Here is a 72,089-nt window from a genome sequence, read left to right as displayed (position 1 = left end):
ACATATCTTAATTGTAATCGAACTCGGTGGGGTCTCTTCTTTTCTTTTAACTTTCTCTTTTTTCTCTATCGCACAATGCCTAACACACTGTTTCAAGTACCTTAAAAGTGCAATTTTTGTTTTACTTTCTAATAATTGCCCCTTCTCCTTCCTCATAAGTGCCTCTTTTCATTTATTATAAGTGCCCTAATTCACATCTGATAGGTGCCCCTTTTACTTTGACAAGTGTCCCGTTTCCTTTTGTATCAATAAGATTGAGACAGTGAACTGCGTGAATTACCTGTAATATCTAGAATGGTGTAGACATTGAGAGCCACACCCAAATTCACGGCCCATACCGCTAAATAGATCCAGCTGGTTATCTGTAATTAAATACATAAAACAATGAAGAATGTTAAGTTCGAAAATCAGATCTACTTAATAATTCCCGAGTACAACCCATAAGGAAGTAGATATAACAACAACAAATGGTAAACAAAATATATAGGCCAATGTAGCACGGACCTGGAGTGTTTTTACATACTATCTATTAAGCCTCGTCTTAAAGGTAATACAAAGTTTTGGTATGGGGTCATGAACTTGTGGTTCAAAATGAACATATCGGAAACATATGCGATCCTACAATATTCAGTGATCGTTGTCGCTGTTGAAATCGAGTCTAAGGTTATGAAATTGTAAATAATAAACTCTTTATGTTGTAAAGCTCCCTCTCAAGGTCAAGATATTAATTAAGCTATAAAACAATGTTTCTTGACTAAAATCGACCGATTAGCTATTCCCATTTGGAAATTATATATCACAACTATATATTCTGAGATTTTCATGGTCGCAGCTAACATTGTACGGCCGTAGGCGCTATTTGAAAATTTATCAAAATTTACCGGGAGCACCGGTAAATTTTTATATTCAATTTTTCTCGAAAGCAAAAGTGTTTTAGGGGCTACATTTTCTAGTGCTTATAATACATCCACAGAGGCATCAAAATATATCAAAATTGTAAAGAATAATTATTCACCCAATTTTCAAATTTTCACAAAGCTTTGTATTACCTTTAATATAACTTTTTCGATCTCTACCAAGCGATATGTGGATGAGAAACAGTGGGGGTCTGATCGTAAAACACGTGGTGAGCTTTTGGACACCAGCCATTCGCAAAAACCTCACCCGGGTAGGTTACCATAACAACCGCCACGTGTTCATCGCGATCAGCTGGCGCGCGCTGTGTACTTGACATGTAAATTACGGTATATTGTATACATTTTTTCACGGCGATGACATAATTTTCCCGGGTAACATTCCGCGAGCGTCTTAATAGGCCGTTTATCAGAAAGTCATCCGGACGACGTCCGGTCGACGTCCGGATGTCACCCTCCTATCACCCTAGCTCGTCTAGGATGAGATTTGCCTCGATATCGTCCGGACGTTACCCTGATTGACGCGTCTTAATTGGAAGTGGGTAAATAGTCGTCCGGACGTCACCGCGACTTTATTTTCTAATTAAGACGGGGTTTTAGATATTTCAAACGGAGCAAATTAACGGACTGTTTGGCATGTGTTCATTCGAGGATATGTATATATTCCTCCGTAGATCATATCAGTTACTTCTTACAGCCAAGTACTGCAGTGATTTCAGGTGTGGTCTCAGCGCGGCACGGTGTGACTTTTGCGGTATTTCAAATATTATTCTAAAATCGAGACTCAGTGTAAAGGCAGGGTAAATTCCCAACATCGCTACCACTGCCGGTACCTATGCTGTAATTACTTTTTAATTGCGCCATCTTTCGGTGCAGACGGACATCAAACGATTTCAAGTTCATGTACCCACGCATATCGATAGCCTCATTTTGAGCGCATCTTTAAGGAGGCAATGAATAAGCATATTTGTGGCGTCCTGTCCAATATAATAGGGACTTTTCGATTTGCACGACGAGAACGTAGACTGCAACGTGAGACATCCTTTTAAAGCACTGCCCGTGCCTTTTCCATATTCAAACAATAACATAATTCCACAAATAATTTAGCAAAACATTTGAGCGTCAATTATACACATAATATTTGTTTAAATATAACTAAGCAAATTTGCAGGAAGTCAATTAGCTTAGTTATATTTAAACAAATATCCTATAATGCCAATTAAACTCTTTACAATGTCTTGGCAAATTATAGACGGTAAAAATAAATAACATAATCACAATAACTGTTACGACATCACCTCAAGGTCACGTTCAATATTTGTTTTCCTCCTTGCCTCTAATGAGGTGTTTTTCCATATTCAAACATTAATATCAATTCACAAATAATTTAGGAAAACAACGGAACGTCAATAATACACATAATATTTGTTCAAATATAAGTAAGCAAATATGGTTTCCTGCACATTTGCTTACTTGTAATTGAACAAATATCCTACCATGTCGAAGGTTTATGTTGTACATCCTATAGAAATCGTGATCGATTTACGTCATTGGGACATTGTAATTTGGGGGATTTTAACCGTAGCGGTTTATTATTTTGATTGTCTTTGTGGGGAATTCTACAGTGGTAGATATTTAGACAGGGTGACTCATTATTACCAATAGTGGTGGTCTTCCTGAGGCCCTGTTAAACATAATGAGTATATATATATATATATATATATATATATATATATATATATATATATATATGTTAGTAATATTGATAACAAAATCTTGAACATAAATTCATAACAGCAATAAACAATAAGTAAGAACATGTATAAACATATATACGAAGTATTTGGTATCCTCATAATAAAATAATGGTTTGTTTGTTTTTGTTTTGCTTTGCTTTTCGTTCAAGAAAACGTTGTTGCATATAGACGGTAATTAGTTTTTAAATCCGATGAAAAGTAACTATTAGCATATGTCGGTAAGTAAAAGACCTTGGAAAAAGGCAACATATACTTTGAGCGTTCTATTGTTATAAAGATGGGGAAGGGAAACGTAAGAAAAGTACAACAGGATGTGGAATCGGTTTCATATTTGAAATTATTTATCTCATTATGTATCATAATCGTAAATTTTATTCACTGAATGAAAGAGGGCTTTAGAAAAAGCGTATAAAACGCGGAAAATAAACATTCTTGGAGCAAGGAAAAGGGAGATGTTATATTTATACAAGAAACTTATATCAGATTGCGGACAAGTGGAATTCTATGCGGGACAGTCATGTTTGTATAATCACGGATCTACTCACAGCAGAGGGGTACTTATTTTAACCAAGACTTCTGTTGATCTTATGAAACGCATATTTTCCGACGAGGGATATTAAAAGAGGCACGTAGGGTGGCAAGCTAAGGGGTTTTCCTCCGAAACACACACAAACAAAAATTGAGGGGGGGGGGGGGAGGGTTCGACCCCAACCCCCCCCCCCTCCCTGCGTGGGCGCCTGTGCGTATATATATACATACATATATATAAAGTGTATTATATGTATTACACACTGCTGTAGAATACCTCATGGGAAGGTTGTATTTTGCGAATATGATTCGAACTGGCCATTGTAGCTAAAAACTACTTTGAGTTGGACATGGTAGCTTTATGCTCCAGTGTATGCAGGCGCAGATATTTGTATAAATTGATCGAAAAATCCGAAAGTAATACCCGGGTCATTCAGGGGTGGATTGTAGCAGTGTAACATATGATGTAAAAGTATGAAGACGGTTAATCCTTCTATATTCAGTTGGGAAGATTTCATGTTATAATTGTTGTTATTGTCATGGTGTCGATATTCAGGGTAACAAGAAAACATTCTCTATTAAATCTCAAATAACCGCAAAAATCAATTCTGATTTTTTTTTACTGGGTATATCAAAAAGGAAATGACGTACTGAATCCAATTTGAAAAAGTTTGGCAGAAGACACGAAAGCCTGGTCAAGTTTCAAGAAATATCAACAATTATACTCTCTCAAAAAGAGTGAATGTTCACTATTTTTCACTCCCCCGGGAGTAAAGTTGGAGGTTTCTTGCATAGGACTTATTTTAACGTGCTTTCTAAAAGGAAAAGTGGGAATTTTTACTCCATTTTCACTACATTTGAAATCCCCAGAGGTGTCACGTTTATAGTGATTACTCGATTTTTGTAAAGAGAGAAGGAAACATTTAATATGTATTCACTTATTGCGATTAGGTTTCTCCTCACTAGGGAGAAGATTCACTTACTAATGAGTAGACACCACAGGCAATGGAACCACTCCTGACGTTAGAAAAACAACAACAACTTTGCATAATCGCCATGATGAATTATTTCTTGTATCACCACTTTATTCAGTTAAGATGATTTCACTTTTGATGATTTTGACAAAAGATGATGAACAGTTGAGCGTAGTGTTGCAAATGTTAGTAGTGAACGATCGATGGTTATGTGTGGTGATCAGATAACTCGGCCGAGGAAGTGTAACTTTGACAGGGTTTATACCTGTCGTATTTGTCATACGTTTTCAGTTCCTGAATCCTGATTGGTTGCTATCTTTATCGAGTACGCAATCCTTTTGTTCTTCTTCAATGAATGAAAGACTAAAACAAATATCCTCTTCTGTCATTACACTCATCAAATATTCTCACTTTTACCTCAGAGTATTCCTCTTTTAACTTCGCTTAGTTTCTAATCTGTTTCTCTCTGCTGCAACGGATGACTGAGTAGCATGCCTTTAAACTAAAGTGTTGTCGAAATCCTCTTGTACCGACTTTGGGCTGAAGCAACGAATGCTGGCAAGAAGCTCTTATTTAACCTTTAATTTTTCACGTGCTGTTAGAGACAAATACTGTATGCACCTTACACAACTTAAAGGTCTAGAACAGTTTTGGAAACGCCCCCTCTCAAAAACTGAAATGGAAGATCTTATTACCAATCATGTGAACAAATATTTCTTGACTTATTATTATATCGATCCGGCCTGGGTAGATATCATGAATGCACTTCAACATTAAACATTTGGGTATATATTTTGCTTTTTTGCGAATTTAGGTTGAGGTATTGTCATCTAAACCTCTGAAGGCTATATTTAAACAATATTGAATGGATATTTTGCACCCAAAACCAATGAACCGCAATTTTACACTACCGGTCTATATCTGCAATGTGCAATGGACGAGTGAGATGTGAGATGTGTGATGCGATACCATAACATTACATACGTACATACATATGTTATATGATAATTATAGTATACTTTAAATATAGGCCTATATACAAACATAACAAAATAAAAAAGAGGCAGCGAGGGCAAAATAAGAAAACAAAAGTCTTACAAATGATGCTTGACAAGTAAAAAAGTGTCTTCATAATTATTTTGTGCTACGAATTATATTGTGTAAATATTTCTCTTTTAATTTAAAGCACAAGTAGTAAGGAATCGGAAGGCAGGTCTTAACAAAAATTGTTTCAGGGTTTGGGGCAAGCAAAAATAATATTTTGTTGAATCTCAAATGTTTTTCTATGAAATCAATACGGATGTGGGAAAACTGTTCCTTTACTGCATTCATTTAAAGAATCGAAATATAAAAGAAGAACAGTATTTACGTTCTATGGACAGGAAGCGAACGTTACTGATTCAACGCTCCAATAAAGTCTTTGAATAGTAGGCCAACCACAACATGTCAAATTAATAGTTGTGAAACAGTTACGTATTGCTTTGTATCACTGAAATTCAAGAGGATTTAAAAGAAAACAAAGATTAGTCTTTGTTTACACGGTATTTTGCATACACATGAAGTTTCTATTTGATTTTTGTTTAAACCAGCTGTAATTGATGGCTCTGTATAAACTGATATTGCTTTTTAAAGAATTCTGTGCTGAGTTTTTAGAATGAGACGCCGTGTTGGTATATACCTGGCTTTGTTCAGCTGCCACATCAACATCAACATCTTTTCTAATGACTGATTAAAGAATCCAATGCTAATTATTCCAATAAATGTATCATCAAGTCATGCAACCCACCTCCCACACACACACACACAGGCACACACTTAAAACAAAAAGTTTTGTTTCTCCAAATGTGTATTACAAGCAATAACATACAATTGAATAAAATAAACGTTTTCAATATTGTTTGCTTAATCATAAACATAATTTTAAAACTTATTTGCAGTATAACTTAGCAACAAAGTAAACTTATAAGTATAGCTAAACATGATATATGTCAATTGTAAATGGTATTCACTTATAAAAAAACTTAAACAAATCTGGAGGTTATTTTACTGGAACAATGCCTGCTCCTCCCTGCCTAGATGATGATATGAGCGACATGCCATGAAATAATTATATGATTATTACATCATGAAGGAAGGAGGCTCTCTATGTTAGTTTGAAGACAAACTCATCACCCGACATTAAACGATTTTACAATTAACCTTGCTCGCAGCCTTACGACTCTTTTTATCTAAATTAAAAACATAGTTTTTGCACTGTTTTTTTGTTGTTCTTCTTCTTAGTTTATATTACGTTAATTAACAATATGGGTTTACTCATGTTTTTAACGCAAGAGAGAGAGAGAGAGAGAGAGAGAGAGAGAGAGAGAGAGAGAGAGAGAGAAAAGAGCGAATTTGGCTGGAAACCACACAAATCTATTTCCTACCATACCATAATATACGGACTGGCACACTCTTTATTATATGTCACAGTATCGTAGGTAAATACGACATTTCATGCGGCTTGGCTTGTAACAAGGTTAAAAGAAGAAAGAAAAGTACGTTTGAAAGGAACATTCTGAAAGGAAGCGTACCTTGATTGAAATGATTTGTAATGATGTTCACGCTTCTAAGTTGTACAACAAAAAAATCATTTGGTATGGTATGATATATTTTATTTATTCACGGTCAAAAACAAATACAATAATTGTGCCCGCATTCAGCAAAAGCTGTTTTTCAGTGAGGCCGTGATTACATATAATTAGAACAGAATATAAAACAATGGAATACAATTTACAAACAAATATGCAAGTTATAATAAGTGAACATATTTAAGGAAATTTAAGTACATAATAGAATCATAGTGACAAAGTGAGTAAAAAAAAATATATAAAAAAAGATCGCTGATAGTAACCTAGGGAGCGTGGGTGCGTTAAAGGTCACAAACATGTTTGTTGAATAGATTCTTTAGAGTAAAATCACAATGAAAAACTATTTCAATTGTAAGCATCCCCAAATTTGGGAACTTCCTTCCGATCTGATACAAACATTCCTCGCTACAAAAATATACGAGTAAACTTAGACGGACAGATAACTGAAGTGAAAAATGAAAATAATATTTTGGCTTCTATATTCAGTTCTACTATCCATAACAAGACTACGGATATATATATATATATATATATATATATATATATATATATATATATATGTATCATAATGTCATTCAAGAAATAAGTGAAAACCCTAAAACATAAATACAGAACCGCATTGTTTGTATTTAGCTATAGGTAGGTATGCTCTACTTGAACCTAAGATGGCTTTTAACCCTGTGAAGTGATGCAATGGACAAGTGAGATTTTATCATGAGATAAGATGTTACAAGGCTGGTAAAACTATTTTAAGGTGATCATGTGCATTGAAATAAGATCAAGTGAAAGCTTAGAAACCTTGAATCACTTCAAACAATGAAGCACTGAAAAGCACTAATCAGGTCTAAACATTTAGAAGGATTTATAAAGACCAAAGTAACGCTTGCATATTGCCTGACCCATATTCGGTGCATCAGAATAAACCTGGTACATATAGATTTTGACGGCACTTATTGAAATCCCTGATGCTCATTCATCCGAAGCAAAATAATTATAAATAAGGTATCATTAGACAGGAAACAAGTTACCCTCCACCATAAGATAGATGTATAGGTCATATTATTATGAAGTGTCTAACTTTTGTTTTTAAGTGGCCCAAACATTGTGGAGCGTGTGTGCAGCGCTTTGTAACTACAAGGAAAAGGCGCTATATCAAATATCTTTTGGATTGGATTGGACTATTACGACTTATTAATTATGGGCTACTAAAGCTGGCTATACTTTTTTTTGATACGCATTGTATAATAATGCTTAGTTTCTTTTAATTAAAGGCATTACAATCTTCACCCAGAAAAAAGTAACGTCATTTCGAAAGAACAAAATACCTTGAATGAAAAATGATATGCTACGTTGGTCACGCACATCAGTTTTGTACGAAAGAAATCTGGAGAGCGTGGGTAATGGGCATTCCAAAGCATGTTTGTGGAACAGATTTTATAGAGTAAAATGACAATGGAAACTGAGGGAGTTAAAAATTCATGCATGTCTAAATTTGGGCATATATCTCCGTTTTACTTCGATGCAAACATGGTTGGATCAAAGAACAGTATACAAGAATAATCCGAGCAACCTAACATAACTGAAAAGTACGTGATTCTAATAACTAGTCTTTAGTTAATGACACTTTTAGTTACAAAAAGATGATATTCACACTCTCAGAACAAAACTGAAGAAGATTACAGATTATATTTATTTATTTAAAGTAGGGCCTATTCATGGTTGCTTTCGAAAGGCTAATGCCCAATATCACTGATTCTAAAACTCACTTTATACCAATATAGGCTGCACAAACATTTCCGATTGTATTACTGGGCCGTATTACTGGGCCGAATACTGGATCGATTGACACTGGGCCGATTAACACGGATACTATAAGACTTGTCGCCTGAGACTATGGTCCAAAGTGTTTCAGGTCATATTTAGAAAATATGGGAGCATTTCAAGAGCAAATCTGTTCAGGTGGCATTGCTAGTATGATACTCTTTCACATGTGAATACTAGGAACGAGGAAGCAAATTAAATACTATTTCCACCTCCACCACTTTTAATACTCCTCTATCAGTGTCCAGAATGAAATTTTGAGACTAACCCTAATTGATATGTATGACAATATTAAGTTTAAAATGTTCTTTTTAACGCCACAACTTACATGGCATCTAGAGGAATTTGTATTATAAAACGAGTGATATTTTTACATTGTATACACTATCCATTAATCATTGAGCTGAAAAACCTCATATTGAAGTATTCAATATTTGAACAGAACATCGCCATCAAACCCCAAAACCGACAGTTAATACTTTTAGTAGTGATGTCACATATTTGAGTACTGTGTAAGATATATATTTGTATTAGCAAAGGGCACTAATTGATCAATACGGGCTCTAAAACACTCGGACTTCTAAAAAAATTAAAAATTGAAATAATACTGACAGTGGCATGTTTTTTTTTTTTACCTGGTAGAGGGACATCTCCTGAACAGTAGAGTAAATATATCAAAAGTATTTAAAGGTTACAAAATATATCAGCGTGTATAAGGTATCGAACAAAGATCTATTGATTGGGTCGTTCTTTTTCTTCCAGACAATTCTCATGTTGATTTATGTTGATGTTGCAGACGTATCAGGATAACTGATTGCCCTTTGTTTTTTCTTCCGTGTTTGGCCACACTAGCCATTTTGTCCACATCGAAATTGTGACTTGTATATGATTTGTTTCCATATAATACTAATTAAAAAATGATTACTCTATAGCCACCCTTTCTTTCTCTCTCCCTCTCTGCCGCTTTCGTTCGCTCTCTCTCTCTCTCTCTCTCTCTGACCCCTCTCTCCCCTCTCTCTCTCTCTCTCTCTCTCTTTCTACCCATTTCTCTTTCTCTCTCTCGCTCTCTCTCCCTCTACTCCTTCTCTCTCTGTGTCTTCTTTTTCTCTTTCTGCTGTTTTCCCCATTTTTCTGTTTGTCACTCTCTAATTCTTATTTTCTTTATATATCCTCATTTTGTTATCCTGCTACTGTTTCTCATTTGTTTTTGTCTGTTTTTTTTTGTTGCTGTCTGTCATATCTTTTTGTTATTCAGTATTTTTTTCAAAATTTAGTTATGAATGTAAAGTTTAATTCTGAATGTGCAAATAATAAGCATTGCTTTCAAGTAGGTTCGTTTTTTCATTTTCTGTAACCAAATAATTTTGCATTACAAGACTAGAAAAAATGTTAAAATATTTCAATTATAATATTCTGTTATATCAATACGTTTATTATTGTCTGTCATTGTAATAAAACATTTAAAGGCGATTATAAACAGCTCTTTCCGAAAAATACGGGAGTAGAGATATAGGTCGATAATTACAAACATGTTATCAAGAAAATGTTCTAAATTCATAAAATAATCGGTTTGTATGGGCTAAATAATGGGGGTCAGCACATATGTGAAGCCCCATTTGTGCAATAAATGAATAGGGTTAATTTGTGTCTGTGTACTTGAAGCCCTCACCAAGATACAATATTAAATGTACGGCAAGATAAGTGAGTTATATAACATTAACATGGTCTTTTTAGGAAGATATTTTTTTTTATTATAAAGTTTACCAATATTCCTACAAATATATGTAGTTGTTTGTTTTTTCCAGCTAAGATTTTAATCAATAACAATACCTTAATTTGTTGTACATTTCTTACGTTCTAAGGGTCCATTATCAACTACAATATTGTAAAGAACATCTGGGTTATGTCTAAAGTGTATGAAGCTCGTTTTTTGATAAATATCAAGAGATAGTTCATTACTTTTAAACCAGTTAGATAAAGTAGTTGATATGTGAAGCAGTTTAAAGTGTTAAACTTAAAGGGATAGTTGAGTTCTATTCTCAGACCGCGAATGCCTTCTAAGTGCATGGTTATTGCTCTTATTCTTATCTATGACATTTATAGTGCCCTTTTAGAACCTAAAATTGCTTTGAAGGTAATTTTAGACCCGAAAATGTGTGAAATTTAGCCGATACGATCATACTAATTCAGCTCCACTTTAAAAAAAACACGGTGACCGTTAATTAATTATCTAATTAAAAATAACAATACATGAGCAGGCTAATTGTGGGTAATATAAGCAACACGAAAATGACAACAAAAAATCCTACATCGGCTTTGGCTGAAATACGACGTAAAAGACGCTATTTCATTTTTTCAACGGTTTTTTCAAATATTTAAAATATCTAATATTTGTGGTGGTACACAAGTATTGGAAATCGTTATATCTCAGCCGTCTCTTAACCGATTTTGATTAAACAAAGATGATTTTGTCATTTAAATATTATGTTCTTTCAAATTTGACAGTCAGTTTTTCATTATCTCACAACAAATTATTTTGTGTAGCGCCCTCTGCAACAGAACTCAACTATCCCTTTAACTTATAATATTTATTATCCATTAGCACTCAACCAAGATGAAGATTAGTAGACATTTGATTGGACAATCACTAGATCTTCACAGTAGGCTTTGTAACTGAGAGAGATAATAATTATACATGACCTGGGGTGTGTTTCACAAAGATCCTAAGAAGAACCTAACTCCAGGTTGGACTTAGATATTATGGAGAGCCAAATGTAGCCCTGAAATAAAATATATTAAAAAGCAAAAATTCAACTATTTTAGACTTTTCATAAATTCCACATCAAGAACATGAAATTTCCCATGATAATAGCAAATATGAATGATTCGAATCAACATTTTATGCCTTTTAGAATAACTTTTACTAATATTTTCAAGGATGCTAACGGCTGTCCATAATTGTTAAGTCCAACTTAGAGATAAGTTCAACTTTTGGCCAAGAGCCTAATAACCCGTTCAATGACCTCGTTTAATGACCTCAATATTTTAAAGTGACTATCGTGTCATTTCTTTGGTAACAACTTAATTTGTTTGCTGTATTTGATAATTTTGCTATTTTTGCTTGTTTCACGTTGTATATCATCTTATGTCAAGGCCTTCTTGCCCACCTATTATTACTGTTACGTCCTTCACCATCACAACCACTTCAATCAAATGTTAGTTTTGTTCATGGGAACTTATAATCTACAAGCTGATCTTTGTAATAGGTTCCTTACATTTCACCCTGTATAACCTTCTATTCAATACAATTTATTTCGACGTCTTTTCAAAAAATAATTATATAATGTGACACTTTTAGTATATTTCATATTATGTTCTAATTTTGTCAATTATGTGAATTCTTTTTTTGGGGTGAATTGTGAAATAAAATAAACTTGAATTTGAACCCTATGTAGTGGCAGCAAACAAGTTTTGAGAGGGTCTCACTAGTTTTGAAAGGGGTCTCACGAGGGTCTCACTAGTTTTGAAAGGGTTTCACCACAATAGAATTAATACCGATATTAAATTTCCAATAACAGAAACAGGACTTGTACCTGTCACGCGATTTACGGGCAACACTGCGGTTGTTTTGTAATGAAAATAAATATGATTAAAATCTAATTTAGTTTTGAAATTTCGATACACTTGAAGAATGATGTCGTGGTTTGCTTCGATCCTACTTCGCAGCATTTCCGTGCGTATATACCTAGTCCAGATTCTGTCCGTTTTAATATATTTTTTATTCTTCAATCCTCCTCCCTTACACGCATCCCACATAGATCGCACGACCCCCGAAAATACACCCTTCGAAAAATGTCATCGAGGGTGAGAATGAGAGGCAAGGACTGTCTCCGGTTTAGCGTTGAGGATGTGCTGATTCCTCAGCTGATTAGGCGCGCGACACAAAACCAGTCTAGGTAGTGGACTAGTATATACCTTAAGGCCCGGTCACACAGCCCTCCACGGGCGTATCGCGGCCGAATCACGGCCAAAAATTTCTGCCCGTGAAGCAGACGCTGTTGGACGCTTTGAGGTCGCGATAAAGACGCGATACAGCCGTACTTTACCCGTCGTTACACGCGGTAAGAAATTCACACGCGGTTGGCCGCGCGAAAAAGTTTTGGGCTGCCCAAAATTTAGACCGCGGGTAATCGCGGGCGGTACACGTGGTACACGTGGTACACACGCGGTAAAGACGCGGTACAGACGCGGAACGAACGTGCTAGGACGTCCTACGGCCGCGGTCAAGACGTGGTTACACGCGGAATTGGACGCGAAATTTTAGCGGGTAATCGCGGGTGGAGCACGGTCATAGCACGTTTGTTCCGCGTCTGTACCGCGTTGTTATCACGTGCATTAGCGTGTGTACCGCGTGTAAGCGTGGTAGGCCGCGGTACCGCCGCGATTCACCCGCGATAAGGACGCGGAACAGTCGCCGGCGTCTGTTCCGCGGGCATACCACGGGTAAACCGCGGGTAAGCCAATTTTGCACATTTTCCACCACGGGCAACCGCGGGCAAAAAAAAAATCGCGAAATTTTACCCGCGATACAGACGCGAAAGGCTGTGTGACCGGGCCTTAACAAGGCAATCAAATACATGCATGTAACTACAGTAGCTAATTAATCTGGATGCTTGAGAAAGGGAGTGAAGGAGATGGGGTGAGGGAGGAAGATAAGGGGGAGGGAAGAATGGAGGCATGGAGAGAGAGAGATACACTTAAATTATTCATAATCTGAATAAGTTAGATGTTAACTGTAGATTTAGAGAAAGGTGGATAGATAGAGAAATAGGGAGAGAGAGAGAGATAGAGAGAGAGAAAGAGAGAGAGAGAGAGAGAAAAGACAGATATAATTATATAGAGATATATAGATAAAGAGGGATAAGAAGAGAGAGAGAGAGAGAGAGAGAGAGATATAATTATATAGAGATATATAGATAAACAGGAATGAGTTTAGAGAGAGAGATGGGAGAGATGGGAACAGAAGAAAAAAAGAGGTAAAGACAAGAAATGGAGGGGGTTGAAACATATTATTAGAAGAAAATCAAAGTTAAAACAGGTATACTCTGAGGTAAAAGCAATGTTGCATAAGTATTGCTACCGTTACTACAGAAAGCTAAGAGGGCGGTAACTCAGCAATTTCACTGAGTTAAGGCTAACGGGTTCTGGCTTACAGAAGCTCCAATCAAATGACGAGTTTCTACGGACGTGCTATTCTTAGCGCAAATACAGTGCAAGAATGGTCAACCAATCAGATGCAGATATCCCATTAGTCACTCACTAACATTTGGGGAATTTCTACCAGTGCTTCAGTTTCCATGATTATAACTATGCCCCAGATTCGAGACAGGATTGCTTACTCGATAAAATAGCAACCAATCAGGATCCAGCAACTTAAAAAACGTATGAAAAATACGAGAGGTATAAACTAGTCGTTAAACCATGTAACAGTTACACTACCTCGGCCAAGTTATCACCACACATATCCGTCGATAGTTCACTTTCAAGCTTTGCAAAACTACGCTCAACTGTTTTATCATCTTTTGTCAAAATCGTCTTTAGTGAAGAGTCTTGAGTGGCGTGACAACAAATAAATCACAATGGCGATTATTCATAGTTGTTGTTCTTCCTTTAACGTCAGGAGTGGTTCCATGGCCTGTGGTATCTACTCATTAGTAAGTTAATCTCTAATTTTCAATTCACTTCTCAAGAAAAAAACCCATCAGGATTCAGAATGTGTTTGAGATAAAAGTAGATCGACACCGCTCAGAAGAAGTACCGAAAGAGCAGCCAAACGTTCTTCCAACGTTTCAACGTATTCATGAACCTTTTAAAAACGTGGTGTATTTTCGGGAAATGGTATTATTCCCATTATTATAATTGCATGACAATTATAATAATTATTATTATTATAATTGATGACAGTGAAGAGAAACCCAATCGCAATGAGTCAATACATAGTGAATATTTCCTTCTCTTTTTATAAAAATCGAGTGATCACTGACGTGACATTTCAGGGGGGGGGGGTTTAAATGTAGTGAAAATGGAGTGAAAATTCACTCTTCTCCTGCTAGATAGCACTCCAAAATAAATCCGGGGGGGGGGGGGAGTAAAACAAAAAATGTGAAAATGTACTCTTTTCTTTTGAGAGAGTATACCAGTGTTTATTATATTTCTTGTTACACGACCAAGATTTCGTTTAGTCTTCCAAATTTTCAATTTCAAGACGTCATTTCTTCTTCGCTCTACCCATCTCCCCAACTTTTCTCTTGTTTTCTTCCATTCTCTCATCAGTTTTTTGAATACGATCAATCACCAATATATCTTACACATCTATCTGTTCTTTTTCTATTCCGTTGTAAATTTTTGAGTGTTTGAACAATTATGGTAACGTCGGTTGATTAATCAGATTTGTAAATGTATTGTCGATATAATTTTATACCAGTGAATATCAACTTTCCGATGACTAATTCCCTGTGGACCCGCCAACATTTACATTTTGTTTAATATGAATATTCATGAAAATCGTAACAGTCGGAGATAAAATCTAAACGATGGTTTTATACCATGAAATATGTCATCCAAATCTTGCAATGACTATAAATCCACACAAAAGCAAAACACCGTTATACGCTGAATGCAAATGTGGCCTACAAAACATTTGGTTGATTGGGGTTCTACTTTTACCAATTTTAATTTAGTAATAATTCAACTGGAGCTTCTGAAGTGGTAAAATTGAAAAAAAAAATTATTTCTTTTTTTTCTCGACTAATTGAGTGCTATAATGTGTTTTTTATCCGATTGAGTAACATATTTAGTTTTAACCGAATGAGGTATGAGGTATTTATAAAGTTATCACTGATTTTGTAAAATGGACCATTTTTCAAAGTTCTAAAGATAGCTCGTTGAATAGCGTCAGTGCCCAATACACTTTGAAATACCTTTTTCCATTTCCCGACCAACCTTTACATTGCAGTTATTATAACGCATGAAAATCGTCAAGGGGGGCAATTAAGACGCCATTTTACACTCTGTATGATTGTGTTAGTATGGGCGGCTGTTTGTGCCACATCACGCGTCATCACATGTTCATCATGCACCAAATCCCATCGGTGTTGCACACAGTGCTTGCGAACCCTTTCTAGGTCCTTTCCTCTATTTTAATTCCCTTCAAACTTCGTAGGCATAGTCTCTAGCATCCCTTCAAGGTCACTGTATTCTTCGTTCTCCGGAATTCCTTATGCGTGACCGTCCAGGCGCCATTTTGTCCGTTTCGGGCCATTTTGGTGGCCTTTCTTGTGCCCTACTTATCTCCACTATCACAGAGGCTACATACTTTTTACAAATTGCCCTGGATTGGCCGAGAGAAGCTCTTTCGTTTGAACCGTAGAAACACGTGCGTCATTGCACGCACATCGTTGTGTCACGACTGCATGTCTAATTATCATTATTATTATTATTATTATTATTACCATTATTATCATTATTATTACCACTATTATCATTATCATTATAATTATTATTATCATCATTGTTATAGTTAATTATTATTGTTATCATTATTATTGCTCCGTATTCGAAAGGGGGCCTGAATATGATAGACATTCATTCAATGTTTAAGGTGATCAAAATAAAATGGATAGTAAGACTTTTTGAATATTTTTTTAATCACTTTAAGAGCAAATATGGTGGACAAATTTTACTTTCTTGCAACTTTGACAAAAAAATCTTGTCTAAAATCAAGACATGTAGCTACCTTTACTTTATAAAGAGGTTTTATATGCATATTTTGAGTTCAAAGAGCTGAGTAACAATAATCGATTTTCCCAAGAAAAGTATAATATGGAACGATGGACAAAAAAGATAGCTGGTAACACATGTTTTGTAAAAGAGCTACTTTATAATTGTATATGGTATATGGAAGATTTGTTTGATGAAAATGGAAAAATAATCGTTTTTTTTTTCTTCAAGTGGCAACGGATTGGTTTTACAAATTATCCTCTTTGGCGTTCAGTCATTTTTACAATTCCGCAGTGGTTGAAAGCTCAGTGCATTGAGAGTCGGCATCTATCAAAACAGCCGGACACTTTTATAATATTTCGTAATAGACAAATGTATATATCAAAATTGTCAACAAAGATATTTACTATGGTACTATTAAAGAAAACATATATCAAAATTCTACTTCAGAAACCTATTGGAGATCAAATATGAAATAAATGAAGAAGTTTTTGGTTTTATATATGAATTACCTTTCATAATTATTCCTGATACAAGAACTAGATTTTTTCTAATATAAGATAAATACACGAAGCTTTATTACTGGTAAATGCAAAGCTGAAAAAATGAAAGTAATAGACAATGTAACGTGTTCTTTTTGCAAACAAGAGCCAGAAACGATTGAACACCTTGTATCAGGAACAATTATGAAAGGTAATCCCAATAAACAAAACACTTAAAAGTAACCTCTTTTGGTAGTGTATTTTAAGTGATTTTAAAATATGGTGCCTTTTAAACTAGATTTAAACGTTATCGACACGTGCCTTCATTTAAAGAAAAAAGGTATTCCTGTTCACGTTTTCATCTAACCTAAAAACCACCAATTTATCACGCGACAGGGTAACGTGATTCCACTTACCTCTGTAAATCAAGTGTTGATGACCAAATAGCCACTTGACCAAGCAACGATTTTTTTTTGTCCGTTAACCGATGGTGGTGATAAATAAGTAATTATTTGGTCTTGTAAGCACCTTTATCGATTGGTTTCACAGGTTATCCAAGGTTGATGGTAATAATCACGTTACTTACACCGGCTAATCGTCTTATTGTTCTGTCCGTGAATCTGTGGTTATATTAAATTAGTAATTCTGAGGTGTCTTACACACCTCTTTGAATGGTTTCAAAGTTACCATAACTTTCTTGGTTATGACCACGTGTCTCAAACTGATTACTAATCTAAGCCGTGAATCCGTGATATTTAGGTGTGAAAAATAAGTAATTCTGAGGTGTCTTACACACCTCTTTAAATGGTTTCAAAGTTACCATAACTTTCTTGGTTATGATCACGTGTCTCAAGCTGATTACTAATCTAAGCTCTGAATCCGGGATAGTTAGGTGTGAAAAATAAGTAATTATTAGGTGTCTTAAAACACCTATTTAAATGCTAGTCAAAGTTGCCAGCAGTTCCGCGGTGATGATCTCGTGACTCAAACGGATTATTAATCTAAGCTGGGTATTCCGTGATTTCCAGGTGTGAAAAATTAGTTATTCTTGGGTGTCTTGATGGTTTCACAGTGACCATTTAAGTTCCATGGTGATAATCCCGTGACTGTTGGCATATTTCTATTTTCACCAGTTGATAACTGACTGTTGGCATCTTTTGCAATTGGATCATTTAGCCCATTTCAATTTCCAGGGTTACCAGTTGGTTTTAACTGGTTCATCAACTGGACCAGTTGCAACTAGCTTTCTCTACTGGGATGTTTGCACCCACCCCCCCCCCCCCCCCACCCCCTCTAATCCAAAACTGCTTCCGGCGCGCCTGGACGTAATTATGGAAGATCCAAAACACGATGTTCAGAAACGGGATGAGAACGTCATTATTTTGGTTCATTTATTCTGTAACATTTGCGTAATTATTGGGTTGAACAGTAACATATTTCCTCTTCGACGTAAATTTCACGTGAATGAAGAACGTGATTCATCTCAAGTCAGCCTCGTAATATTCACGTGAATTTCACGCAGATATTTTGACTAAAACTATCACTAACGCTTCATGTGTTTCTGTGACGCGATAATTTCGTTTATGAAGATGTAATTTCATAACCAAACAAACACGGGAGTATTTAGGTTTAAAAACCATGGTCTCCAAGGTAGGGATACTCACGTTATTATAATGGTGGTATTGCAGTGACAATTGCGTGATTTAGTGTACGTGTGTTTTAAGTGACCTAGTGCAATAAACGTATTAACACATTTACGTAAATGTCAGGTGTTTGAAGAACGTAACTCTCCTCAAGTCGATACCTTGATATTGACGTGATTTTCACGTGATTTTGTTTATTGAGTATATAAAATCTTCTAAATTTTCATTTAATTCTAAAATTAAGGAAAAAATAAAACCCTAGAACCTTTACAAATTTACCAAAGGATGAATAACTTTCTTTGAAGTGCCCCTAACAATAACATTTTGTTTTATCATTGTTTACACGGAGTTTGGATAGTTTTCTGAAATTCTCTAACAGTTATTTCACTTTTGTTATGGAGTCCTGATCTGGAACAATAAGGTTCATATCATCTGCATACATAACCTTCTTTGCTTCCAGCTCTCCAAAACGTATTCCTTTGACACCCTTATTACATCGAATATTATGTGCCAGTGTTTCTATACATAAGATAAACAGACATGGAGATTGAGGATCCCCCTGTCCAACACCCGTTTACACATTAAAATAGCCGGTCGACTTTTCTCCATTAAAGATATAACTTTGTGTATTTGTATACAGTTTTTTTCACCTACGAAACCGTTGACCGAACCCAAAGGCATAATGTTTTGTATAAAAAGCTGCGCGACACCGAGTGAAGGGCTTTCTCAAAGTCAATAGCTATCAGAAACCCTGGCATATTATTATGAGACGTATGGAAAAAAAAACATCGTCTATTATTCTAATCGCTTCTCCCATAGTTCTTCTCTTCATAAACCCTATCTATTATGGAATAATGTCTTCCAAGACCTCTTTATTATTGTGGTCATTACTTTAGAAACAATTTTATAGTCGATATCTCATAAGGATATTGGCATATAATAATTGTGTACTAAATGTGGATCTTTCCCTTCTATGGGTAAGGCACCTATTAGTAAATATTTTATGTCTGACCAAAATGTATTGTAAAATAACGCATTAGCTACAATGCGCAACGCTGAGACCACACCTGAATATTTATCTCGCATTGCATCACATAACTGTAAGCTGGAACCAGACAAAAACTGTGATTAAAAAATCAGTTCAAGATGTATGTAGAGAAAATTGGAAAAGAGTGATCGAACCTTTACTTGTACAGGGAGAATTCATGAAAGTTGTTCATATGGAAAATACTGATGTAACCTGGAAGTCGATTATTTATAACTTACCTCAGAGTGTAATGAAGTTTAGTGTTAATGCAGCAATAGATAGTCTTCCTACTAACAAAAACCTGTACCGGTGGGGGAAAAGAATATCTGATAAATGTAACCTTTGTAATTGTACTGGCACTCTGCATCATGTTCTTAATAATTGTGAAAGAATGCTCGACCGATATACCTGGCGCCACAACAACATACTACGCATCATGCTCAAACACATTAAAAACACTTCAAACAATTCCACCAAAGTATATGCAGACATAGAAGGAGAAAGCATCAATGGGGGCACCATACCACCAAACATAATACGTACTCAACACAAACCAGACATCTGCCACATTGACAACAAAAATAAGGACATTATCATCATCGAACTCACAGTCCCCTTCGAAACTAACATTGACAAAGCACATCAACGGAAACAAGACAAATACGCAAGCCTCACACATGACATAACATCAACAGGGTGGAAGAGCAAACTAATCTGTATTGAAATCGGTTCACGTGGACTCATAACCCCACAAAATAAATACCGCCTAAAGGAAATCCCCCAAATCACTTACTCAACTAGGTACTCGGAATCCAGGGACGAAATATTGAAGGCCGTTCTTTTTAGTTCTTATGTAATATTCCAAGGTAGACGTGAGCCAGCATGGCAATTTGATCAATACCTTTAATTTAGCAATCTATATACATTAATTTTTGTTTTTGTTTTTGTTTATCAATGAACTTGTAACCATTCTGTACCAAAATGACAATATTTACAGTAATACGCAATTTATCTCGATTCAATTATACACTATTCATTTATGTATCATGTATGGGGATCTCCTAGCTTCCTCACCATAATGTTACAATCTTCTTCTTTTACCCTGTTCTGTACTATACCACTTCTGTTTTCCTCTCCTTTTCTCCTTTTCTCTGTTTCACAATTCAGAGTCACTTAATGCATTATTCCCACCTACTATTCTCTTATTGCTTTAAAGTTAGATACCAAAAGTGTTTTACATATTTCACATACATAAGGCAAAATTATCCTCAGTGAACTCTTATCCTCAATGAACTCTTATCAACAATATATTGCAACATCAATAAATATAAAACAAGAAGTTCCAATAAAATGTATGTACCTTTTTATATTTTTAACTTTTCAAGAACTACAGTAAGTTTTAAAGGCCCTCAGCTTTGGAATGAGTTGCCAAACGTATTAAAAGAAATATCCACTGTTTTTACATTCAGGAAAAAATATAAATGTTATCTTTTTAATTGTGAGTAGTTTTATTTGATCTAATTGCCTTTTATGTGATTTATGTAAATAATTATGTTGTGTTTTTATGTGATTATGCTATGTTATATTATCTGTTTGTTTGATTGTTTTTATTTTTTATATTTTGTATAATGTATTTCTTTTGAAGGGTGGAAATATAGGGGATCAACCTTGACAGGCCAATGGCCTTTGTTGATCCCTCACATCCTCCACCCTTCATCCTTCTTCCATCAGTACAATGTAAATGAATGTTTTTTTGTTGTATATATTTATATTGTTTTAATTTATAATGATTTGTTTGTATATCTTTTGATGTGTTTTTAAAGTGATGTGAAATAAATTGAATACTTGAATACTTGAATTATTTTGCGGACCTATTAAGCCTTCAGTCGGCCTATGATCTCATAAGATTACTCGAAATTAATAGACTTAATTGATTTATCAAAAGTCTAAATATTGCTATAAAATCTAAAATTTATTCAGGGACAGGTCTAAGTAAGATGTACACATGTTTGAGAGACTGTAGACCCCTGGACTGTTCTTAAATAGCCTAGGATATAATCTGTAAGTTCTAGATTCATTGACGACGTGGACTTGGGGTTACATATTCGATAAATATTGATCTAGTTACAGTAACTTAGATCTAGTAACAGTAACTAAGATCTGGATTACTACTAACAGTAACAATATCAGTTAAAAATCTTGGTAAGATATGGACTTAGAAGTTAGAAATATAGAGATTGAGCTAGATCTAGACTAGAGGTCCAGATGTAGAATCTAATCTAACTAAGTAAGAGCTATTAAATCCCAATAATTTTGGTTCATTTCTAAATGAACCTTCATTTTATTGAACGAAATTACACCCCTGTATTGGCCACAGGCACCAACATTCATTACTCATTTGTACCGACTTGAAAATATGCTTTTATTGACACTTTGTCGTCGTAATTTTCTCAACATTGCAGCCTCAAAGTATGTAGGCCTAGAACAAGATAAACAAAGGAAATTTGGCGTAAAATATTGAAATCAAAGAGTTTTTAGCCTTGTGCATGGCTTATCCCCCCCCCCCATCAATTGCAGACCCAGTATGAGTACATACAGTCTGCTGCGCTAGCGGGAATGGCCGCATAAAGACAAGTACGTGGGGCTGTAGAAACGTAATTTGAGGCATAAGTGACACAAACAAGCTTATAAAATAGTTTTTACGTAATGATCTGAAGAATTACCTAACACATATTACAATTGTTCTTGTTAGGAAGAAATTTCATGAATTATTACACTTCTACTCACCTTTCAGAAACAGAAGAAGAAGCTAGACTTTGATCGTGTGACGATATTCGCCGGTTCGTAAGACCGCGCTACAATAAACATCGGTCAGAATTGCGTCGAATAGCTATATTCGCCGGTTCGTAAGAACGCGCAATGCTATTCGTCGTTCATAAAAAAAACTATTAAAAATGACATAACTCTCAAAATAAAGCGATTTGGGGAATATTTTTTTTTTTCTAGATAGATTCGGACATACACTATCCAAATATACGAAAATGTCCAAATTAATTTTTCGACCCGAATTTGGGCTATTCGCCGGTTCGTCAGACCGACGACGAATTGTGTACTAAATGTGGATCTTTCCCTTCTATGGGTAAGGCACCTATTAGTAAATATTTTATGTCTGACCAAAATGTATTGTAAAATAACGCATTAGCTACAATGCGCAACGCTGAGACCACACCTGAATATTTATCTCGCATTGCATCACATAACTGTAAGCTGGAACCAGACAAAAACTGTGATTAAAAAATCAGTTCAAGATGTATGTAGAGAAAATTGGAAAAGAGTGATCGAACCTTTACTTGTACAGGGAGAATTCATGAAAGTTGTTCATATGGAAAATACTGATGTAACCTGGAAGTCGATTATTTATAACTTACCTCAGAGTGTAATGAAGTTTAGTGTTAATGCAGCAATAGATAGTCTTCCTACTAACAAAAACCTGTACCGGTGGGGGAAAAGAATATCTGATAAATGTAACCTTTGTAATTGTACTGGCACTCTGCATCATGTTCTTAATAATTGTGAAAGAATGCTCGACCGATATACCTGGCGCCACAACAACATACTACGCATCATGCTCAAACACATTAAAAACACTTCAAACAATTCCACCAAAGTATATGCAGACATAGAAGGAGAAAGCATCAATGGGGGCACCATACCACCAAACATAATACGTACTCAACACAAACCAGACATCTGCCACATTGACAACAAAAATAAGGACATTATCATCATCGAACTCACAGTCCCCTTCGAAACTAACATTGACAAAGCACATCAACGGAAACAAGACAAATACGTAAGCCTCACACATGACATAACATCAACAGGGTGGAAGAGCAAACTAATCTGTATTGAAATCGGTTCACGTGGACTCATAACCCCACAAAATAAATACCGCCTAAAGGAAATCCCCCAAATCACTTACTCAACTAGGTACTCGGAATCCAGGGACGAAATATTGAAGGCCGTTCTTTTTAGTTCTTATGTAATATTCCAAGGTAGACGTGAGCCAGCATGGCAATTTGATCAATACCTTTAATTTAGCAATCTATATACATTAATTTTTGTTTTTGTTTTTGTTTATCAATGAACTTGTAACCATTCTGTACCAAAATGACAATATTTACAGTAATACGCAATTTATCTCGATTCAATTATACACTATTCATTTATGTATCATGTATGGGGATCTCCTAGCTTCCTCACCATAATGTTACAATCTTCTTCTTTTACCCTGTTCTGTACTATACCACTTCTGTTTTCCTCTCCTTTTCTCCTTTTCTCTTTTTCACATCTTCCTTTTCCCTCTCTCTTTATCCCGGTGCTCCTTGTTATCACATATATTATTACACTGTAACTTGTATTGTTATTGTTAATGTACTTTGCTATTGTATGTATTGTTCATTATAACCTGCCGCCTAAACCACTGGGTTGACGGGCCTGGTTTTTGTGTACATGATCTGTACTAAAGACTTGATTTACCACCATAACTTTAAGAAGTAACTGAAATGATCTACGGAGTATTATATATACACACGCTCGTAAGCAGACAGGCCAGTGAGTCCGTTAATTTGCTCCGTTGGAAATATTCATGTAAAAACACTACAGGGTCTTTGGATATAGGCCTCTATTTTGTGTTTACCATTTTCATTGCTGTATCCACTTCCTCATAGGTTGTTTTGCTCGGGAATTAAGTAGATCTGATTTTCGAACTAATTCTTCATTTTTTAATCACAGATAACCAGCTGCATTTATTTAACGAAATGGTCCTCCTCCTTGGCTTACTATGTCGGTCTCTTCACCAGTGAAATTGAATTTTTTTCAGGTAATATACTCAATAAGCTGTCTCACTCTTATTAATACGAACGGGAACGGGGCACTTATAAGAAGTGAAAAGGGGCACTTATGAGGATCGAAGTAAAATGTGCACTTTTAGGGTACTTGAAACAGTGGGTTAGACAATGTGCGATAGAGAGGGGGAGAGAAAGTGAAAAGAAACTAATATATCCCACCGAGTTCGATTACATATGAGATCTGTCTTGATTGGGCATATCACCCAGTAAAATGATAACATACGGTGTAGTTTTCAGTCGAATTTAGTAATTTAGTTGGTTTAAATTGTTCAAACGGCAGAGGGTAGATTAACCATCATGGAAGTCTTTATACAAAAGTGGTCATGGAACCGATAGCCTACGATATTGATATTTGGGTCTCGCGGACCCTTTGATAACTCTTCTAAGGGTGTACTAGAGTAACTAGATATCGGTCTCGTGAGCTGTCAGTCTCCAGGGATGTCGGTCTACAGGGATGTCTCCTGTTATAAATACTGAATACAATAGATACATAATATACTTTTCTTCAAATTAACCCTTTCGAGACAAGCATTCCATTTTCAAGGTTTCATAGTATGTTTTGTTTAATAGCTATATCAAATACACAAGGTGCATGGACAGAAATAAAATGTCTGCACACATCACGGTGCCCCTTTTTGTTGTAAAGGAAGGAAAATAAGCTTTGAAAATCCTCAAATTGGCATACACCTTGAAAGGTTCAAGATCGCTGTAAACAAATTGACATAGCTGATATACACACATATTGTTTTCGTGATAATAATGATATTTACTACAACAGTGTAACAATATCAGACAAATATATTTCTGGCCAAATAGAAGAGGACAAAATGATCAATATAGCCCTTACATTATTGCTCTCTCGAAAGGGTTAAATATGAAACCCTCTCTTGCTATTGATTATTGTATTTTTTCAGAGTTATTTTATTTTGTGATAATTCTTTAAAGATTCGCCAAATGATGAGATCTACGTGTATGCAGCATGCAGTATTGATATTATCGTCGCTGCTTTACTTCTCATCGCTTCCATTGTTCTCTTAGTGGGCGTGGCCAAGGTAGGTCCGAGAGACGAGTTACAGGGAAAATGAGAAAGCTAGAGAGAGAGGGGAAGAAAGAAAGAGAGAGGGGAGAGAGAGAAAGGGAGAGGGGGAGAGAGAGAAAAAAAAGAGAAAGAGAAAGAAAGAAGAGATACAAAATAAGAGAGAAGAAAGAAAGAGAAAGAGATATAGAGAGAAAAGGAGGACGGAGAGGAGGGAGAGTGTTAGAGCATGGACCTAACATCTATGGTCAGAGTGACTGACATTGGGGAGGAGACACAGAGAGAGAGAGAGAGACAGAGATATATAAATGGTGAATAATTAAAAAGGAACTTTCGTGACACTAGTGTCCTTTGGCAAGCACCAATCTACATTTGGCACTCTCCACCCAGGTGAAGCTAATCGGCTAAAACGGGGTTTGCATGCACAGGGCCCTCGGGTATAACAGTACTAATACTGGATAAATACGACCATAAATTATACTGCGGCCATAAAAATAAAGATTATCAATAATGTGATAATAGATACATAAGAATAACACCAATCAAATGTGTATGTTTTTTGGGAAAAACATTATTATGATTATTTTGTTAATTATGTGAAGAGAGTGTTTGTCCTTCGATATTCAGTTTTTAATTCATTGTGCCATCCGGGAACTAAAGTCAAATATGGGATCGAAATGACAATGCGTATTGCGTCAAAATTTATAGCATTATACAAGATTTTTCAAACTGGTTACCGCTGCACCCTGGGGTGCCCAAAGACATCGTTAGGGATGCCGCGAGATAAATTTAGTTAAATCAAATAATTACTTTGCATCAACGTTGATTTGTAGAAAAACAAATTTCAGAACTGCTAGAGTATCTAATTTTATAAACAAATGGCAACATTTTGACAGCGAGGTGCCCGAATATATATCATAATTTCTATTTCGAAAAAAAAACTGATGCCCGAATATTTTCATATTCACGTTTCGAAGTCATAATCTAATATGTCACTTTTTTTTATAAATCGTATGTACACGGCAGCGAGGTATTCGCATACAGTACCTTATATCTTATTTATTGTGTTGGTTACAAAATATCTATTTCTTATCATTTTAAAAATGTCTACTCCTTTATCTCGCTCGCTACGCTCGCTCACGTGTTCATGAAACTTGACGTGCGCCAGAATGATGCAAACAGAATATTCTGTTATGAATTTGGGAATAGGGTGACGCGAAACTCTTTATTTCTTAAAAGTGTGGTTGATGGATGTCTGTTTCTATCTAATCGATTTGCAGGACAACATGACGATGTTGATTCCTTACATGGTGGCGATCATGGCTCTTATGATTTTACAAGCCATTGCATGGATCCTCCTCTTCGCCCTCCCCGTAAGTAATCTTATCCGATGGCGTATCCAATGGGAGGGGGCGTACCCAAAATCGGTAACAGGTTGGGGTTAGAGGGGACACTCCAACTGTTTTGGGATCTGATTCTTTGCTAAAAAGCACTGATTACTGTTTCAGTGTATTTGTAGTTTATTGAATGCTCACAGACACATCTCTATTTTCGATTAATTTACCCCCCCCCCCCCGATAATTGTTTTTGTCCGATTTGTTTTCAATGAATCATACAGCATTCTGATTTTGCTTGAGTTCTACTCTGCAATGTTTTAACATGCTTTCCTTTAATACACACCTATGTAGAGCCCGTACCTTAAAATAGGTGGGGGAGGGGGGGGGGGGGGGGGCTGCCCCTATGCCACACCCACCTTCACAAAGTGTTCCCCACTTTTAAGAATCTGATGACTCCATTGGTTGCAGCCCGGTCAAGGATTTTTAAGCTCCAGAAATTCGGGCTGGGGGCTAGTTTGTTTGAACTTCTATTGGCCAATGTAAATGCTTCTCATATGACAACAAAATAGTTGATCCCTAAATATTGATACTTTTGAGGATACAGGGGCTAACATAAAATCTTAGAAGCGGATTCAGTTTATTATCATGTTTATGAACTCGTTCCTTGTTTTCTTCTTTAAAAAAGCATATAATTAGGAGAATAGTAGAAATGAAAACAAATTTGTAGTCCATTAAAAAAATACTACAAAATCAAATCAAAATAGCGTTGAGACATTTCTCCCGTAAATTGTGGTCAATTAATGATTTCATTTCGTTCAAAGTAAGGGGGTAGCTTCTTTTATCTCCTATCTCAAAGTGACCTAAATTGCGACTCCTGAATTTTGTTGCGAAGACTTCAAATATGAAAAGTATAACTTAAAAGTTCAACTACAAAGCAGGTTACTTTAAATATTTAACACATAATATAGAATATAGTCGTTTACAAGTTAATCCCTTAATAGAAAGTTTCCGTTAAAAATGATAATTTCTTTATTAATTATGTAGGGCTATATCAAAGAGATCAAAATATGTTAGAACTTTATTGGGATTCTTTCTCTAGGACATTAAAAGACACAACAAATGAATGGTCTCCTTTTACTAAAATCGTCTACCTATTTTATTTTCTAAAAGATGTCGCTGAAAATTAAATTCATAAACTTTGGGTCACGAAAATGATATGAATTTATTTTGTATATGCTTTTATTTTTTAGAAGAGACTCAAATTTTCTGTTCAATCGATGATCGTGTACCTTGTCGTCTGGCACCTATTTACTGCCCTCAACGTAAGTATTTTAACAGATCGTTTGCTTTCTTTGCCATTCTGCACGGTTGCTTCTTTGTCACACGTGCAATTATGAAGAAAACAATGGGTTTGCAAAGTTACCAACTTCCAGTCTTGATTAACTCCAAGGCAAACCTCATATAGATTAACCGGTATGAATTAATCTTGCCCTGGAAACAATCAATCTTTCATTCTTTGGTATATCTACCCCATGATAATTACTATGTGGAACAGGTAGATAATGTGTGTGGTACATTATGGGTTTATGTTGAAGATAATGCTGTAGTAGCTGCTGGTTATGTCAATTATCCGTTAAAGAAACTATCGATCGGTTATAATAGAATATTGATTACAATAAATAGGGACAATATTATGAGGTTCTTGAATCAAAAGGAATACACATTAGTGTACAACCAGCGCAGAGGAAGTTAAAACAGTATAACTCAATATGGCTTCTAGACGAATTTTTATGATGAAACGAGCAATATTTCTCATTTTATACACTATCCATAAATCGTTTAGCTGAAAACCTCCTATAGCATTATCCGACATTTGAACAGAACATCGCCATCAAACATCAGAAACGACAGTTAATACTTTTAGAAGTGATATCACATATCTGAGTACTAAAGATATGAATTTTCATATTAAGCAAAGAGCACGATTTGATCAATACGGGCTCCAAAGTACTATATTAATACTTCTACAAAAAACATTAAATAAAAAATAAAAAAACATTGAGAGTATATTTTAAAAAAATAAACAAAATAGAGGGACATCTGTGTCCACTAAACAGTACTGAAGTAAACTAAATGTATTAAAGATTTATATAATGTATCGGCGTGTATAAGGTTTCAAACCAAGTTTTATTAATTTGGTAATTTTTTTTAAAGACAATTATCATGTTGCTTTAAAAAAAAAACGATTCTGACATTTTATCTCTCCTTTTCAGATCATGTGTTTAATCTGCGTCATCTCGCAATACCAAGAGCTCCGTGACGGTCGAGGAAAGGCCAGTGATGACCTCAAATTGTTGCATAGTTGAATATGTTTTTATTGTGAATAAAGAATTTGAATAATTAAAAGTAAATATCAGCAAAGGCTACTTCACAGAATTAGAAAGTTGACAAAGACAAAGTACTAAACGGATCATGCACTCCAGACAGGCGCGCCGGAAGCAGTTTGGGATTGGGGGGAGGGCAAACATTCCAGGGGGCTCACCTTCCAGGGGCAGTGGCGTATTAAATGAGAATTTTTTTTATTATTTTTTTTTTGGGGGGGGGGTAGAAGAAAAATCTGCATCACCGAAACTCTTACATGTTAAATGCAGGCCCCGCGGAACGTTTTTCAAAGTGGAGTATAATGATCAGGTAGAGTGTAGAAAGCATAAATTGGTATAGGGTCCAGGGGCTTTCCCCCCGGAAGCTCAGGGCTTTAGGCATTAAATTACGGTCAGATAAGCATATTAAGATACCTTATTTGTGACACTTGCAGGTCACTAATTGGTGGGGGGGGGGGGGGGGGGGGGGTCCAGAGGGCAGAGCCCCGAAAAGCTCAGGGGTTTAAGGTATTTAATTACGGTCAGATAAGCATCCAGGGGCCTTCTTTAAGGCCCTTGTTGGGGCCAGGGGGCTCTCCGGAAACTCAGAGGTTCTAGGTATTTAAAAAAAGATCAGATGAGCATCCACGGGCCCGCTTTGGGGCCTTAGGTGGGGTTCATGGGGCAGAGCCCCCGGAAGCTCAGGGGTTTTAGGTATTTTATTACGGTCAAATAGGCATCCAGAGGCCCTCTTTAGGGCCCTTGGAGGGGTCCAGGGGGCGGAAACTCATAGGTTTTAGGCTTTTAATTACGGCCAGATTAGCATATTTTTAAACCTTCTTTGTGACATTGGCAGGTCACTCATTTTTTTCTCTCTCTTTCTTTTTTTCTCTTTAACATACATTTTCAAAATCGTGAGAGGGGGGGGGGGGGGGGGGGCTCGAGCCCACGAGCCCCGACGTTCTGCAGGCCCTAACATGAGGGCTTCTAAATAAGCATATTTTTTCGCCCGACTGTCAATTTGGAAATTTGTAATTTTCCAACAAACGCATAGTACGATTTACAAAAAAATACCGGAAATTCATGTCATTTCAGCAACATTTGTAAATCACTGGTATCAAATAAGAAACACCCCCCCCCCCATCGCTAGTACGCTAGTGTTCAGAGGCTCATGTCTTCTCACCTATATTATAAAAAAATACACACGCTTTCCCATGCTCTTACGATATCTCTACGATATGCGCGTATCGCTATTAATAAAACCTCCATTGATCAATATAGGGCACCCGCACTTTTTTGGTTAGGGGGGGGGGGGGGGGGGCGAGCACACCCTCCCACCCCCACCCCCTCCCCCCCACCTCCGGCGCATATGACTCCACAAAGATTGACTTATTTGGTAGATCAACTTTTTTTCAGAGTAGACATGTACATTTTGCGACTGGCTTTTGACACAATTGTGTCAATATGAATGTTCCATTTAAGGTCACTTTGAATTGTTCCTCCTAATAATACATACATGTATATGAATGTATAGTTTTGTTTCTAATACATCATAATCTTTCACAATTATATCCCCATCGGCTTATTTACGTCTAGAAGACTTCATGAATTTAGTGTTCATTCAATAGGTTCTCCTCTTATATGAATTTAAAGGCAGTGTATTTAACTGTTTAATCGCGCCATCTTTCGGTGAAGGCGTACAGAGAGGGATTTTCTCGTTTCTGTAGCCAAGGATAATCACGCGCCCGTCATGTAATATGCTATTTCGTAATCTAAACAAATTTGATGCAGAAATCTTAAGTGCATCGGTACAAAATATTTCATTCACATGTTACAAATATATTTTTATATCAATAGAATACGAATTACATGCATTCCGTATTGTTAGGTAGGACAATGCAAAATGTTTGTCTGACCTAGCAACAACTACTGTACGCAATTTGCATTCTGACAATTGAAATACAATGATGTATGTTATGTTTTGACCCAGTGAAACCAAGTTGGCCAAACTCTGTGTATTGATGGCTCTGATCTGAAGTAGTGTCAGTAGAATACATTTTCTTTAGACTGTACTTCCTCTTTGAATGAAACTGCCCTTCTGTTTTGGCTCACTTTTAGGAAAAGTATAATTTGTGTAATTGAAACAATTGCTTTAAACAAAATAGATATTGGTTTTCAAATCATTTATTCATTTGTACTGTCGATCTGATCTATGTATATCTGTTCTGTGTGGACTTTTAAACCGGGCATGGTGACTCAGTGGTTAGAGTGCCCGCCTCATGAACGGGAGGTCGTGGGTTCGAACCCCGGCCGAGTCATACCAAAGACTTATAAGAATGGGACCTTCTGGCCTTCTAGCTAGGCGCTCAGCATATTAATTTCTCAATTTAATTACACTTTTCTAGATATGTTGATGCACTACGTAATTTTTTGTGGTTTTTTGTTGTTGAAATAAATCTTTATTCAGATAAAATCATGGATAACATCATAGTACATAAATATTCATAACAAAGCACTTAATCACATGTCTAAATGAGGTCAAATCAAATTATATCTCTATTTACTTGATAGCAGATTTTAAATTAGTAATTGTCTTCTTCCACTTAATAATATTCAAATTCGTTGTCTTAGTTTTGGTTTCCTCTACTTCTATTTTGTATTTCAACATAAACAAAAAATATTTGCTTATTATTCTCGTCACTACATTTTTATTTAATTGATTTCCAACACTCGCTTTATAGATTGCAAATAAAGCATAAGGAAGTATTAAATCAATATCTGTAACATTTTCTTTTGCGTCATGAAAACCATATACAACACAAATGGGTGAGAATTTAAAATCTTTACAGAAGGAGTTACATAATAATATTTCAATAACGTTCCAAAATGCACTACGTAATTAGTTGATAGTTGTCATAGTAGTTCTATACGATTTTTTGTTGTTGCAAATATGTGTTTACAAAATTTCCTATGTAATTTATCCATAATATATTAGAAGCTTATTGTGCATGTTGATATTGTTGACGTTTATTCAGCACAAACACCCTCATCCACCAACTGTCTATTTAAACAAAGGAGTCCTGCCAATGCCGTGTTATGATACCATGACGTTTAATGCGCAAAGCGCAAAGCAATGCACAATGAGTGAACTTCTGAAGCGAAGTGACGTGTAGTAACCTGAAGTGTGGTTCAATCTGTATACAAACAAACAAAACATAAACAATAATAAATACCTTGCTTATAAATCAACAATCACAAGCATTATCTAATACTGCTCTATTGTAAGCCAAAAAGCTGAATCTTATTACCACTTGACTGCTTTAATTAGCTTGACTTCATCAATATTCATGAACATATCATACAAAACGTCCATTTACACCCACTGTCACTGACTGTCAATGCCAGGAGTCAAATTCTACAATGCCAGTTTTGTGGCTAAATCATGCCAGTTTTGTGTCTAAATCACCTTTCACATAACTGAGTAATTTATCTACGGTTATCTTGCCTGTTAACCTCAAAACATTTATATCCCTATACCATTTAGTGCTCTGTAGATTGGTATAACGCTTATACCATTTAGTGCCCTGTAGGTTGGTATAACGCTTATACCATTAGTGCTCTGTAGATTGGTATAACGCTTATACTTTTTAGTGCTCTGTAGATTGGTATAACGCTTATACATTTAGTGCACTGTAGGTTGGTATAACGCTTATACCATTTAGTTCTCTGTTGTTTGGTATAACGTTTATAACATTTAGTGCTCAGTTAATAGATATAAAAAAAATTAATTAAATAATATTATTTTATTATTATGTAGCATTTATCATATCCCATCAATGTTATTATATTAATAAGAGTCATATGTCTTGTAATTTTCTTTTTGTGTTTGTATTTCTGAAATTATCATGTTATTTGTACTAAGCATTTTTTTAAATACTGAATGTCTTGCCTTACAAATAAAAATAAAATTACCAAAACAAATGATTGAATGCCTGTTTTATTATTTGTGGCTTCTGTAATGCATTAAGAATTTAAGTGTAATTTATTAATTGATGATTTTACAATTCATTAACTTATTTAAGATTAAGCAGAACCATCACTAAAAGGGTAACAATAAATTGATTCTGGCTACTGGTATCTTTCACATGGCCTTGAAGAAAAGTAAAAGAGAAACCCAGAACCTGAAAATTAAACAATTTTGGTGTAAATCTGGATTTCTGCTGTCCAGATTGAAATAATTTGTTGTTCTAACCTTACATGTCATTATTTATGTTTCATACTTGCCTTTATCAACTCAAATACATGTACAATCCTATGCACTTGTTTATACATGCTCATGCGATCAGCCATTTTGAAATGCCCAACCATGTAGCTAATTCATAACCCTTTTCATCAAATACAGTTACTAATACACCTTAAATTATCACAAATTAATAATCATACTACTCTTTAACATCTTAACTACATGATTTGACATAAATTAACACTTACAACATTGGGTCTCGACAGGATTGACTTGATTAATAGTCGGCGGAATCATTGGTATATCTTCCCACTCACAGAAGAATTTGCTGTCCGTAGTGGTAAACGCCCCCAAAAATAACAAATTTGCATGCAGTGGTTATCTCTTTACAAATCCTTTACAAACATAAATTTATCAAATAACAGATATTTCTCTTAAATTCAGAAATACCAAATTTGTGCTTGATGTGATAACAGCTAAGCGTTCTTCCAGTTCAGTTAGAGTTCTATGTTGCCGATTATATCAAGCACAGTTTATGAATCGGTCTCACTAGATTGTTTGATTTTGTTTTCACCTTTGCAGTCCTAACCAAATTGTCTCTGCCAGCACATGTCTCAACAATCCTTCCCATCAACCACTGATTTCTAGGCAAGTCATCCTTAATCAACACAACATCACCCTCAGTTAGATTTCTCGTTGGTACTAACCACTTCTGTCGTTGTTAGAGGGCAGGTAGATACTCACGAGTCCACCTGCGCCAAAAGACGTCTGCGAGAAATTTGATTTGACGCCATCTCCGTCGACTGTACATGTCACTCTTACCAAACACATCAGAAGGGAATACATTACTCTGACGTAGAAGGAGGAGATGGTTTGGCGTCAAAGGTTCTGGGTCCCTGACATCGTCAGAAACCACGGTGAGCGGGCGACCGTTGATAACAGCTTCCACCAGACACACCAGGGTTGATAAGCCCTCATCAGAGAGAGCCTGTTGCTTCAGTAGCGCACTTAGGATCTTTCTGATAGTCCGGATCTGTCTCTCCCAGGAGCCCCCCCCCCCCCCATATGAGAGGCACTTGGAGGGTTGAAATTCAAATCGATTCCTTTCTGCAACAAGTGATTCTGGATTTTCTGCTGGTTCCAGTTCTGGATTCCTTCCTTCAGTTTGCGATTACCTCCAACAAAGCTGGTGCCATTGTCACTCCTAATTACTTCTGGCTGAGCTCTACGTGCCATGAACCTCTGCAAAGCGTTCAGAAATGAATCTGTATCTAACGAGTGTAATATTTAAATATGAACTGCACGTACCACCAAACAAGTAAAGATGCATCCGTATCTCTTCACGTGAGAGCGTCCTTGTTTTACCATAAAGGGACCGAAACAGTCTACACCAACATAGGAGAATGGTGGCTTCTCTGAGTGCACGATCTTCTGGAAGGTCAGCCATTTTCTGCGAGCTTGGAGCTGCTGACCGCTTTCTGCAAACCACACAGTCCTTCAGCACCTGTCGCACTGCCACTCTACCTCGTATCACCCAGTACTGCAACCTGAGTGATGACAGGACATATTCTAGTCCAGAATGCTCTGACGCTTCATGGAGATGCCGCACAGTCAGCTTCACAATATGATGCATCTTTGGTAGAATGATGGGATGCTTCGTCTGCTCTTCAACTGATGCATGCTGAAGACGTCCCCTTACATGAACTAGACCATCATTCAACATCCTTGGGTCTAGTCTTAAGAGAGGACTATATTTCTTTATTCTGCATTTCTGTCCTTTGCTTTCCTTAGCATTTTCTTGAAGGATTTTTAACTCTTCAGGAAAGCATTGTTGCTGAACATGTTTCAATATGGCTCGTTCAGCTTTTCTCAAGTCTTCTGCGTCAAGTGTCCTCTTTACATCAAATGACGTTTTATGAACCTTGCTTCTCATATAGTCCTTTACACGTAACATGATGAGTAATAACATGATGAGTAATAACTGATGTACTCATCTATTACATCCTTTCCTTCATGATCAGATCCATCTTTACCAGACTGACTTGCCATATGAGAAGATAGTTTAGGCTGTTTGATTTCCACATTTTTTTCATCTATAGACTCCATCACTGTTGGGTCTCGTCTCGTGGCCAGTTGTCTTATGATTGCTTGATGAAGCTTGGTTGTTCAGTCCACCTTGTATTCTGACTCAACTCCATTGCTGATTGTCCTCTGGACAGTACATCTGCCGGATTGCTGTTTGAGTCTACATGACTCCATTGATCTAAATTTGACCCCTCATGGATAGCAGCAACTCTATTGGAAACAAACATCTTGTATCGTTTCTCCTAATTCCTCACGTAGTTGAGTACTATCGTACTATCTGTCCAAAAATGAGATTCACTAATGGACAAGTCCAACTGTCTGCGAATCAGATCTAGTCTTGGCACAGTGATCTTCTTCAAGGGCGTCACATGTGATTTAGCTATCACAATACTGCTTTACACCTTCCCATCAGTGTTTGTCAGTCTCATGTAGGACACTGCACCATAGCCTTTCTCAGAAGCATCTGAGAAATGATGTAGCTGACGATCAGATACCTCACCGAAGTCATGTGGCTTTAGACATCTATTCACAGTAAATTATTCCATGTATTTCATGTCATCCAGGCAGTATTGCCACTTCTGACACAAATGAGTAGGTAATGGATCATCCCACTCGAGCTTCATTGCTGTCATCTCTTGTAACAACATCTTGGTTTTTCATCACATAGGGAGCAGCATATCCGTGTGGATCATACATTGTTGCAATGGTACTCAAAACTTCCCGTCTCATCATGGGCTTGTCCTTAGGTATGACGTTATACATGAAACAGTCTTGTTCCACATCCCAGCAAATACCCAAGGCTCTCTCGATTGGTAGTGCATCCATAGATAGATCCAAACCAGCAATCTTCTTGGCTCTATCTTTGAGTGGGATAGTCTCCATCACCTTTGGGCTATTGCTAACCCACTTGCTTAGTCTAAATCCTCCTTTAGCTAGAAGAGACCTAAGTTCATCAGCAAGCTTGACTGCTTCACATTCTATAGCAACAGATACCAGACAGTCATCTACGTAGAAGTTCTCTTTCACAGTCTTCACAGTCTCTGTCGAGTATTCATCTTGGTTGTCTTCAGCAGTCCTCTTCAGGATATAGCTACAACAGCTAGGACTCCAAGTCCCACCAGATAAGTGAGCACACATTCGATAGGACCGTATGCATAAAAAGTAGCAATTGCTTGCAAGCAATTGCTTCAAGCACAAGCAATTGCTTGTCAAGCAAAAGATCAAGCTCAAACAATTGCTTAAATCCGTATGCATAACATTTTGCTTGTGCTCAAACCTTTTGCTTGCCTCCAGCAAGCAATTGCTTACGATCTCAACAATAGCGACGTCACGCCGGTGCAAACATCATTCATGGGAGAACAAAGGCGGGTTTCGCATACTAGTAGTGTATTCAAATGTTGTTTGGTAACCCGGATCCGCTAAGTAGTGGAGCTCTCCACCGTTGTCAGACATCCTCCCCGTTTTTCATCATGTTCAGGTATGAACCTGTGTGCTAACCACTCAACGTTCTCTTTGTCGAAACGGAATAGTTTCCGATAGGTCTCGGGAGCAATTTCTTCTCGATTTATTCTACTCCTGTACAACTTTGGTTTTTCTCTAACGAGCATAAACATGATGCTTAACCGCGAACGTCCCGATTAAGCAAGAGCTCAAGCTGCTATGACGGAGCTTGAAAAAACGTAAGCAATTGCTTATAAGAACAAGCAAAAGGTTCGTTTTATGCATACGTTTTTAAGCAATTGCTTGATCTTTAAGCAATTGCTTGCGGACATCAAGCAATTGCTTGTGCTTGCTAGCAAAAGCATTTGCTTGCAAGCAATTGCTTATGTTTATGCATACGGATTCAAGTAAAAGGCTAGCACAAGCAATTGCTACTTTTTATGCATACGGCCCAGTGTGGGAGTCTTGTCAAGATCGCCATCGGGAAACCACAGAAATCTCAGGACATCTCTGTCTTCTATAGGTACACGGACTTGATGGAACATTGCCTCTATGTCGGACATTAATACCACTGGTTCCTTCCTGAATTTCAGCAACACTCCCTGCAAGTTGTTTGTCAAGTCCGGCCCCTGTAAAACCACATCATTAAGAGAGATCCCCTTGTATTTCGCTGCACAGTCGAACACTATCCTTAGTTTATCTGGTTTCTTTGGATTATGGACAGGGTGATGAGGAAGGTACCAACACGTCTTGTCTGAGGACTCATCAGTCACTGTCTCAGCATACCCCTTGTGTACTAGGTCTGCTATACCTTCCTGATACCACATATGTAGGTTCCTGTCCTTGAGCAACCTCCTTCTCAGCGATGAAAGTCTCTGCTGTGCCATCCATCGACTATCCTTCAAAGGTGGTGGTCTTTCCCTGAATGGAATTGGTAGCTCATAATGAACTTCTTTCATCCTTGCGTTCTCATCCCACAGTTTGAGAACTTTCTTGTCCATTACAGACATTCCTTTCAGGTCAGACAGAAGGGAACCAGTTTAATCTATAGCCCAAAACTGCTTTACCTGTTCATCTAGTGTTGAGTTCTCAGAGACGAAGTTCGTGGAGACATGGCCCTGGAAACCACCTGCATCAAGCGGGCCATTCAAAGTCCATCCCAACATGGTGCGAACTGTATATACTTCCCCTGGGTTTCCCTTTCTCACTTCCAGAGGGATAAGTGCTTGCGAACCATCCTGCCCTATAAGCATATCAACTTGGACATCATCTATGGTTGGAATGTTCAGATCCGATAGATGCTGGTACTTCCTGATATCTTCCCTCTTGGCCAGATGTTCAGGACTGACATTTATCCTTGACTTGGTATAGACTCTTGGTAGATTAACCTTCTCACCTGTAGTCTTGCCTTCAACTTGCAGACTGATCACCACAGAGTCCAAAGTGCTATTGGCAGTCTCTAATGTCGAAATAGACAACGTCTGCTTCTTGCCAGATGAATCTAGCCTGTGCATAAGGTCCTTAGTGTTAGTGCAAAAACTGCCCGTGGAATCACTGTCCAGAAGGGCAAATGTATCAGTACATGTATCACCATCTGCAGCCTTTACTCTGACTTGGACAATAGGAAGTGCAACTCTCATCCCTCCGGCCCCTGTGATACTACTATGAGAGGCAGCTGTGGCAATGGTATCACTGCTCTCCGATGCATTATCTGAACCTCTCTGCTGTGTCATGTTTGGCGCCTTTCCCCCTGTTGAAGACTGGGGAAAGTGAAGAAACTTTGTATGTTTTATTCCACAACCGGCAACTGTACAAGTCCTGTTTAAGCTTACACGCTGACGTCATATGTTCCTTCAGTAAACAGTTGAAACACAACCGTACGTTCTTTCTTGGCGAAGTCAAACATCTGCTGGGGTGACATTCCCTTAAACTTGGGACATCCAAACAGTTTGTGTTCAAGGCCACACAAACTGCACTTCAACACGTCTTTACTCTTGACGCTGTACACACCCTTGCTCCGGTTGTTAGGGACCTGCTTCTTCCTTCCAGAGATACCCTGTTTCCTTCCTTTCTGCTGAAGAGAGCCATATACCGGATCATTCTCTTCGTCAGCTACCTCATCAACATAGGAAACAAGGTCAGCAAGGTTTGGTAGTCGGTCCTCCTTTCTCTGGATCCTTCTTGCTATCCTGATCCATCGAGATTGAAAGTAGATGGGTAGCCTTTCAACAATATCGGCTAATGATCTTTGAGAACTTAGCTCCATCTTGTACCCCATTGCATTCAAGGTTTCGTAGCAAACCCAGAGCTCATCCGCCATCTTCCTCAGAGCTGGACCATTGTGAGGAGGAATGGGATTTCCCTCAGTTACCTTTCTTGACCAGGCATCTGCAACCTTGTGTCTGTTTCCGAATCGCTCTTGCAGAAGCGCCTTAGGTCGGACATATCCCTGATCGGGACTCATCGCAGAACATGCTTGAATAATCTTTCTTACATTTCCTTGGCAGTAATGAAGAAGCCTTGTTAGTTTTGCAGAGTCAGAGATCCTCGTGTCATCTACATTTAGCTGGAACGACCTCCAAAACTCCCAGTATTGCAGTGGGTCTCCATCGAAGGTCATCAGTTCAGCTCTGGGGAGCTGTAAGAGCTCGATCAATTCTAGATGCTCTACTCTAGACCTAGGCCTAATATCAGCTTCTTGGTGCCCCATTCCAGACCTACTACCTTGTGGCCTGATATCAGCTTGTGGGTGCTCTGTTTCAGACATACTACCTTGAGGCCTGATATCACCAGCTTCTTTTCGCTGCACCCTTTCCTCTGCTGCTGCTACCTTTAAACTGGTCTTTAACATCAGTGCATCCTTCTGTTGTTTCAGCTTTTACTCTGCCAATTGTAACTCTTGAAGTTCTTTAAGGGCCTCTACTTCCGCTGCAAGGGCTGCCCCTTTTGCCTTGGCACTGACACTGGAACTGACACTGACGGCAGAGGCATCTCCAGGCTGGATTTCACTAGCGTTGCTTCTACTGCATTGCAGGGCTGGGTCTTCCGGTCTATCCGGCTTGGCCTCACTCGCAGATTCAGTACTTGAGGAGCTCATGGTGACCAGGTGACAGTTAACACAGCTCACAAAAAGCCTGTTATTGAACTATTGTTGACGTTAATTCAGCACAAACACCCTCATCTACCAACTGTATATTTAAACAAAGGAGTTCTGCCAATGCCGTGTTATGATACCATGACGTTAATTGCGCAAAGCGCAAAGCAATGCACAATGACTGAACTTCTGAAGCGAAGTGACGTGTAGTAACCTGTAGTGTGGTTCAATCTGTATACAAACAAACAAAACATAAACAATAATAAATACCTTGCTTATAAATCAACAATCACAAGCATTATCTAATACTGCTCTATTGTAAGCCAAAAAGCTGAATCTTATTACCACTTGACTGCTTTAATTAGCTTGACTTCATCAATATTCATGAACATATCATACAAAACGTCCATTTACACCCACTGTCACTGACTGTCAATGTCAGGAGTCAAATTCTACAATGCCAGTTGTAGTGATTCAGCCCGAGCCAGTATGGCTCTGGCGTATATAAACGCATATGCGCGCGAGTCCCGCATTCTGCGGCACTCGCGGATTGTTTCAGTGGCCGTACCCAATATTGGATATGGTAGATTTGACCAGAGACCAGCAAACGAGCTACACACCGAGTGCTATGTTCTCCTTGAATCTCGAATCTACGCTTCAAGTGGAGCTCCAACGACGGTGAAATGGAGTATTCGAGATACAGTTCTACAGCCTATATTGTAGGATTGTACCTTTTTATAGTAGCTTAAATGTAGTCATAATCCCTAAGTACTAAGTAGTATTATTATTATACTGGTCGACGCTGATCATCACTGCGTGCAAGTCGGGATCAAGGTCTTTCGGAAACTCATAGTGATAAGGCGATATTCCTCCTGTGATGGTCCAGAGAGAGATGCTGTTCTCCACCTTTCTTAGAGCATCTTCTGGTATTAGGTACATCCTTCTGACCAGGGAACACATCTTTCATCCTTAGCAGATAAACGGCAAAGCCCAAGGTCTTGTTCCAGGTATCCTCCGGTGGTCCCCAGTACAAATGTATAACACCATTCTCTGCTAAAGCCTGGAATCCAGTAGGCTCCGAGGGAAGCTTGGTTTGAGCTCTTATTTGTCCACTGCTAACTGCCGATGTGGCGTTAGTGCGTACTTCAAAGGAATAGTTAGCTCCTGCAACCAGATGAGGTACATTTAGAGGGATGGTTCTTTTGTCGGTGGCTGGAACTGTGATGTTGTGCCGTTCTGATGGTTGCGACAAGTTCCAATAGTAGGCAATGTATGCGATTGCTGAGGGCATAAAGTCCCTTGGAGACGTCCATTGCAAAGTGACGTTCTGGAAATCGGTTTTCTGCACTTGCAAGTTCCGCGGTGGCAATGTTTGATCATACTCTGTGATTGCGCGTACTATGGCGAAGGGTGCATCCTCACATGGGAGTGCCATTCTGACCGCAAACTGATAGGTCACATCAGGGGATAGGCCATAGATGGTGTAGGAGAGGGAACTGGTATGAAACTTACTGAAATCAGCTGGGTTTCCTACAGAATAGGCAATGTCGTAAATCACTTTGCCAGTTGGCTTGCTGGCAGGTTCGTGCCACTGTAGTTGAACTGAATTTCTAGATAATACTGTGGCATTCAGGTCTTGAAGGCGGCCGTACGGCGTGCCTATGGTCATACCTTGCCGGGGCGCTGAGAGGGAACCTCGGCCCAGGTTGTTGTAGGCAACTACCTCAAAGACGTACGCGAGTCCTGGGCAGAGATTATGCAAAGTTGTGCTAGTCTTGGTGGAGTTGGCAATGTTTCTTTGTGGTAGTTCACCTGAACTCACAGTAGCATACACCATGTAGCCAAGTATTGTTATTTCAATTGGCTCTGCTGGTCTAGTCCATGACAGGTCGACGCTGTCCTTTTTTATATTCCTTACGGTTATATTGGTTGGAGCTGGCTGTATAGATCCTCTACCCACAAAGACAGGAACTTCTGCGCTGCGATTTCCGGAGACATCACCGACTGAAGCAGAAACCGAGATGTAGAACAGTTTGTCCTCCTCTAGATGGTAGCTCTCAAAAAACCTTGCCTTTGTATAGCGCGTATCAGCCGTACTTGAGTGCTCGTCACGGTAATAGACCTCAAACAGAACACCAGGTGTGTCCACGTAGTTCCATGTAACATTGACCCACAGGTACGATGGCTCCACTTGCAGGTTAGCTTTAACGTTGCTGGGTGTTGCAATCTCTCTCGAATCTGCAGGCGTTCTATAAGAAAGAAGAGGCACCTTGTTGTATGCCGTGCTACCGATGTAGATAGATGCGGTGAATACATAGTCTGTTTCTGCCTTCAGATTGGACCAGAGGTAAGACTGACGGCCCATGACGTGTGAATACGTTTCATTGACAATACTTGTAGTCGGCAAGTCATGGTGGGGTTGATCAGCTTGAGGGTCAGCTTCCCTCTTATAGAGCGATACGATCATAGAATTCTGTTCTGTTGGGAGATTGAAATGTACTATAGCTGATTTGATATCAGGACCAACTCCAACTTCCATCCTTGTACCGTATATCCACTATATCAGTTGGCTTCATCTTCACCTTCGATGCAGTCGTTATTTCCATTACACTGCTTAAGTTGGTTGATACAATATCCGGAATATGGACAGAAGAACTGACACATCCCGCAGATGGTTGGCGTTTGAGTGTCGTGTAGGGATCGGTGAGGAGGCGAGGAGCATAAATGAAGAGGCTTGTAATCGTTCAGTACAGTTTCTGGATAGCATTTATTCAATCTTCTTGCTTAACTACATAACACAATGACTCTCTAGTAGACGACTCTAAAATCCGAGATACACAATATGATCTCTCTCTATGTCTGTAGCTAGTCTATCTCAAAACCCTTGTTCCTCGGGTGATGGCTGAAACCAAAGTCCCTATCATTATCCAACTTTACATTCAGGAAAGTTTGGGGAGAGCAACAATGTTGGGAGGGGAGACTTATTCATGCTTATCATTGGTCAATGGTCAGGGTTGTCATCATGGTATTATGGGGAGTGGCTATGGAGAGTGTAAGTGACTGGGGTTTGGGCCTAGTATGAGTCATTGTTATTGGAATGTGGTTCGATCCTGGAATCTAAATCTTGGGTGGTCATTAATGGTCAATTGTTTATAATAAAAGTAATGGGATAATAGGGTTCTGTTTTATCATGGAGCAGGTGGGAGAAAGGTGAATGAAAGGTGAATGACTGAAAGGAGGGGGGAATAAAACAAGTACTACATAACAACAGGTTGACATCCATCTTCATCACTGAGATCAGAACAGTCGTAGTAACTGTTGCATTGCTCTGATCTGGGTATGCACTTCTGACCATTCCTGCATTTAAAGTCACCGTTAGGGCAATGGGAGACGGTCGTCGGGACAGAATGTTGGTGGTTGGCCATCCAGGCTCTTCAGTTCCGCAATGTACCTCGTCGCTCCTGTCTGAGCAGTCAGCCTCGCCGTCGCAAACAAACCACTACCAGACACAGCGGGGCGTGGCCCCTGGTCCACAAGGCACCCGCAGGAACCCGCAGCCAGGATCATGAGTAGTGTACGGCATCAGCGTGGAAGATGAGCAATGTTCGTCACTACCATCAGAGCCATCCTCGTAGAAATCACATTCCCAATTCTTCGGTATGCACTGCCCATTGTCGCATACAAAGCTGTCCCAATCACACGTGTTAGGGTAGATCGTGGAAGTGACATTACTAATGCAATCGTATTCATCTGAGCCATCTTCACAGTCTCTATACCCGTCACACTTCCAATTATACGGTATACATAGATCCCAGGTACAACAATGGAAGTCTCCATCGTTGCAGTTAAACGGATCGGATATCGTCCATTGGGGCCACATTGAAGATGGGCAGCCGTGCTCATCACTGTTGTCTCCACAGTCATCGTAGTTATCGCACTGCCAATAGGCCGGAATGCAATGGCCATTTTGACAGGTGAACTGCATAAAATTACAGGTGTATGCCGTGCAGTTTTGGTACGGTGCTTTATCCCAATTGTTCCCACAGTCATTCCCACCGTCACACAACCACGTAGTTGGTATGCAACGACCGTTGGGTCCACACTGTGTGAAGTTGGCGTTGCACCCAGCTGCCACGGTCGTCGGTATGTTTGTGATGTCACAGTTTTTCTCGTCTGAGTTGTCTCAACAATCATTATCCAGATCACATAGGAAGCCCATCGGAATACAGCGGCCGTTATCACATGTAAACTGATCATTGCTACACGTCAGGAAAGCACAATTTTCTTCATCGGAGTTATCACCGCAGTCATCATAATGATCACATTCCCATGACAACGGGACGCACTGGGAACCACCAGATTTGCAACGGAACTCATCGGGGCTACAGGTGGAGTACGGACAATTGAGTTCATCTGAGCCGTCAGCAAAGTCGCTCTCATGATCACACTTCTAGAAGCTAGGAATGCAGCGATCAGAGTCCAAGCATCGGAACTGGTCAGGATTACAGGTGGATCCCTGAGTCATGCAATATCCCGTGGTGAGGTTAAGCTTCTCTCCTGCTTCACACTGGCAGTCCTCTCTCCCGTCGGGCGTGATGACGATCCTCATGTCATCTGGACAGACACAAACCCTCGTCACGGCGTCCAGACTGCTTGCGTCTGGCTTCACGATGCAAAGGTGGGTGCAACCGCCGTTGTTCTGGGAGCAGGGGTTTACGCCTTGCTGCGAGGCATTGTGAAAGATTTTGAGATCCATGGCACTGTCCAGACCAGAAACTACAGTTCTGACATTAGCACCAGTATACTTGTTAGCTGACTGAATGCTCAGTTGAGACCAGTCATCCCAATATATCATATCCTTGTAAACAGCGATTGAAAACGGATGCGGGGTGTTCTGATCGAGCAGGACTTCACGATTGGATCCGTCCAACCAAGCGGTCTCAATCCTGTCAAAGTGGGCGTCCGTCCAGAAGATGTGTGAAGATTGGTCATCAATGTTCAGACCGTTTGGCCAGTAGATGCCCGTGGTGACCAGCATGGTGACGTTCATACCGTCCATGTGGGCAGTGGCGATGACCGGATTAGCACCCCAGTCCGTCCAGTACATGTTACCCCTCTTCGGTTCCAGAGCTAGCGCCCTCGGTTGGTCTAGAGTAACATTCATCTTAAGTTCTCGTCTGAAGCGTCCATCAAAGCGCGCAACCTCAATCGTATCACTATTGGAGTCCACCCAGTACAAGTTCTCTGCGAGCCAATCAAAAGCGATACCTTCGACCATATCAAGACCAGCGCTTACAATGACCTGGTTCTGGTTGTCGGAGTCGCCTGGAAAGAAGCGATGGATCTCATCGAAAGTGACTTCAGCGTAATAATAGCATCGTGATGTTGATTGTGGTGGTTATATTGGTGATGGTGATTTCCCCCTTTTAAGTCTCTCCCTCCCTTTCTCTCTCTCTCTCTTTCTTGTACCATCCCTACCTCCCCCTACCTCCCTCCAACCTATCCTTTTCATATTTACCTTTCTTACTTGAAATCCACTTCTCCTAATTCAATTTTTCTTTAAATTACCATAGAAACAATGACAGTTATAATTATTCATTGTTTTCAAGATTACTTTATTGGTTTTATTTTTTAATAAACGTTTATTGTGTTGGAGGTATGTTAATTTCATTTTAAGGTGTACAAGCTCTTATTCATAAAACAACATCATGAATATATTTTAATTTCCGATCCTCATTCGTAAATGACTATTCTCTATTCGTATTTAATTCAGTCATATCCATAATTAACTTGCGTATGTCGAATATATGACGAACGTGAACACAGAGCCTATAAACCTATAGACTAGAGCGACTAGAGGATGTCCTGTCTTTTTTGAGAGTTTGAGAATGAGATTGGGACATCATGTACATGCCCTGATGCAAACTCTTTTCGTTATCGGGAAATCTTGGCTCCTCTTAGGTGAATGTCGAAGGTTTTAAGTCGAGTTTTCTCTACCTCTATATGTCGAACAAACTCAACGACGATTGATAGTCGCTTTCCAAAGTGTCCCAGATGCAGGCACGTAGCCAGAGTTTGATGTTTGGGGGGGGGGGGGGGGGGGCACTTACATGTAATCGATCGAGGTCAACAAAGGGGTCTAAACAAAATCAACCGATCTTGGAAATTTTAGGGGGGGCACGTGCCCCCCCCCCCCCCCCCCGTGGCTACGCGCCTGCCCAGATGACCCTAATTGTAAAAATGAAGGTAAGTTTGTTTGGCATCCTTATCCCAAATTCTTTGGTCAGTTTTGAATCACTTTAAGGTGGGCTCGTTGAAGTTGGTCCATAATCTGTTGAGTATTTAAATTACTGACTTGCCAGCTTAACTTTGTGCTTAGTTTCCTTATTCTTGGTCACAAGGGTTAACGACACTACTGTTATGTTAGATTACTTTCACGTAACTTCCGTTTGATACTGTCCGATTTCGGTTTTCCGTTCATTCTTGCAATTTGATCTGTTGAGTCCAAGACGAAAAGCTTAATATGTCTGCATTGGTTGATATTATTCAAGTTTCACCATGTTCGCCATCGTCAGGCGGGATATAAGCGAGTCCTATGGTTGAAGTGAAAAGACAATTTGAAAAGTACTACTGTCTGGTGATTGTTTATGAACGGACTGCTCTTTGCAGCTTTCTTCTTTTATTCAAGCTTTTTATTCCAAGACTCCAGAGGGAGCTTCTTTTCTTGATACTTGGCTACCATCGTTACTGAGAGACTTTGAATGATGGAGTTTTCTCTGATGTCTCAGTGTGTGGCCTTTGTTTGGCCGATGATGTAGGGCCTTCGGGGAATCTTACGTACCACCTTGGTACTGTAGATGTTATGAAGGTTTGGTGTTGTTTACACTAATGCAGCAGTGTACTCGCAGCTACCACTTAGATTAATACGTGTTATTAAGTGTTGGTTCCACTAATTGGTGTTCTTCATAAATTGATTTACAATCATTTGTAGTCATTTTAACCGTATGCTCATAAAGATTTTCATAAACACAGGGAAACACTAACAAATAAGTATAAAATCGACAACGTTGGGTTTTCAAGCTCCGAGACTTTATTAACAACAAACCAAAGAAAATCTGTCTCAAAACCCTAAATATTGACTACTCTTTAAAGGGACTTGGTAACATTGTTCAGATAAGAGAAAATGGTGCTAAGGAGTAAGGAAGTAGTGACTTCAATGTTAGATGTACAATGATAGTGTGAAAATTTGAGTGAAAACGGACCATTATTAACGATAATAAGTGGGGAAAACTGATCTAATCGATTCCTTCATTGTCCCAACTATATTATTACAATTTAATTACATTTAAGGTGAATGCAAATCGTTAAGAAGCAATGAATTGGCTCTTCATACCATTCCAGACATTTAAGTGTTGACAGATTTTTAAGAGCCTGTCTTACGTAATGTTTTGAAGGAAAAACGGTTCGGAAAAATTCAAAAATGGTTGGGAGAATTTACTGTTAATCACTGTGAGAGGGTGTTGCACAGCAACGCCTTCAAAGAAAACCATAAATAACTTTGAGGTTTGAGAATTTTCTCAGGAATTTTTGCCTGTTAGAGGGTAAGTACAGTAGAAGGAATATAACTACATTTCATACAAAAATTACACAGTTTTTTCATCAACCTTCAACAATGTTACCGAGTCACTTTAATCAAATGTGATATTAAATACATTTAAGTAATATTGACTGCCTTCTGGGCAATACGACATATATCGCCCGAACCGAAGGTGAGGGTGATATATGACAAGTCGTATTGCCCTGAATTAGGCAGTCAATATTACTATTATTAACCACATCAGACATCTAGAGCAAACAAGAAACTCTTACTATCTTATACTCTTAAATTATGTAGGCTATACAGGGTTTCCTAGCATTAGAAGTTGCAAAAACATTGTCAAACCAGCACTGTTCATCCAGTGTTTGACAGATTTTTGATACACTGCAAACAGTTTGCCTTGGGTTTGATTGTTACGTCACAATGGAGTTCGCGCAAAGTGCGCATTTTTTTATACACGATGCGCGATGTAGATTACAGTAGCTGATGCGCGATGTAAATTACAACTGGATCTACATTATTGCGCACTAGTTTAACACGCATTTTGCCATTGACTTTTCTGAGCGGGCTAAAATATTTGTCCATTGGATTACTGTATAACCTAAGTATATCACCCGCCAAATTACACACAAATCACATTGACTCTTCTGAGCGGGCTAAAATATTTGCGCATTGGCTTACTGTATAACCTATATTGCCCGCCAAATTACACACAAAATCGCATTGACTTTTCTGAGCGGACTAACTTATTGTAATTTTGTTCACTTGTCCATCAAACCTTGAGGGCAATAACATTTAAAAATTTCCCTGCTCAGATGTCTGATACGGTTATTATTACCCGTATCAGACATCTGAGCTGGTCATTTACAAAACCGTATTGCCCTAGTTTTCACTAGCAGTGGGAACGGAGGGGTATATTCTTTGTATTTTCCTTGGTCTCCCTGCGCGTATTGACTTTGCGTGTAGAGACGAGTGAAAATATACCTTGGTATTTTCCACGGTCTCGCATTTTCATTGCGCATCTATTAATATTATGCGTACGAGAACCTGCGCACTTTGCGCGCACTGTATTGTGACGTAATAATCAAACCAAATACACACTGTTTGTAGTGTATCAAAAATTTTGTCAAGCACTAGATGCAAAGTGTTGGTTTGACAAAGTTTGTTCAGTTCTTGAGATTGTCATGGTGGATGTCTGTATTTGCTCTAGATGTCTGATTTGGATAACAATAAAAATATTGACTGGCTTTACTTTCGGGGGATATCAGAAATATTGACCGCGCTAAGACCATATTGCCCTCGTCTTTCGACTCGGGGCAATATGATCTGAGCTTGGTCAATATTTCTGATATACCCCTCAAGGCCAGTCAATATTATATAAATGTTCTATAATATGGGCCTTCATTAACATCATTAACAAAAACTATTGCAGTCATTATTCATCAGTGTACATGTTTTTTACATTACAAGCATGAAATGGAAAAAAACTTCTAAACCAGTTTGCAGGCACTAACCCCTGTCCTTAGATTTGCGTAATAGTATCTGCACTTTGAGACTACGCTGATATCACTACATATAGACTATGTACTTAATCTGCTACGAACACAGTCAGAGACTGGCAAATATAGGCTCTGCTCAAGACTTTAAGAGTTGTGTTCAAGAGTCAAATTAAAGTCTGTACCTCCGGACTACTAAACCAATTCAACCAATTACACCTGCTTTCCATTTCAACCTAACTATGGTTAGATCTTTACTCTACTGTTACTCTGTTTTAATTTCAACATGCACATAAGCTTCAAACATATTCTGGAGACATAGAAACTGAATAAGTAATATTTGCAAAAAGTCGTAATTACGTAGTACATAAACATATTTAGTTAAGAACGGGGTATAGGAAATTTTAATGAATATAGGCCTGATAATTGATGTAAAATGTATGTTGCAGGTAAACCTCCTTTTTACAGCAATTTGATACCAGCCTCATTATCTATTATTCCAATACATATCTATACTGTTCACAATTGTGATTCAGCGTCAACATAAACTTCAGAATGATACATAGGCCAACTATTAGTTAAGAGAAACTTATTACAAACATATTTACAAATATATTTCTTCGAAAGAGAAAAAGAAGGCATGTGTAATGCATGCGTATACAGGTCGACAGTCAAGACCAATAAATGATTTTGTGACCAATATCTATTTTGCCTTGAGAGGCATTTCCCCCCAGGATATACAAAATATAAATATTCGTAAAATTGAACCAAAACAAAAGTGCAGTTTGATTCAAAGAGGATGTACAGTTTAAAGGAAGGGTATTCTATAGACACTACTTCAGATCAGCACTGCTTCATATTTACGTGTACTGCGATCTGCTGCCCGCAACGCCCACAACGCTCACAATGCTTGACAAATGGAACATTTTAGTAATGTAATCAAATTTGATGCATAAATCTTTGCTAAGTCCATATTAACAATTTATTTCACTCACCTGTTACAATTAATTACATTTCAACTGTGAGAATGCCCATTCCGTAGAGTAATTGTCGCTATGTAGGACAAACATTATGGCTTGTCCGACCTGACAACACGGAAGGTATGTAATTCGCATTCTTTTGAAATACAATTATTCAAAGTGTCATTTTTCAGAGAGCAGCTGTAATATTCCCATGAAATGGTGGATGATTAAGAAATTTTGCAGACAAATTTATGTAGTGGAAGATATCTCATGTTGTACAAAATAATTAATAGGAAAAAAAAGTCATGAAAAATGAGGGGAAATGTTGATTCATGTTTTGTTTAGTCTTCTTTAAATCCCCCTTTTTTTGCCGCGGTTTACCGCGTCTTATCTTGACAAAAAAGCCTTAACAATGATTTAAATATATCAGCCTCTCGATAGGCCAGGGTTTTTTCATGAAACTGTCATAAATAAAAGATCGCCGAGAACCCATTAAAACGCGCGAATTGAATGTAAAACGCGTTTGAAGGGATGTCTATGAACTTCTACTCATGTCGGTTTTGTAATGCGATGCCCAGAAGGATGATTTTGTTGTTGAAAGTTTTACGTTGCTATGGTTATCCCACCATGCAGGCACAGCGGAGCACCCCAATTTGCATATCATTAGCTGCCCGTTCTATTTGAATAACCAACGGACATCTGCGTGAATCCGAACATGTGTTTGCTAGAATGTCAAATCTTAAAATTTGCGTTGCGCCTCTATTTCTGCCAATTTCGTTATGAAACTTTTAATACTAAATAAGATTATTATGAACTTGATATCAATGAAAAAAATATGAAATTCCATGGAATAAAGCTCGAGATATTAATGTGTTTTGAGCTTCAAACACGACGGATATTTTGTTGTGACTTGACCCTATCCAGCAATGCACGAAATAGAGACTTGGTATGAATATTCATGAGGGTTCAATCCATACATGGGCGAAATTCTCGCTTCCCCGCTGTATTTTTTATAGTTATAACGTTCTTTTTCATGGGGCTTCATTTGTAAAAGTTGTAGTCAGCGAACTCATTGAACATAACGTCATCGATCTCAGCGATGTACTGCGCATGCGTCTCAGGGCCCAGTACAGGCCAGATCAAAACAGCTGAGCCATTAGCGTGCACGTGTGCATTCAGCTGGCAAGACATGTATAGCCAACGCACACGCGAGTTTCAGAGAAAACACACATTTGAACGTATAGGACTGGTCATAAAATTTTGCGACAACGAAGGATTATTTTTGTTCGATGAGATTCGAACATTGGGGTATGGTTTGCTCTGACTCGACCCTATCTAGCAACTATAAAAAGAGATATTTCAAAAGGATTGAGATTATTAAATTTGCTTTCTGTTCATATGAGGCGATTCTTTTGTGCTCTAGAAGAAATGGTGAATTTTACGGTGATTTTGTATCTCATTTTTTCGTTTTTGTTCGTCAAAATTATCCCTTAAATTTCACATTTTCGGTGCATCAATAACTCTATACACATGAGTGTCTTGCAAATTTGTTAGATAATCGATTTAGTAGCTTTGATTGCTGATATTCATCACATTAATGAAGAATTTGTCTTCGAAATTTGTTTACTTTTTTTTCGCATCGATCGGTGCACAATGTTGATTTTATGCAAATGATGTTTACTGGACGAGAGTCGATCGCTCGGTAATGGGGGTGCTCTGTTGTGCCTCCATGGCCCTTCCTCGACCTTCGCTAAGTTCTTGGTATTGCGAGATGACGCAGAGAAGACACGTGATCTGAAAAAGAGAGATCAAATGAAGCAACACAAAAATCGTCTTGAAAAGCGAATCCAATTAATACACTTTTTTTTCTTTCTATGTTTTTGTTTGGGGGGGGGGGGGGGGGGGGGGGGGGGGGGGGGGGGGGTCACGACATTTTTAAATTTGACATTTTGCTCCGTTGGGCACGTGCCCGTGACCCCGACCCCAAAAAATATGTTAAAATCAGCCCTAAATTCGCCCAAAATGTACTGAAAAACAGGGTCGTGCCAGTGTCCCACCTGACAACACGGAAGGTATGTAATTCGCATTCTTTTGAAATACAATTACAGTGTCACTTTTCAGAGAGCAGCTGTAATATTCACATGAATAACGTCGCCCCCCCCCCCCCCGGTCAAAAAAATATATGCCAATGGCTGACCTAAAAAGGTGACCTTACCCCCCCCCCCCCCCTGGATCCGTCCCTGCTTATGATTGAAGAACCTCATAATATTGTCCCCTTTTCGTGTGATCAGTATTCTATTATAACCGATTGATAGTATCTTTAACGGAGAATTGACATACCAAGCACGGACTAGACAATTCTCTTCAATATTAAAGCTTTATATGCCACACGCATTATCTACCTGTGCTACATAGTAATTACAAATTGTGATAGATATACCAAAGAATACGAGATTGATTGTTTGTAGGGCAAGAATAATTCATACCGATTATTCTACATAAGGGTTGACTTGGAGTTAATCAAGACTGGAAATTGGTATCTTTGTAAACCCATTGGCCCGAATTCACAAAGCAAGGTTTGAGCTCAAACCTCCTTTTGTTTCGCCAAACCTCCTTTTACCAATTGTTATAGATATACCAAAGAATACGAGATTGATTGTTTGTAGGGCAAGAATAATTCATACCGATTATTCTACATAAGGGTTGACTTAGAGTTAATCAGGAGGTTTGAGGTCAAACCTTGGTCTGAGCTCAAACCTTGCTTTGTGAATTCGGGCCATTGTGTTAAAAAAAGCGATCCTCCGCCAATTGTTTTGTGCATAATTTCACGTGTGGCAAAGGAGCAACCGTGCAGAGCGGCCCAGAAAGCAAGCGAACTGTTAAAATACTTACGTTGAGGGCAGTATATAGGAGCCAGACGACAAGGCTCAAGATCAGCACGTAAGATGCGGCTCCCTTAAATAGAATTAAAGTACATACAAATTACAGTCATATCATTTTGGTAAGCCAAAGTTTATGGAATACATTTTCAGCAAAACATTTTAGAAAATAAAATAGGTAGACCATTAATTTGTTGTGTCTTAAAAAATCTGAAAGAAAGAATCACAATTAAGTTCTAATATATTGAGAATCTCTTTGATATAGGCATACATAATTCATAAAGAGGTAATCATATTCAACGGAAACTATCGTGTTCATGGAATTAACTTGTTAACGAATATATTATTTTTAAAGATTCGAAGCGTACAACCTTCTTTGTAATAAAACTTCTTTGTAGTAAAACTGTTGAGTTATCCTTTTCGTAGTTAAGTCTTCGCAACAAAATTCAGGAGTCGCGTTTAATGTAACTTTGAACCAAGGAGGTAGAAGAAGCTTCCCTCTTGCTTTGAGCTAAATTAAATTATTCCTTGACAACATTTTTACAAACAAAAATATCTCAACGCTATTTTGATTTGATTTTTCCTTATTGTTTTTATGGACTAAAAATTTGCTTTCATTTTTACTATTTTCCCAGTTAAATACTATTTAAAGAAGAAAACAAAAGACCGAGTTAATATCCATGATAATAAACTTAATTAGCTTCTAATTGAATATAAGGTTGGCCCCAATATCCTAAACAGTATCAATATTTAGGTCTCAATTTATTTATTTTCTTATGAAAAAGTATTTACTTTTGCCAATAGAAATTAAAACGAAACTAGCCCCCTGCCCACATTTTAGGAGCTTCAACATCCTTGATCGGGCTGCAGCCAACGGCGTCATCAGATTCTTTCCCCCCTGCCATCACCTTGATTTAGCTACACTGAGGTTCATATGACAGTCTATTAACTTGAAGTTAAGGTTGTGCTTAGAGATGCCAACCAGGACAATTAAATCGTATTTAGTACCATAATAAGAGTGAAATACGATAATACGATATCACCTCTTACAATACAATTTTTTAAACAACAACAACGACCAAAAAAAAAAAAAAAAAAAAAAAAAACATTTTTTATTTTGTATTTTTCAAACCTATAAAGACACATAAAAACAGCAGAATCGCATAGAAACATATACAAGTAACCCCCCGCAACCCCCCCCCCCCCCAAAAAAAAAAAAAAAAAAAAAAAAAAAAAAATTCTCATTAAATTTTAATGAAAGAGTTAACATTTTACTTGACCGTACTTACCAGTAAAACATTTTTCTGAAATTTTACTGGCCCGGGGCCGACAGGCCAGTGGTAATGTCGAGTTTTCGTGAAAATCTGATTTTTCTCTCCAAAATCTTATTTTATAGGTTACTCAGTCTGTTTTTTGTGTCAAGAGGTTGGCATCTCGCTTATAAACTGTGAAGTTATCTTGAGGTTAGGGACCGTGCAGATGCACTTGTGGTTTATATGAAACTGTAAGTCAACTCAAAGTTACAATCCATGTGAGATTTACTGTATATAACTGAGCTGATGCTGAGTGGCAAAGAGGCTGTCCGCACCGCAAGGGGTGACCGTGGGCGGACCGTGGATCGCGCTATCGTAGCGCGACCCACGGTCCGCCCATTGGCATTCGCCGGATTCACACCGCAGTGAGATAGCGCGGTCTATCGTAGCACCCTCTTTTTTGAGAGGTCCTGTTGCCATGACGCGTGACGTCGTGAGGTCAGAGCGGTCAAAAATTTCGCGCGCTATTACTAATTAGGAGTATTGAGTTGTACCGATTCAGATTCAGATCGCACAAAAATAGAATGAGTATAAAATTCCACGCGTGTAGAACGATGACTTCCGGCGTGCTATCGTAGCTCGGGTTCCTACCGGCAGAGATAGCGCGGTCTAGCGCGCGCTAGACCGCGCTATCTCTCGTGGACCACCCCCAAGAGGTGCTCCAGCGGCACGCCGTTTTTTTTTTTTTAATTTTTGATGACTACTTATTGATGTAAAACTTAACATGTCGTATAATGGTGGTATGATTTGTACTATTGATTTCAAACTGTACAATACATTGATTATTTTTTTTCAGGACCTCATTTTTAACATAAGGGGGGAGGGGGGGGGGGGTTGCTTATATATCAGTTTGATGGCACATGTACTTGTATTTTAATGACTGTTCATTACTTCTCACTCTCCTTCAAAATCATCAATATTGTATCTAGCAAAGACATCATCATCTAGATTGTTACAAACAGCCAACAAAAAGGAGATGAATTCCATTTAAGGTTAAGGATGCTACCCCATCCCCATCCCATCCTTACACCCCCTCCCCACCATCCCCCACCATCCCCATCTAATACATCACACTTCAGAGTAGTGTCATAGGCACATATATATAGAGAGAGAGAGAGAGAGACAGAAAGAGAGAGAGAGAGAGAGGGAGAGAGAGAGAGAGAGAATGTGTGTAGGATACATCAACATCTAAGATCTAATTTTCCAAGGAGCTTCAACATATATCTCAAAGTGCTTTGCAAACACAACCTGTCCACTGTAAAAAAAAAAAAAAAGGCTCTCTGCTCTCCCGTCCTGATTTAGCGCTGACAAGTTGATGTGTTATTGCAATAAATGTGCTTCTGATATTGGTCTGTTCATAAATAATGTGTTAGAAGCCGGTAAACATGGATTTGTCATGTGGCAATGGCAGATGTCTTTGCTTCTCGTAAAAACAAAATGAAGGAGAGAGAATTGAGGAGAACCTCTTCACATCTACCTTGGATACATTCATGTACATGTACATGTATAGCATGTGATGCCAAATGGACACATTCAAATTGTGCGTGGCCCCTACTTCAATGGTTATTCTTTGTCAGAGACTTGCCTAACATAGCAACATATAATGTAGATATGTGTGTGTATGTTGAAATGGAGTACGTTGTAACATGTAAATGCAGTTGATTGTATCTGTGTAGGCTCTGGTTGAGGGAAAAGAAAATTCTATTTTACGATTTGTAATTAGATTTGAAGAGGTCCACACAATGAACTACTTTCATTTATTTTTAGTAGGACTTTTGATACTGATGTCATTTCATTGACAATAATTACTTACAATACATTCTTGCAGTCACAAGGAGCTAAATCATTTTCAGAGCAAAAATACACCAAATTTGTCTTTATTATCACCAAGGAAGTTACCATGTGATTCTAACAAATGTTGAATCCTCAAATCTGAAACTTTTTATATCAGGAAATACTTTAATCCGCCGTTAGAAACATTACCCCCTTACCCAGCCCCCTAGTGATTAACAACCCCTTTCGACTGTAAACTCTCTAGACGATGGTTTACAATATATCTCTTTATAGTAGGGTTCACACGGCAGTCTGTTAAAGATACTATGTCCCTTTTGCAGCCAACATCAAATTCTGTAGAACTTTGCAGGAATTATGAATATGTCATGTATGTCCTATCTGTGAAATTTAAACGTTAGCACTGTCCTAATATTCAAATTATGCAAGGAAACTCGTTTACTTGCTAGACTTCACTGTCAGACACTATTGAGTGACTGACTGGCTTTTTTTCTTCATTGGTAATAACATACATAAAATGAGCTGTAAAGGGTACATGAGCATTTGTCTACATCAATAACCCACTTCTTGTAATGGCCAAAATTAAACTGATTGAATCTTTGCGCAGCATAAAACGACTAATACTTACTTGCTCTATAGATCCTAAGTCCATTCGACAACTAATAGTCGTCATTTCCCCACTTAAAGACAGTTTCAAGCCCCCCCCTTTTTTTTTTTAGGTAAGTTCTAAATTAGCATTATCTTTCAAATGCCGTTGGAATTTAATCTTTTCATTTTTTTGGCCTGCAAAAGGGACATAGTACCTTTAACATTACGTTTAGGTAGTGGTTTTAGATAAAGACCAGTTCTGGTCATGCGATTGCATTGTGAAAGAAACCTTGTGGAATCGATCAGAAAAGGTTGATCATATATACATATTGGTGTTTACTGCAAGGTTCTGGAATCATCAAAATGATAAGAAATTTGGCCCAGCCTTGGTAAAGTTACAAGCACTGTACACAGAAGGATGTATATGGAACTACGTGACACATGCACAACACGTGCGCGATATCCATCAGGTCCAAACAGATATAATGATTTACCAAATATATCAATTAGTAGTCGGTTACTTGGCAAAATTTGTATCATCACTTATTATTAAAAACATATTCTTTCACATGATTGGTAATAAGAGCTTCCATTTCATTTTTTGAATGGGGGGCGTTTCCAAAACTGATCTTTACCTTTATGGTTAACTAGGAGCCGTGCACACACAGGTAAACCTTGCGAATACATGTTTTTTCGCTCCCATGTGATTCTTCGTCATCGTTAATGGATCATTTTTTATAACTTCGACATTAAAATAAACAAACTGTGATGGTCCCATATGAACATATCTAGTTTTCTTTTTCTCTCTAAGTTTCTCTCTCTCTCTCTCTCTCTCTCTCTCCCTCCCTCTCTCTCTCTCTCTACCCAAGAAGAGGAATGCAATCTGGGATTCGGCTAAACCACAGTCCCGTCTTAAATTGCAAGAAGAAATATTGTCATCCGTCTCGGTCCTCGCCTCTTGCGTTTAGAATTATCTCATCTTTTGGGGCTTTTCTGATTGAAGACAACCTCTGTATCACTCACATGATGTGGGTGTGTAGACAGAAAAAAAATATCATGCCCTCAATTTTCTGTTTTTGGTTACAGTGTCTGGAATTTTGACTCATTTACTCCTACGCCTGAACCTATTCTTCTGTGTCCATGCATAAATATACTTGTATTCAACTGCCCCATGTGCGCTGAACTTTGTAGCGTGACAATGCAGTTACATTTATTAATTAAACAGCTCAGAATCACGTAGTTTGATTTGTCAATATTGATATTCTTTTAAAGGGGCTTATAGGAACATGCAGAAGGTCATCCAAGTATTTTCATCTGTACTGAGTCATGACAGATGTACCGGTAATTCTAGTTTGCATTTGGTTCCATTGTTCTATTGTGGTAAAAGATTTATTTGTCAAAATTAGATTCACATTTCATGTCATGAACATCGACCAAACGTTTAGATACTGGTAGTTGCAATCTGAAAGTGAATCTCATCATTGAAGAGATACAAAGTCATAGTTTCTGTGTTCTCATGTTCTATATTGATAAGGGTGATAACTTACACTTTTCTTCCAATATACCATGTGACCGACTAATGCTTGAATGTTGACTTTCTTGTAATAATAATAGTAGGTTCTGACACTCCTGGTGCTCCACAGTTATTACCCCGGTTGTAGCATGGCTGCCATTATCATGATGTAGCATTTCAACGAATTGATTTCCTGCCAACTAGTTACCCATTTACCTCACCTGGGTCAAGTGTGGCAAATGTAGATTAATGTCTTGCCAAAGGACACAAGTGCCGCAGCGGGACTCAAACTGCGAATCGTCGTGTAACCCGCGGTCCGGTGATGTATCCACTAGACCACGACACCTCCACAGAAGGGGCGTCTTTATCATCTCGAGATTGCCAAATAGCCCGCTATTTCTGATTTGGGAAATAATCCTGAAGTTACAACCTGCGTCCTCATCATCTCAAGATTCGACCTCGAAACTTGAAACTTGAAACTCGACCTTGAGAAAGTAGCTCGAGATATTTTGCTCAGCGTTCGCGCATAGTGCAAGTCTTCGGCCTGGTGAAAACGCACAGGACAAATAGCTGGATATTTTGCCAAATAGTGGGATATTTGCAAACTATCCCAAAATATCTTGGGATGACAATCCCGACCAAATATCCCGCTAATTGCGATTTTGGGCTCATGAAGATGCAAATTAGCTGGATAGTTTGCGATCGGGATAGTTCAAATAGCGGGATATTTGGCAATCTCGAGCTAGTGAAAACAGGCCTATATAGTTTTCCATCCACCTGTTTCAACTCTCCTGATAATAAGATGGAAAGTGTGTCATCTCCCAAGAGTGTAATATCTTGGCATGTGTTAATCTTGGAGAGGCATTGTAGATGACCACTGTCCCGGTGATCCATGATATCATACCTTCATTAGCAGGATTAATGCTTATTAGTGTAGTGTTTTATGGCCCTCATGCAGATTATAGCCTACCCAGACAGAACAAAATACAAAACTGTCTCAACGAAACGTCGCATAAAGAATCATCGTGTAGCAAAATGAATATACAGACTAAAAAATAACACTGTATAAGGAACATTGTATAAGGAAACATTGTATAAGGAAACATTGTATAAGAAACATTGTATAAGAAACATTGTATAAGGAACATTGTATAAGGAAACATTGTATAAGGAAAAATTGTATAAGGAAACATTGTATAAGAAACATTGTATAAGAAACATTGTATAAGAAACATTGTATAAGAAACATTGTATAAGGAAACATTGTATAAGAAACATTGCATAAGAAACATTGTATAAGAAACATTGTATTTAGGAAACAACTTTTGAAGAGGTCAATTGGCAGGACAGCTGGCCAATCATTAAATGCACACTCAAGATATGCCCCGCCCAGCTTTATGATTTTTATACGATTAGAAGTCCAGACATGAGAACAGATTATTTTATAGCGAGATGCTGACTCTCTATTGAGATTTCGTTTGAACAATTTGAGAGGGTGGGTATGGATAGGGGCTGCCCGCTCCCACGGTATGGGCTTTTCAGAGTTATATGTTAAAAAAACGTTATAAAGCATTGTAGAGTAGAACTCAAGCAAAAAGAATAATGCTGTATAATTCAAAGAAAACACATCAGACATACAAATTATCCGGAGGGGGGGGGGGGGGGACAAATCGAATATAGAGATGGAAGACTTCCCGCGCCTGTGAACAATTGATAAACTACAACACACACTGTAACAATAATAAGTGCTTTTCAGCAAAGAATCAGATTCCAAAACAGTTGGAGTGTCCCCTCCCCTTGGAAACGCCATCGGATATTAAAGATCACTTACGGTGAAGAGGAAGAGAATAATCCATGCAATGGCTTGTAAACCCATAAAAGCCATGATCGCCACCATGTAAGGAATCAACATCGTCCCGTTGTTCTGCAAAACGAATAGATAGAAATAGCAGCCATCAACCAAAAATATTGTGGAATTAATAAAATCAACGAAATCCTTTTCAGATTTGATAAATGATTGCAAATTGAATGCAATTGACTGGAGGCTGTCTACGAAAAACAAACCGAGATAGTCAATTGCAATTAAAGGTAGGAGATATATGAATGATGTATTAGGCCAGCGTTTTTAACCTTTTGTTAGTCACGGCACCCTTTTAAGGAATAAAGAGTTTCGCGTCACTCCAATACCAAATTCATCACAGAATATTCATTTTCCATCATTCTGGCGCATGTCAAGTTCCATAAACACATGTAAGGGCATATTTCTTCCTAAATTTTGCGAGCGAGCGTTGCGAGTGAGAAAAAAAAAGATTTTTACCATTTTGAAAATGAAAGTTTTTGTTTAGTTGTATCAACATGCAATAATAGATATCAAGTGCTGTAGTAAGTACCTTGATGTCGAATGTTCATAAATTTTACAAAAATCCTATATTCGATTATAATAATAATAATAATAAAGTCCTTTTTATGTAGCACATAATATATTCTTTATGCGCCTTACAACAATCAATTATACAATATATTACATGATTAATCTAAAGAATAAATATGCATGAATTAACAGAAATACAAATCGATACAATGCTGATATAACAATAATGATATGAACTTATGAACACAATTATAATATAGTTGAATAAGTACAATCGTATTGTAGTAATGAAATAATTTGTTATAAACTAGTCATATATTTAATATATTTTGTACTATTTTGTACTATTTGTATATAATTCTGTTTTACATATATTTATATATATATATTCATTGCTTGGAATTTTCAATCAATGTAGTATTTGTTTATGCTTAACTGTTTTGTTAAGTTGTTTTTGTATTTCCGTATAATAAATTTGACTTTTATGACTATAATGAAAGAATATAAATATATCAATTCTTCCCACATTCGTTCTTTTGCATGTTGCATGTATTTTTACATGTATTTCCATCTATGCTTCAGGTGCGGAATAGTTTGTAATACTTATTTTTGTAGAGTTGCGCTCTCTTCTTCTTTCTTTATTGCTACGATCAAAATGTGTAATCTTATAAGTAAGAATGAACTTTCGTATGAACAACCCACTTAACGATCTTGATCCTGATCTGCATGTCAATAACCCAGATTTTGCTTGTAACAGCTACACCCCTTTTGAATTTAATGAACATTTCCAGTCTTGTGCCGAATTCAGCATGATTCACTTAAATGCCAGAAGCCTTCATACAAATTTTGAGAACATTTCTAATTTTCTATCTATCATAAAGAACAGTTTTTCAGTTATAGCTATATCAGAAACATGGATATGTGGTTTACCAGTAATTCCATTTCATTTAGATGGATACAAGTTTGTCAACGTTGATAGAAAATCTGGTAGAGGCGGAGGTGTTGGTATTTTCATTAAAAATGACATTAATTTTCAAAGAAGAGAATCAATTACACACTCCGTAGAAAGTGATTCCACTTGTGAATATTTATGTGTAGATTTGTTTAGACAAGATAGAGATAGGCTGACGGTTGGTGTTTTTTATCGAAAGCCTAGCACAGATATTAAATCATTCATACATTTTTATTCTGAAACGCTTAAAAAACTTAGCACTGAAAAAAGAGAAATTATTATGACAGGTGATTTTAATATAGACTTACTGAAATCAACTGATGAAAATACAAACGATTTCCTAAACATTAATTTTTCATTTGGTCTTACTCCTGTCATCAAATATCCAACTCGTATTACTATGAATACTGCATCTCTCATTGATAACATTTTTATTAATACATTCGAAAGAAATCTGGAAAGTGGCAGTTTTTCTGTTGAGTTAACAGACCATTTACCTATTTTTCTTGTGTTGGATAAAACTAATTTGCTGACAAAGAGTCAGCATACTACAATTAATTTCAGACGTGCAGTAACAGATGATGGTGTAAAGAAATTACAAAGAGAACTGTACGAAGTGGATTGGTCTTCATTGTATTCGTGCAATAATGTTAATACTGCTTATGACTTGTTTTTAAGTAAGCTTTTAGTTTTATATGACAGAAATCTACCTCTATGTGCTAGTAACAATAAGAAATCATGTATACGTAAACCTTGGATAACACCAGGACTTTTACGATATATCAAGAAAAAAAATAAGTTGTATAAGAAATTTCTTAATGATCGCTCACCCTCAAATCAAGCAAAGTATAAAACATATAGGAATAAAGTTAATAATATATTACATAAAGTGAAAAGGAAATATTTTTGTGATAAATTGAATCGAACCAAGCATGATATCAAGGGTACTTGGTCCGTCATAAACAAACTACTTTGTAAATCCAAACGTAATCCACCTCAGTATATTTTATGCAACGACAAAAGAATAGATGACTCACAATGTATAGCTAATGAATTCAATTCATATTTTATTAATTGCTGCACAAATATTTTAACTTCTTCTCAGGTTGTTGCACGAAATGATACATTTGAAGGATATTTAAATGATCCACTTTCGAAATCGTTATTTTTAAAGCCTATTACTGAATCTGAAATTCTTGAAATTACTAAATCGCTGAGGAAAAGTAACTCCTGTGGTTTTGACGGCATCAACAGTAATATTGTAAAAAAGATTATATACTCGATTGTAAAGCCTTTATGTTATATATTCAATTTATCTATAAGTACAGGTAATGTACCAGACAAACTTAAAATTGCTAAAATTGTACCAGTTTATAAGAAAAATGACTCTCATCTCTGCAAAAACTATAGACCTATTTCAATATTGCCATGCTTCTCAAAGATACTGGAAAAATGTATGTATAAACGTTTGTATTCATTCTTAATAGCTAACAGCATCTTAACAGACAGTCAATATGGATTTAGAAGTAACCACTCGACTTGTCATGCTCTTATAGATTTACAGGATAAAATTGTATCTTCAGTAAAAAATAACGATTTTGGAATAGGAATATTTATAGATCTCTCAAAGGCGTTTGATATAGTTAATCACGATATTCTATTATGTAAACTACAGCATTATGGTGTACATGGCCTCCCACTCATATGGTTTAAAAACTATCTATGTTGTCGTTATCAATTTACCATATTCAATGATGCTTCTTCCACTCATAGTTTAATTAAACACGGGGTTCCACAAGGTTCTATATTAGGTCCCCTATTATTTCTCATATACGTTAACGATATTGAAAAATCATCTACCAAATTTGACTTTATTATGTATGCAGACGATACCACTTTGTTCTTTACTCAGCCGGATTTAAAAGATATGCAAGAGAATATTAATGTTGAACTACATAACATATCTAAATGGTTTAAGGCCAATAAATTAATACTTAATCTGACTAAAACTTGTTTTATATCTTTCCATAATAAGCTGTCCAATGCGACTAAAACCTGCAATGATCTTACATTAAGTATCGATTCTACACCAATAACTAAATCTAAATCTATTTGTTTTCTTGGAGTCAATATAGATGAAAATTTGAAGTGGGATTCACATATTAACTATTTAAGTACCAAAATATCTAAATGCATTGGTATTATGTATAAATTAAGAAGCTGTCTTCCTGGTTCAGCCTTATTCTCACTGTATAACGCCTTAATATTATCACATATCTTATATTGTATAACTGTCTGGGGAAATTGTAGTAAAACCAAATTAGATGTCATTTTCAAATTACAAAAGAGGGCAATACGAATATGTACTGGTAGTCATTATCTTACTCATTCGGCTCCCCTTTTCCATAAATTGAATACTTTGAACATTTTCCATTTATACCAATATCATACTATCCTACTTGGATATTTTTACTTCAAGAGTATCCTCCCCAAAAATATTGTTAAAATGTTCACTATAAATAAAGAAATTCATTCCCATGGCACACGAAACAGCAGCTTATTTCATTTATGGAAAGTCGGGAAAACCTTTGTACAACGGTCAGTTCGATATAGTTTCCCAACAATCTGGAACTCACTTCCCAATTATATTTGTTCATGCATCTCTCTCTCTCTTTCTTTCTTTAAAAGAAAATTGAAACAATATTTTATTTCAAAATATGCTTAGTTTGCAACTCTTTGATATTTGAAAACATCCACTTGAAAAAGGAAGTAATTTAGGTTTTTAGGTTGTTGTTGTTGTTGTTTTTTTTTTTTTTGGGGGGGGGGGGATCGGGTAATTACTTGGATGCACTTTATATCTGTTGGCATCTACATGTAGGTATTTTGTATTTCATATTCTATGCATGTATATATTCATATCCATTGCTTGTTTCTTTTCCCTTTGTTGTACAAATTTGAAACTATTATTATGAAGCCTCCAAATCACTCTCTAGCAAATGGGGACTTTTTTTTTCACAAGGCCAATCTGGCTTTATTTTAAAGTTCTCATAATTCATTTTCTTACAATTTAATAGGCCTACTTATAATATTTATTGCTTTTTATTTCATGACTTGTAAATATGTATGTTTTTTGTCACGTACAACTGTCTGTACATTTTAGAAATGAATTGAATAAATGAACTGAACTGAATATATTTAACAGACCCCGATATGCGATTATGAGGATATTCGGGCATCTGTAACATATTCTAGCAGTTTCTGAAATTTGTTTTTCACGAAATCAACGTTACTTCAAAATAATTCGTTGATTTCTAAATTTCTCTCGCGGTATCCCTGAAGATGTCTTGCAGCACCTCAGGGTGCCACGGAAAAACGTTTTATTATGCTATAAATTTTGCCGAAATACGACTATATATATGACTTGAGTTCCAGGATGGGACAGTGAATTAAAAACTGAATATCGAAGGACAAAAACTCTCTTCACCGAAGTAAAATAATAATCTAAATAATGTTTCCCCCCGCAAAAAAAAAAAAAAAAAAATTGGTGCCATCTTTGCGTATATATTATCACATTATTAATAATCTTTATTTATATGGTCGCATTATATTTCTCGGTCGTATTTATCCAGTTTTGTGCACTGTTATTCCCGAGGGCTCTGTGCAACCTCAGTTTTAGCCGATTACCTTAACCTGGATGGAGAGTGGCAAATGTAGATTGTTGCTTGCCAAAGGACACTAGTGTCACGACAGTCCCTTCTTATGCCTAGGTCACATATGAACCGGGCCCCGTACGATTTTCCCTGCCCGGCGGCTTGCCGTGGATTTAGAGACCGTACGGGAACCGTCCGATTTTCAGTTCTACGGCATGTGTGGTCACATATTCTGCGGCGCCCGGGAGGTGCCCGGAGAAAATTGGTCGAGTGAAATACAAGGTACCCGTAAGGGTGCCGGCAGGGTGCCGGCAGAGTGCCGACCGGTAACCTTACGGGCTCCGTCCGATGAGCAGGTGTACCGATGGCTCCCAGAAGGTGCCCTGCCGGGGCCCGGCCGGGGTCCTCAAGGCGCCCGGCCGGGTGCCGTGCGGTGCACTGAACTACAGAGTGAGTCAGAAAAAAATGTCCCACTTTTTAAAAGTTGTATTGTTTGAAGTATGAATATTTAATCATGGGTTTCATGATATATCTTTATAGAGTTATCCCCCCAATACATTACATTTAGTCATTTGAATCTCTGCATGCATCACTGAATCAAATATCAAATTGAATTGAAATTGAATATCAGACAATCTTTACAAGACTGCCAGATCTCACTTGCGCCAAGTCACTGGTTGAGGAATAAAACAGTGCATTGAACAAAGGCAGTCAGACACGCGCACACGCACACACACCCGTACACACGCACACACACACACACACAAGCACACAAACGCACATGCACAGGCACACGCACACAAATGAGCATTCCAATCCCGACAAGGCCCACCCAAACCGTTACTTTTTGTCGGGAATTCTTGTTATCGTACGAAATATTGAGTGGCCGCTGTCCTCTTGGTGCGTATTGGCGGATGTTGTGCTTCATGATGATGATGATGATAATGATGATAATGATGATGATGATGATGAAGATTAAGATGATGACAATTATGATGATGGTGACATGATGGTGGTAGTGAATGTGTACAAAAGGGGAAGATTTTTAGGGTTATGCCACTTAAACATTCAGCGATCTTGATAAAAATCAATGCTCAATCAGAAAAGGGGTAAATATGAAACAATTACTGTCACCGCGTGTGTTGTGTGTGTGTGTGTGTGTGTGTGTGTGTGTGGTGTGTGGGTGTGTGTGTGCGTGCGTGTGCGTGTGCTTGTGTGTTTTTGTCTGTCTGGCTAATTGGATAATTGAAAAAACTGGCTGTCTTTGTTCAAAACATTATTTTATTCCTCACCTAGCAACTTGGCGCAAAAGAGATCTGGCAGTCTTGTAAAGATTGTCTGATGTTCAGTCATGCATGTAGAGATTCAAATGAAAATGGTACCTAAATGTACTGGGAGGATAACTCTATCAAGACATATCATGAAACTCATGATTAAATATTCATACTTCAAAAAATACAACTTTCAAAAAGTGGGACATTTTTTCTGACTCACTCTGTAGGTGTCTTCTGGTATATCCGCATCTCCTGTATTTAAAACTGCGTTGTACATTTCGAGATGCCGCCGTTAGGGACCCGCACGGGCAATATTCATTTTAAATGGCCCCCGGACGGCAGACGCCTATTGCTGTGCATATCACCCGGTGCTCTTGAGGGGCCCGTGAGGGCGCCGTAGGGTACACTTACGGTACCCTTGAGCACCGCAAGGCGCCCGTAAAGATTTTTCATGAGAATTGACCCCCAAAATCGTGAGGGGCCCGTCCGGGCACCGTCCGGAGCCCATACGGGACCCGTAAGGTGCCCTACGGGCCATTTACGGGCTTTCTACGGCCTAACGGTCAGATAAAAACGCCGGGAGAATTGGGAGCAGCCAACTCAGCACCACGGCGCCCGTACGGCTTAAAAAACTGTCCCGGCGCCCGTAGGAACTTTACGGCAACCGGCCGGACACCTGCCGAAAATTCCCAAAATGTCTGTTTTTACTCGCCGTAGGGGCCCCGGAGTGTATATGTGACCCGCTACGGCAAAACCCGACGCTTCTCGGCAAATCCCATTGTGCTGTAGGCCCGTTTGAACATGAAATTTCGAATTTAGGGATCAACTGAGATTTTTGCATGATCAGAAAGTCTATTTTTTATAAATTGATTTAGAGAAAAAATGAACTCAAGACACGATCTAGAAGTATTTTTAATTATATTTTGTATCTAATCATGTGCTCCATTGTCCAGTGAAATTAGTTGAAACAATGCGGTCAAAAGAAGGGAAAGTTCGCGATTCATCGCTTGTTGTTTTCCCTCTCAGTTGACCACGTTTGAGTCGATCCCTGACGTATTTGGTACGAAAATAACGAGTAAGGATCGGTTATTCCAAATATGGTTATATTGGGCGGTCCTAAATAAAATTGCCCAATGAAAAATGCCATGAAAGATGACATCATTTCGATGAGCTGTCAAGCAGGCCGTAAACAAATGCCTGTTGCCAGCCACGTGATCCAAATCCAGACACTTGATTCGCCAATATTCGCACATGACGTCATTGCCTTGTTGTTGTGATTGCTCAGCGGTCAAATTCTCGCATCGAAACACCAGCTTTTTTCTTCGAAAACTTGTTCAGAAGTTTGTTTTTAATGAGCTAGAGTTTCATATATCAAGTAAAATACGTGTATTCATCGAGTGGCTAGAACAATGTCGAGGAAAAAGAGGAATTTAACGGATAAAACCGTCGCTTCTTTGTTGAATGATGCATCGGCGTGCGGTATGCCGTGCATGGCTTGACCGAACACCTGGCTGACTACTTCGCGAACCCGACCGGGCCGAGCCCCCGGCCGCGGGCGAGAGAGGAACTCCTTCGTCTCCTAGCTCCGACTCTGATTCTGGTAGGTTTATTAATATTATCATTATTAAAAAGGTATTCAAGTTACTTAGTTAGGTCTACGCCCATATTATTTATTAAAGACTTGTTTCGCCAAAATGTTCGAGCAACAAAAGCTAGATTAGACATTTTAAGTGCACTATTATTTAAATTAAAATTTATTATTAAATTAGATTATGATTTATGAAGCTTCTCATACCTATACAAAAATCTCTGCGGAGTCTAGACTACTTGTTGATATTAGTTTTTGAATCTCTATTTTATAATTATACTTAACAGAGTCTGATGAGTTCGAGGAGGCAGGTCCATGACCAGCAGAGCCATGTGAAAGCGGCGATGAAAGCGGCGATGAAAGCGATTGGGTCGATGAGGCAGATGCATGCAGAGGAGCCTATGGATTTGTCAAGTGACAATGAAAGCGTCATACTGGGACCGGGTCCTGTCATTGATGACGAGGAGGAGGCGGCAGCAGCTACAAATCTGGCCCAACAAATAGATCTTGATCTGGAACCGCTGAAGGACCGCGTGAATAAATGCAACTGCCGTATCTTCAATCGAAGACGCTGTATCAAACAATTCTCTGTAGCCGAACAAGAGTCCATAAGGTATAATTGGATCTGTCACTATTTACTTGTATTTCTTTATAATAATGTCTAAGGACTGGATGTTTATGTACAAGCTGCAGTTTAATGCAAAATATACTTACATTTATTCTAAGCTAATTATATTTTCTCCTATTTTGCAGCATTAATCAGTAGACCCTAACGTATGCTTTAAAAAAATACTTCACCACTAAACTGTACCAAGCATAATAAATATTATAATTGAGATCCTTAGGAAAACGTTGCAAAGCTCTGTCCAAATTTCAAGTGTTTTAATGAAATGAAATTTGCTACAATACATTTACTCTTTTCTTCTTCCAAGTCAACCAACTTTTACTTTATTGTGAGCTGGTGTTTTCCATTTGAGAATGATCTACTATTGTAGTGTAACAAAAAATATTTACTTTGTAAAGAAAAATAGTAGATGCGAAAATTTGACTAATCAGGAGATTTTTGTTTCGTTTTGCTTTTTCCCTCATGTCTGCAGGTCAATGTTCCTAAAGAACAGAAGACAGAGGCACTCAGGAGGCAGGAGGAGCATCTTCTACAGGACAGCCTGTCAAGCCTTACAGGCAGTCGCGATAGAGCTCTCCATCAAGAAGCTAGGGAAGAAGACTGCGAACTCCAAGCCTGTAGTTTTTCATTACAGATTCGACTTTGCACAGCAAGTGTATTATCCAGTTGACCCCCAACAACCTGGCCCTTCGTATTTCCGTACACAAAGAAAGTGCCACATCTTTGGCATGTCTTATCCTATGTACATACTATTGATCTCTTCGGCTGTGAATTTTGTATGAAACAAGATAACTCAAGAGATTCGAAACTGTTCATCATTAATTCTTGGGCACTAATGCATAATAGTTTATGATTAGTGTAGTCACTAGTCAGATTGCATTTGTTATGGGATTCGTTATTGTTTTTTCTTTACTTTGATAATGAAAGAATATATTTTATATCTGATACTGATTGACTGAAATTAATATTTTTGCATTATTAATCTCTATCTCAAGAAGACAACAGCTCTGTCAAATGGTCTCAACTGTTACTTTATTGTACATTCCTAAATGAACCAGGATATTTTTACAATACATGTATTATAGGTTATCTGTTGTCGAGTGATTTACACGATATCTTTTTTTTTCTCAAATAGTCTTGATTAAGACTAATGCTTTATATCATAGCCTTTATTAAATATGACAAAATATCAATCATTTTGAACTCGCTTTATTTGTTCCAGTAATTATCATTTGAAAAATAGATTCTGACGGGTTTCAAGTTCAACGCAATTCGTTATTTCACTTTATTGCAATCTTATTTTTAATATATTTTTTTTAAATCATTTTTATTACATCTGGTTTTGTAATAGGCCTATTATTAAGCATAAATTTTAAGAAAATGCACTATTACATTTTATTATTGCAACATTGATGTAACCTGCTACTATTTTGTGTACAAGATAGTGATGAAACATAATAAACCGTGGAATCGTTTTCCCATCAACTTTGCCTAGTATAACAAAAACTTTGAAATTCTTTTGTTTTCTATTGTTTTTAAAAATTATCATAACTTTATTAATATTTTTCCAAATCTAATGGTTTTAACAGAAATGTAAGTTGGGTATGTGTCCAGTATGCCTGTAAAATAACAAGACTTTAGCTTGTTTGGTTGATGCCGTTGCTATGAAGTGAATGTATGCATGTTTTTTGTGTGAAAATTGAACCAAATTCTTAACTTTAAACCTCAATATCTCATAATCAACTTCCGGTGATTGAAATCACAAAAATCACAATAACTTTGTCAAATTTCAATCAATTTTTTTAAATGAGGTATCATCTTAAAGGTCATACTTTACTCTTTCCAATGATACCAAGAACTCAATTTTTATTTTTACAATGAAGTGTTGGGTTTTGCCATAGCAGGTCACATATGTGAAAGCCCCATTACTCGTTCACCAAGTACTTCTCTTTATCTCTCTCTCTCTCTCTCCTCCACAATGTCCGTCACTCTAACCATGGATGTTAGGTCTAACTTTAACACTCTCCCTCCCCTCCTTCCCCCTTTTTTCTCTCTCTATCTCTATGTGTGTGTGTGTGTGTGTGTGTGTGTGTCTCTCTCTCTCTCTCTCTCTAGCTCTTCCATTAGACCTGTTACTCGCCTCTCGGACTTACCTTGGACACACCCACTAAGAGAACAATGGATGCGATGAGAAAAGAAACATCGACGATAATATCAATACTGTATGCTGCATAGATCCCATCTTTAGCCGGTCCTTTAAAGAATTATCACGAAAGAAAAAAAGTAAGAAGAAATACGATAATCATTAGCATGAGGAAGGTCCATCTTTACCCCTTTCGAGACAGTAATATTTGAAGGGCTAACGTGATCATTTTTTTTTTCTTCTTCTAAAACTTACTATGAGACCGTGAAGATGGAATGCTTGTCTCCAAAGGGATAAATTTGAATTAAAGTGAATTAGATGTATCTATTGTATAAAGTATCTATAACAGGAAACATCCCTGTAAACTGACATCCCTTGAAACTGACAGCTCACGAGACCGATATCACCGGGCTAGTACACCATTAGAAGAGTTGTCAAAAGGTCCACGCGACCGAAATATCAATATCGTAGTCTATCGGATTCATGACCAACTCGGTGGAATCTCTTAGTTTCTTTTCACTTTCTCTCCCTCTCTCCATCGCACAATACCTAACACACTGTTTCAAGTACCCTAAAAGTGCCCCTTTTCACTTAATATAAGTGCCCCTATTAAAATTTGATAGGTGCCCCCTTTTACTTTGACAAGTGGCCCTTTTCCTTCGTAGTAAATGCCCCGTTCCCCTTGTGAACTGCGTGTATTACCTGTATCACCGGTGAGGACGTTTACGGTCTGAACCAATTTCCAGGACACTACCGCTAAATAGATGCAGCTGGTAATCTGTGATTGAATAAATAGAAAAATGAAGAATGCAAAGTTCGGAAATCAGATCTACTCAATTCCCGAGTAAAACAACCCAATAATGTGAGGAAGTGGGTATAGCAATAAAATGGTAAACACAAAATAGAGGCCTGTATTACACAGAACCCATATAACTGTAGGTTTTATAACTTTGTTTTTCTTTGTGGGGAATTCTACAATGGTGGTTGGGGAGGGCAACGCAAGAAAAGTACCACAATAAATAGAATCAGTTTCATACCATGGCCCTGGGAAGCGGGGGTGCTGGGGGTGTTGCAGCACCCCCTCCAGAAAAAAAAAATTAAAAATTGAAATTAAAAAAAAAAAAAAAAAAAAAAATTGTAATTGGTGATCCAAAACGACAGACCCATACCGATCGACCAAATTTTGAAATTATGAAACTCACAAAAAAAAGTTTATGTCCTCTTACCCCCCCCCCCCCCCCCGCTTATTCAACGGCTGGCTGGGTCGTTGCGAAAATTTTGGGACTAAAA

The 72,089-nt window shown here is 37.8% G+C and overlaps 3 protein-coding genes and 1 pseudogene across 3 annotated transcripts; 1 reads left to right on the top strand and 3 right to left on the bottom strand.

Annotated features, from left to right (window-relative positions):
* Nucleotides 1–38,791: 38,791 nt before the first annotated feature.
* On the bottom strand, nucleotides 38,792–39,814 carry LOC100893804. Its single transcript, XM_030980222.1, has one exon. It carries the CDS (start codon nucleotides 39,812–39,814, stop codon nucleotides 38,792–38,794), a length of 1,023 nt encoding a protein of 340 aa, XP_030836082.1.
* Nucleotides 39,815–40,904: 1,090 nt separating this feature from the next.
* Nucleotides 40,905–44,497, bottom strand: LOC115922129 (annotated as a pseudogene).
* Nucleotides 44,498–44,507: 10 nt separating this feature from the next.
* On the bottom strand, nucleotides 44,508–45,335 carry LOC587773 (low-density lipoprotein receptor-related protein 6). Its single transcript, XM_030980220.1, has one exon. It carries the CDS (start codon nucleotides 45,333–45,335, stop codon nucleotides 44,508–44,510), a length of 828 nt encoding a protein of 275 aa, XP_030836080.1.
* A 22,028-nt stretch (nucleotides 45,336–67,363) lies between these two features.
* On the top strand, nucleotides 67,364–70,162 carry LOC115922332. The gene is made up of 3 exons (XM_030981150.1): nucleotides 67,364–68,043; nucleotides 68,319–68,644; nucleotides 69,129–70,162. Exons 2-3 carry the CDS (start codon nucleotides 68,325–68,327, stop codon nucleotides 69,436–69,438), a joined length of 630 nt encoding a protein of 209 aa, XP_030837010.1. The 5' UTR covers nucleotides 67,364–68,043; nucleotides 68,319–68,324; the 3' UTR covers nucleotides 69,439–70,162.
* The last annotated feature ends 1,927 nt before the right edge of the window (nucleotides 70,163–72,089 follow it).

Source organism: Strongylocentrotus purpuratus, unplaced genomic scaffold (genome assembly GCF_000002235.5).
Source record: "Strongylocentrotus purpuratus isolate Spur 01 unplaced genomic scaffold, Spur_5.0 spur5_scaffold_11, whole genome shotgun sequence".
NCBI classification, from domain to species: domain Eukaryota; kingdom Metazoa; phylum Echinodermata; class Echinoidea; order Camarodonta; family Strongylocentrotidae; genus Strongylocentrotus; species Strongylocentrotus purpuratus.
The sequence above is the reverse complement of the archived record's forward strand: the minus strand, read 5'-3'. Positions and strand labels throughout refer to the sequence as shown.

Coding starts and splice junctions, on each gene's coding strand:
- LOC100893804 (XM_030980222.1), bottom strand. CDS start 39,814: ATGTTAAAGACCAGTTTAAAGGTAGCAGCAGCAGAGGAAAGGGTGCAG.
- LOC587773 (XM_030980220.1), bottom strand. CDS start 45,335: ATGGTCGAAGGTATCGCTTTTGATTGGCTCGCAGAGAACTTGTACTGG.
- LOC115922332 (XM_030981150.1), top strand. CDS start 68,325: ATGAGTTCGAGGAGGCAGGTCCATGACCAGCAGAGCCATGTGAAAGCG. Junction 68,645..69,128: donor GCCGAACAAGAGTCCATAAG/GTATAATTGGAT, acceptor TCATGTCTGCAG/GTCAATGTTCCTAAAGAACA.